This window comes from Saccopteryx leptura, chromosome 2 (assembly GCF_036850995.1).
Source record: "Saccopteryx leptura isolate mSacLep1 chromosome 2, mSacLep1_pri_phased_curated, whole genome shotgun sequence".
In the NCBI taxonomy this organism is placed as follows: domain Eukaryota; kingdom Metazoa; phylum Chordata; class Mammalia; order Chiroptera; family Emballonuridae; genus Saccopteryx; species Saccopteryx leptura.
The window spans coordinates 301,797,642-301,863,854 of NC_089504.1; the positions used below are offsets into that span (position 1 = coordinate 301,797,642).

General features: G+C 40.2%; 1 protein-coding gene and 1 pseudogene across 4 annotated transcripts; one reads left to right on the top strand and one right to left on the bottom strand.

The window, feature by feature from the left end:
- The first annotated feature begins 21,533 nt into the window (after positions 1-21,533).
- ASB15 (ankyrin repeat and SOCS box containing 15) lies at positions 21,534-58,941 on the top strand. 4 transcript variants are annotated; one of them, XM_066362576.1, is made up of 12 exons: positions 21,534-21,606; positions 27,718-27,790; positions 27,952-28,075; positions 34,046-34,154; positions 35,855-35,907; positions 35,998-36,129; positions 37,215-37,373; positions 44,701-44,946; positions 47,709-47,880; positions 50,385-50,955; positions 51,876-52,029; positions 57,050-58,941. In XM_066362576.1, exons 4-12 carry the CDS (start codon positions 34,048-34,050, stop codon positions 57,220-57,222), a joined length of 1,767 nt encoding a protein of 588 aa, XP_066218673.1. In that variant the 5' UTR covers positions 21,534-21,606; positions 27,718-27,790; positions 27,952-28,075; positions 34,046-34,047; the 3' UTR covers positions 57,223-58,941. The 4 variants fall into 4 exon arrangements, with proteins under 4 accessions (XP_066218673.1, XP_066218672.1, XP_066218674.1 ...); XM_066362575.1 differs by lacking the exon at positions 27,952-28,075; XM_066362577.1 differs by lacking the exons at positions 27,952-28,075; positions 37,215-37,373.
- On the bottom strand, positions 42,808-42,882 carry LOC136396342 (small nucleolar RNA U3; annotated as a pseudogene).
- Positions 58,942-66,213: the final 7,272 nt, after the last annotated feature.

Here is a 66,213-nt window from a genome sequence, read left to right on the forward strand (position 1 = left end):
CATTAAAAAAAAAAAAAAAAAAAAAGGAAGGAGATGAAGGATACTTCTACAAGCCAAGGAACAACAAAGATTGCCAGGAAAACACTAGAAATTAGAGGAAAGGTACAGATTGGATTCTTTTAGTTCTTAGAGGAAACCAACCCTGTGACACCTTAATATAGAACTTTTAAACTTTGATGGGTGAACAAATACTTTTATGCTATTTAAGCCATTCAGTTTGCAGTACTTTGTTACAGCAACCCTATAAACTAACACTGCGTAATAGATTACTTTGATCATATGCTCCTGTCTTCCACTTAGGGTTGTTGTCCCTAGAAACATGAGCTGTGGGATGTAATCTTTGCAGTTCAGATTACCCAAGAATTGGACTTTACCATAACTTTCATCGTAATTTCCAACTTCTAGTATTTAGATCATCCACAATAACAATTCTGAATAGAGAATATATATTAACAAATGTGCATGTATTAATGTCATTTTAAAGATACACATATGCATATATGTGTGTGTGTGTGTGTATATATATATATATATATATATATATATATATATATATATAACATACACAAACATAAACTATGGAATTAGAACAAACCATCTCATAACACCTTTTACTCCTACAAAAGTGACATACTTATTTGGACACATTAAGTACAAGAAACCTTACATTAGGGTTGGGAAGAAATACCCTATTTTTCAAACCAGGTAATGCTGAAATAGTCACTGGAATTTAGATGAATGGAAGTTTATGAGGTCACCATCCTCATTGCCTGTCTCTGCAGATTCTAAGAATGTTCGTCATTGTGGGGGGTGTTCTGGAATGTGGAATCATACAATTATAAAAGATGTGTTTTCGTTTCTGTAACTTTGAGTTCAGGCTTTTTCTATACTGTATTTGCTAAAGACATCACAGCTAACAGACCTAGTGGATCCTGGCCAAGGTACTGCATAGCTAACTAGTTCTAGGTGGCGGGAACAATGTATAGGCTTTCTAATGCAATTCCTTTGCAGAGGTGTGGAGCTATGAATGAAGGGGCTCATAGTGGTGCCCTGTGTCTGGTGACAGTTGAATTAGCTACAAAGGGAAATCAACCTCGATATCTTTAATATCAAATGGGATTTGAGAATGTCTTCATGTGAATAGCAGGGGTATAAAATGCACCGTATTTTCAGTTGGTGAATGTTCAAATCATCAGGAAGGAGATAGATGTTGGGAAGTTCTATAGCTAAAGTTAGCAAGCTAAGTGACTTAGCTAAAATCTGGATCTCATATATTTTATACAATTTGCTCTGCACGGCTTCTAGCCTATTCAATTAAGAAGGGCTTGTTTCTCCAACATGAAGGAACTGGGAGAGTTAGGACCTCTTCTATTGCTTTTTAATGGCACAAGGCTCTTTTGTGAAGGGCTGGATCTTACCAAAGTTAGGTAGTTAAAATGTTTCCTGGGAGTGGACTTCCCTGGAGCTATACTTAGGGAGCCTTTATCTGAGGGAGGAATAGACCAAATGACTGAAAAGGAAGACAGCATCCCAGTTTTCAGGGCATGAGAGACTCATTCCTGAAAACCAAACAGGGACCAGTACTGCCTTTGTCAGTCTCCTCTTAGTGTTCATGTCTGGGAGCAGAGGTGAAAATAATCTGTTCTCAGGTATTCTTTTCTCTGCAAAACTTGGTGACAAAGAAAGTCATTTTGCTCGTTAGTTCCTAGAACAGACTGACATTAAAATTCTAACAGTTTGGGTATTATCCATCTGTTGTGCCTTCGTTCATATCAGGAATGTTCAAAACAATTTGGATTCTTTTTCCTCTCTTTTTGTCTCTCCACGCTGTGAATACTTCTAAAATGTGTCCATAACTAGGGGAATGTGTTTCCGGTATGGTGGGCTTTTGAACCTTGTTCTAAATTGGGCTGTAACTCAATTTGTTTAAGAAGAAGATGAAAACCATTTTTATAAGATTGAAATAAATATGTATGTACATAAATGGTAATAGTATACTAATAAAATGGTAATAAAACAATTATTTTAAAAATTAATACCTTAGGCTCTGGCCAGGTAGCTCAGCTGGTTAGAGCATTGTCAGGACATGCCAAGGTCGTGGGTTTGAATCCAGGTCAGGGCACATATAAGAATCAACCAATGGATGCATAAATGGGTGGAACAATGAATCTCTCTCTCTCTCTCTCTCTCTCTCTCTCTCATCCTTCCTCTCTAAAAAATCAATAAATACAAATTTGAAAGTAATAATAAAACTTAATACCTTAACAGAATTTAGAAATAGATATAATTAGGTGTAAAAATAATTGAAAATGATGAAAAGGTATCATAAATGTTGAGATTGTACTTTTAACCAGTTTTATCCAATGTTAAGTAATAAGTTAATTAAAATAAAATAACCAGGATACAATGGGGGTGGGGGTAAATAGCTAAAGCAGAGAAGGGATTTCAGAAATTTGAGATGAAAAAATCATTTTTAAAAACTGGATAAACAGCAGAAAAACTGAGACATTCATTCACTAAGCAATGTATAGTGATCGCTTACTTTGCAGCAGAAACTGCAGCAGGTACTAGGGTTCCGTCAGGGAACAAGATTGGCGGACCTCAATCATTAGTGAGCTTCATACTGGACACACAGTAAACAAACAAACCAATTAATAGGTAAAATGACCAAATATTATTTCCTGAAAAGATGAGCAATGTACTGAGATAATAAGTACCTAGTTAAGAATGCAAGAAAGATTTCTGAGAGGGTGACATTTATTCTGAGGTGTAAACAGAAGGATCCAGTCATATAAAAACTAGCTAAAGGGTGGTCCAGGTAAAGGGGATAGTAGAGACAAAAGTATATGGAGGGCAGGCTCTGTGGCAGCAGTGTGGCCGAGGCAGGAGGATGAGTAGGAAGGTGGCAAAGATCATACATGCAGTGGGAAGGGTTTAAGTATGGACGTGATATGGTCTGATGCATACTTTTAAAGGACTACTCCAGTTGGTATGGGGGAATGGGTTGGAGCACAGGGAATGAATAGAAGAAAGAAATGGTTTGGGCCCTGACAAGTTTGCTCAGTGGATAGAGCATTGGCCCAGCATGCGGACATCCTAGATTCAATCCCTGGTCAAGGCACACATGAGAAGTAACCATCTGCTTCTCTTCCCCTCCCTATCCCCTTTTCTCCCTCTTCCCCTCTCACAGCCAGGGGCTCAGCTGATTCGAGCATTGGCCCGGAGTGCTGAGGATAGCTCAGTTGATCTGAGCATTGGCCCCAGACAGGGTTGCTGGGCAGATCCTGGTCAGGGCACATGCGGGAGTTTTTCTATCACCCCTCCTCTCACTTGGAAAGAAAAGAAAAAAGAAAAGAAAAGAAAAAGATTATTTTTCCAGGCAAGAAAGATAATTGCTTGACTTAAATTGTCAGCAGTGGAAGTGGGCAGATTCATCATGTAACTTGAAAATAAAACCAACAAGCTCTACAGTTAGATCCAAAGTGAGTGGTGAAGGAAAGGACAGAATGAAGGAGTAGCTCCTAGGTCTCTGGCTTTAGCCACAGGCACACACAAATTCATTCAGAAGAACTTAAACTCTGTGAGCTCAAAAGTTTAAAGTAAACAAATAATAATTAACCAAATCATAGACTAAGGAAATAAAATAGCACATCCAGAAAATGAGTTTAAAAATAAAAAAGAATACCGGAAGTCACGAAGCCCAATATTAAACATCCTCCCACAAACTGAAATTTGGCCTTTGGGCTAAAGCAGCTATCAGTACCCAACCTGTATCCCACCAGTCATCCTCCCAATGGTAGGGTTCCCTAGGTTTAGACACATGGAAACTTAAGGTCTGTGGGTCATTTCAAGACTAAAAACATTTGCCTAGAAGGGCCCTGTTTTGATAATTCTAAATTAAAGGACTGCTAGGTTGTTTCAGCAGCCTTTTCTCCTACCTCAGATTCAGCAAAGCCCAGTTAATGCAGAAGATACCTCTAGAAGAAAGTAAACTGGGAAAGAGTCATGTTTTACTAGAAGCACTGGGCAAGACACTCAGAGAAAAATAAAAAAGAGTATTGAAAGAGTAAGTTTAAAGAGTTGCTGACACTCAGGACTGACAGCAGGGGAAATGGGCATGACCAACTATAGGAATGACTCTAGAGAAAGAAAACTTGACAGGGGCCTCCCAAAGTTCTAACAAACCCTATGGACATTGTACAAAATATCACAGTGAAATTTTTTTTTTTTTTGGTAGTTTTCTGAAGACAGAATCCGGGAGGCAGTCAGACAGACTCCTACATGCACCAGGGGATCCACCCAGCTTGCCCATCAGAGGGCAATGCTCTGCCCATCTGGGGTGTTGCTCCGCTTCAATCTGAGCCATTCTATCCCCTGAGGTGGAGGCCATGGAGCTGTCCTTAGCTCCTGGGCCAACTTTGCTCCAATGGAGCCTTGGCTGCTGGAGAGGAAGAGAGAGATAGAGAGAAAGTGGGGGGGGGGGGGGAAGGATGGAGAAGCGATGGGCACTTCTCCTGTGTGCCCTGACCAGGAATCGAACCCAGGACTTCCACATGCCGGGCCGACACTCTACCACTCAGCCAACTGTCCAAGGCCGTGAAATTATTTTAGTTTATATATTTCCAACCTTCCTTTAAATATTCTGTTAGGGTCCAGCATATGAATTGATATGCTTTAAAAAAATTGAGAAAATCCTTTAATCATGGAGATTTTTCATCTAAATTTTATGGTCGATATAGTTTTAATTCCCAAGACCTCCTTTATTTGCAAAATATAATACTATAAAATATGTAATAGGCGATATATAATGTAGGAAAAATAATAGTCTCCAGGATCTTATACATTCAGGCAATTTACCCTTTCTCCATTACAATGTAATCCTAGACTATAGAGATGTTATAAATATCTCAAGTTGCCCCTGTTTTCCATAGAAAGCCAGATAAGATGACTTCATAAGCCACACAGTCAGGGTGGTGATAAAGAGACAGATAGTAATGGTAATCTTGGCAACCGTATCCCATTGAGGGGATGAAGAACTTTATTTCTTTTAGATGATCAGGCAGATTCATTTGGTGAGAAATATAATAAACAATACAAGATAAGGGAGTTTGGGCTAGAATATCTTGTATACATGTACACAACAGGAGAAAAAATCCAGTCCAGGAATGGCTAGGATCCAAATAGAGTCAAGCTGCCATTTACAAAGCAAATATTATGCCTGACCGGGCAGTGACGCAGTGGATAGAGTGTAGGGCTGGGATGCAGAGGACCCAGGTTCAAGATCTCGAGGTCGCCAGCTTGAGCGAGGGCTCATCTGGTTGGAGCAAAGCTCACCAGCTTGGACCTAAGGTTGCTGGCTCGAGCAAGGGGTTACTCGGTCTGCTGAAGGCCCATGGTCAAGGAACATATGAGAAAGCAATCAATGAACAACTAAGATGTTGCAATGAAAAACTAATGATTGACACTTCTCATCTTTCTCCATTCCTGTCTGTCTGTACCTATCTATCCCTCTTTCTGACTCTGTCACTGTAAAAAAAAAAAAAAAAAAAAAAAAAAAAAAAAAAAAAAAAAAAAAAAAAAAAAAAGCAAATATGGAACCTGACCAGGTAGTAATGCAGTGGGTAGAGCGCGTTGACATGGGACTTTGAGGACCCAGGTTCAAAACCTCGAGGTCACCGGCTTGAGCCCAAGGTTGTTGGCTTGAGCAAGGGGTCACTGGTCCAGCTGGAACCCCCTGGTCAAGTCACCTATTAGAAAGCAATCGAGCCCTGGCCGGTTGGCTCAGCGTTAGAGCGTCGGCCTGGCGTGCAGGGGACCAGGGTTCGATTCCCAGCCAGGGCACACAGGAGAAGCGCCCATTTGCTTCTCCACCCCCCCTCCTTCCTCTCTGTCTCTCTCTTCCCCTCCCACAGCCAAGGCTCCATTGGAGCAAAGATGGCCCGGGCGCTGGGGATGGCTCCTTGGCCTCTGCCCCAGGCGCTAGAGTGGCTCTGGTCGCGACAGAGCGACCCCCCGGAGGGGCAGAGCATCGCCCCCTGGTGGGCAGAGCGTTGCCCCTGGTGGGTGTGCCGAGTGGATCCCGGTCGGGCTCATGCGGGAATCTGTCTGACTGCCTCTTCCCGTTTCCAGCTTCAGAAACAAAAAAAAAAAAAAAAAAAAAAAGAAAGCAATCGATGAACAACAACTAAGGGGCTGCAACTACAAGTTGATGCTTCTCATCTCTCTCCCTTCCTGTCTGTCCTTGTCTGTCTCCCGTCCCTCCTTTGCAAATAAAAAAAAAAAGGGAAAGAAAGAAAATATAGAGTGGCCTTATATGACATTAAAATGCGATGAAATGCACTTTTAAAAGTTGAAGGCTCTATTTAACTTATTTACAGGTCAGTAAAAGAAGGAATGAGATGAGGGAAGTCAGTATGTCACCATCAGCATCTGGAGAAAGTGGGAAATGCTGAAGAAAAGTGGAGACAGCTAAAAATCCAGCTGGACAAAAAGTGTAACCAGCTCACCCACAGTAACTCAGGGTCCCGTGACCAGGAGGGGATAGGGAAGCTAAATAGAATTCACATCATCTCACCATCACAGTGACACTGGGACACTGTGATGATGGTAGGCGATGTGGTGGGGAGACTCTTGAGGAAACTGAGAGGCAAGCACATTAAATATAATTCATTTCCCTGGTACATTGCATCCTGTGTGATGGAAATGCCTTATTATCACTTAGACAATTAGAAGTTAGAAGCAAATAATGATTGCTGTTATTATTCCTTTGTCTCAGAAAACTGCATTATAATGGGGTATGATTAAATCCTTGTCAACAATACTGAAAGCTTACAACTAATGCCATAGTTCTTAAGTGGTGGGCAGTTAGTCTTTTCTTTAGACCTCCTTGGTTCCCTCACGTTCCCTGACTGTTCCTTCCACAGAGGACTGCCCGGACTGCTGCTGGGACAGTCCCCATGTCAGCAGCCATGTGGTGCTTCCTTGAATAGCCTCTTCTTTATTTCTGGGATATTCTTGGCATGATCAGGGAAAGCCGAGAATAGTAAGAAACTGGCTTCCAGAGACCTTCCTTACTGCAGCGGTTACGCCTGCTCACCTCTTCCCGTAGGCTTGAACCTACTGACCTTGACAGACCATGGCTTGAGTGGATTGACCCTAGAGTCCTTCGCTAGCAACTATTAACTGTAAGTGACAAATTGCAAGGAAGAAGCTGAGAAATTTCTCTCTTCGTTCTTAATTTGCAAGAGTCAAGTAGGCTTATAAATCTTTGTTTCTTTGGCCTTATCCATTTCTATTCCCACTGAAATACATCTATATCTATTTAAATCTATATCCATATCTATATCTATCTGTCTCTATATAGATCTGTATATCTACATAGATATTCCTCCTTCTAGTACATATACCAACCTATATGGCCTTTTCATTTAACATCATTATGAACTCTCTGCAGGAATAGAGCTCCACAATTTACCAGCTTTACAGCTTAGGCAGGTCCTTCAAATTCTCTAGATCTTGGTCAATATCTCCATCTGTAAAGCTCACAATGATTAGATGAGGTGATCACTTCCAGGCAGGTGGTTCAAGAACCCCCTAGCTGTTCAAGATTGTTCCAGGGCATTCCGGTCAATATAGGTTGTGATGATAATTGTTTTGATCTATGTTTTTAAGTAATAAATAAGTGTTATTTTAAATTCCCCATTAAAACAAAAACATTTGGCCCTGGCTGGTTAGCTCAGTGGTAGCGCGTCAGCCCAGCATATGCATATCCTGGGTTTGATTTCTGAGTAAGGGCACACAGGAGAAGTGACCATCTGCTTCTCCACCTCTCCCTCTCCCCCTTCTCTCTCTTCCCCTCCTGTAGCCATGGCTCAATTGGTTCAAGCACATGGGCTGTAGGCGCTGAGGATTGCTCTGTGGAGCCTCTGCCTCAGGTGCTAAAAATAGCTTGGTTGCAAGCATAGCCCCAGATAGGCAAAGCATCAGCCTCTAATGGGGGTTGCCAGGTGGATCCCAGTTGGGTCAGGCGAGAGTCTATCTATCTTCCCTCCTTTCACTTGGAAAAGAAGAAGAGAAAAAAAAATATTTAAGAGCCTCTAACTGCACAGTGCATATTAATAAAAGAAGGCTCAGGGCTTGTATAATATGTATGTTTAGAGATTTTTAACTGCATAAAGATAAATAGTGTAATGATTATTGATAAAATTGTGATAAATCATGTAGAAGTATCTAACTGAGGCATGTCATCAAGGAAAGGGTGAGGCTTTCACTCTTCAACTTAAAAGGTTAACGCTGCAGTAGCTTCTTGATGATTTTACAGTATGGATGATGATCATTTTTCAAAATGTTTTAGTGGAACTATTTCAAGTACAATGGGTATAAAACTGTGGTTAGATCCGCAGATTTCGGAACATTGTCCGTAATATAGGCCAGGTCGTGTAGATAGTAGGGTTGTTTGATTTAGGAGTCCTGGAATAGCGTCTGTTTTTAAGCCTAGGGAGGGGACGGCTCAAGAGTGCATAATATTAATATGCACTGTGGTTAATGAATTTCCCTAATACAGCAATTTTTTAATCTCATGGCACATGTAAAGTAATTACTAAATTTCTGTGGCACACTAAAAAACTATATAATATTTTTTGCCACTATGACAAAAAATATGTATTGTTTTGATGCATTTATACTGGACAGCTATTGTGTTGGCTATTTTCATTTTTTTATTTGACAATCTAAGGGGGGAGAGGTCAGTGCCCCTGACTATGTAAGTCAGGTATTACATGTTTTATAAATTCCTGTGGCACACTGGTTGAAAATTGCTGCCCTAAAGGACTATTGATGCTGAACATCTTTTCATGCATTTATTTAACATTTGTATATGCTTTTCTCACCAAAAACAAAAATAAAAGTAACTATGTGAAGTAATGGGTGATAGATGTGTTCATTAACTTGGTGGTAATCATTTTACAATATATCAAATCACACACTGTACACTTAAAATATAAACAATTTTGTCAATTGTATCTCAATAAAACAAGCAAACAAAAAAGCATGACCACCAGTTTCCTAAGTTTATCACAGTCATTTCGCATTTCTCTGATTTCCGTTGTGTTCAAAGTTAGTACTGCACACCTTAGCAGTAGTTTAATTTCTGCTTCCTGTTTGCTAATTTGGAGAGCAGAAAACATGACTTTTACTACATGTACTTTCCCACAGCACTTTCTACAGAGCTAGCTATAAGTATCTAACAAATATACCTCAATCAATCGAGAGATATATCCAGTTTTGTTTTTCTTAATTAATATAAAGAGAGATTGTTAACGCCTTGAACAATCAGAAATGATGTGACTGAAGAAACTTGGATTTGAGAACCATAAAGTTTTTCCTTTTTACCATCACTATTTTTTTCAACCTTCAGTATTTCAGAGTTAAGGCTCATTAGCGGAAAGACTCAAGAAGGCACTGAGGAAGTAGTATTCAGGAGAGAGTGTATAAACTGGTCTCTATTTTTTATCTTTGGATCACATGGCCTGAGGCTATACTACTTAATTGTTTTAAATCTCTACTTTAGCAACTCATGTTCACCATTATGCAGATAATTCTTTAACTCACTGTACTTTAGTCTGAAAAAAAATTTTTTTTTCTTCTTTTCCAAGTGAGATGAGGGGAGGTAGACAGACTTCCACATGCGCCCAACCAGTATCCACCTGGCAAGCCCCATCAGGGCCAATGATCTGCCCAACTGGGGCCGTGCTGGCAACCAAGCTATTTTTTAGCACCTGAGGCAGAGGCTCCACAGAGCCATCTTCAGTGCCCAGGGTCAATGTGCTCAAATTAATCAAGCCATGGCTGTGGGAGGAGAAAGGGGAGATAGAGGGAGAGAGAGAGAGAGAGAGAGAGAAGGATAAGAGAGGGGTAGAAAAGCAGAGGGCACTTCTCCTATGTGTCCTGACAGGAAATCGAACCTAGGACATCCACATGCTGGACCAATGCTCTACCACTGAGGCAACTGGCCAGGGCCTGGACTGAAAGTCTTATTATTTTTTTTTCTTGAAGAATGAATTCATTTCTTCTCCAGAAACAAACAGATCATAACATGCATAAAGCACTTTCAGTCTCATCTTCCTCCACAGTATGCTTTTTATTTGTCTATTTCAGTTTTGAAGACTTTATTGGATATCCATTCTACTCTGTTGACTTCCTTGGGCTCTTTGTAAGACGCACAAAGGAGAAAAGTATGGCGAGAAAGGTAAGAATCCCCCATAAATATGTCAAAAACCCTTTTTCTTAATTAGTTAGGCTTATTTATGTTTAATGATATGACAGATATTCAAGGTTTTGTAGTTTTAAAAACATCTTTTTCTATATAGTTTGTTTTTACTTTTTATTCCCTTCCTCTGATAGATATTCAGACAACTGAGTGATTACCAGCTGTAAAATTTATGAAGTCTTATATCTCCTATTTTCTATCTGAAATATCCAGTTTTGTTTTTCTTAATTAATATAAAGCTATGATACAATTATATTCATGATATTTGATATGCAAAGATAAAATCAAGTTAACAGTATTAATAGTAAATGTTACCCTGTAAATAAAAATGTGGTTTATATTTACCAATTATATTTAAATACATTGATTTCATAGTAACAATATGTAATCCCTTGATAATTTCAAAGTTAATTGGGAAAAATCTTAGATAAAAAAAGTATCCTTTTAGGATTGACAAATAAGGATCTTAAATTTATTTTTTAAATGAATATCTATTGTTAAATTTCTATATTGTTATCTATTCACTGTGGAGGTTATAATAGTGTATTTGTTCTCTGACTTCTTTTCAATGACCAATTCACTTCTGTGCAGAATAAACTCTATAATATTCTCAGAAGTATTCTGAATAACTTTTCTGGTTTTTTCCACTTTCTGTTTAATCTCTGCTTGACTTTAGCCTGTGGGCTTAATAATCAATTGTAGCCAAATTGAAAGTTAAAAATTAACTGAGAACTAGTTTGCAGCCTGCCTGGTACCCAGGGATTTGCAAATCTGTAACTCACTCATTCAGTTCCTGGCAGCTAATTATAGCAAATCACATTAAATTATTCATTAAGCCTTTATTAAAAACAAATCTATTTTGTCACAGAATGCACTTGGAATTTGCCTTCCAACTCCCAGCTTGTCTCTCTGTGTATTATGAAATTCCTACTGAGACGTTTAGTTTAAGTGAGAACATTAAACACGATGAAGCGGCAGGTTTCTCTGTTTAGGTCCCCAGGCCTTCAATTCGGTCAATGCACATTCATTGAACATACGCATTGTGAACATCCCACGGGTTACACCCTGTGTCCTCAGAGGTGACAATACAAAAAGAAATGGATGTGAATAATTATAATACAAGGTAAACAGAAAACACATACTTGGAAAATAAAGGAGAAAAAGAGCTGAGCTCTGGCAGGGTTAGAAAAACTTCAGAGATGGGGGAAGGTGTCAGCAAGGTCTGAAAGGGGCAGAAGGACTTTGGCAGACAGAAATGGGGGCAGCACAGAGGGAGTTTGATCCAGGAGACCAATGAACAACAGGACATGGGGGGGGGGGGAGCATGTGCAACCTGCTCAGAAAGCACACAAGATAAGGCGAGGTAGCAGGTGAGGTCTTGAGGTACATGGCAAACCCCAATTCTTTAATGCAGGGCTTGATAGGTTTTTGGTCTGACTACTGGTTGAGTTGCTGGAATCACTGAGCAGTGGGATCACAATCAGACTTGCCAGGCACTGGGGGAAGCTCTGAGCTTACTTAGGCTTTGGGCCATTTGAGCAGGGGCCATGATGTAGTGGGAAGACACTGCTCAACATGTCTCATTTCAGCATGGAAATGGGTAAGGCGTGAGTCTGTATGTAAATATCATGCGTGCGCGCGCGCGCGCGCGCACACACACACACACACACACACACACACACACACACTCATTAACACTCCTGGAGGCCTCTAGCCTATGGTCAAGCCTGGCGGGGTTAAAATCCTAGCTCTGCTTCACACTAGTTATCTGACCTTAGGCAATTTACTCAACCCTGTAAGGCTTACTTCCTCCTGGAAAAAAAGCCATGATAACATCACATCACTTTGCAAAGAACATTGTGAGGATTAAGTGTGAATGAATGCATATACACAACAAGGACTCCATTACACAGCATCTTTGTGCAATTTAGAAAATTCTGATCCTCTCCAAGTGACACAGCCCTTCATCAGGACACTCTTATCATAGAGCGGAGGTGAAGGTGGATTTCAGTCCCCAAGCATCCTAGTACAGGAAGAAACCTGCACAACTGTACGCAGAAGCCCGGAGCTAAGGGCTTAGCCTAATGTGTGGTTATAACAAGAACTCAATAAATATTGGCCTTTGGGCCCTGGCCGGTTGGCTCAGTGGTAGAGCGTCGGCCTGGCGTGTAGAAGTCCTGGGTTCGATTCCCAGCCAGGGCACACAGATGAAGTGCCCATTTGCTTCTCCACCCCTCCCCCACTCCTTCCTCTCTGTCTCTCTCTTCCCCTCCCGCAGCCGAGGCTCCATTGGAGCAGGGATGGCCCGGGCGCTGGGGATGGCTCCTTGGCCTCTGCCCCAGGCGCTAGAGTGGCTCTGGTCGCAGCAGAGCGACGTCACGGAGGGGCAGAACATCGCCCCTTGGTGGGCAGAACGTCGCCCCTGGTGGGCGTGCCAGGTGGATCCCGGTCAGGCGCATGCGGGAGTCTGACTGTCTCTCCCGGTTTCTAGCTTCAGAAAAATACCAATAAATAAATAAATAAATAAATAAATAAATAAATAAATAAATAAATAAACATTGGCCATCATTATAACTATTAGGCGACAACTCCCAAACCCAATGTTGAGGCTTAGTCAGAGACATCTGGTTAAGTGTGTTATGAAAAGAGAACGATGTGTTCACACTGACACCTCAGTTTTAAAAAAGTTCAAAATATAAAATTGGAGGCCCTGGTCAGGTAGCTCAGTTGGTTAGAACGTGATCCAGATATGCCAAGGTTACTGGTTCGATCCCCGGTTAGGACATTTATAAGAATCAACTAATGATGCATAAATAAGTGGAACAACAAATTGATGTTTCTTTCTCCCTTCCTCTCTCTCTAAATATCAATAAATAATTTTTTTAAAAAGAACACAGAATTGGAGTCTGACCAGGCAGTGGTGCAGTGGATAGAGTGTTGGACTAGAATGCGGAGGACCCAGGTTTGAAACCTCAGGGTTGCCAGCTTGAGTTTGGGCTCATTCGGCTTAAGCATGAGCTCACCAGCTTGAGCACAGAGTCGCTGGCTTGAGTGTGGGATCATAGACATGACCCCATGGTCTCTGGCTTGAGCCCAAGGGTCACTGGCCTGAAGCCCAAGGTTGCTGGCTTGAGCAAGGGTTCATTCTTTCTGCTGTAGCCCCCCACCCCACCCCATCAAGGCACATATGAGAAAGCAGTCAATGAACAACTAAGGTGCTGTAACAAAGAAGAATTGATGCTTCTCATCTCTCTCTCTTCCTGTCTATCTGTTCCTATCTGTCTCTCTCTGTGATTCTCTCTCTCTGTCTCTATCAAAAAAAAAAAAAAAAAAGAATATAGAATTAGAAAGGAAAACAACCCAATGAGCATCCTTTCCTGTGTGACTCTTTTCCCACTAGATGGCGCTGCCTTTCACATAGTCATAGCATCAGCTTGTTTTGATAAAACTAAATGTCTTTCATTTACTAATAACTCCATCAATAGCCAGGTGCTGTCTGTCGTCCAGAGGCTTTCTTCAGCTCTGTGGGAGATGAGGTGTTACTTCTTTCTCAGAGCACGAGTGTTGCACAGTATACTTAAACACTGCCAGAAACTCCATTAACTTCCTGACACTTTGAGTTCAAAACCAGAGTATCATCAATAATTAATTTACCAAATGACAGCATCCTTTTACTATTTGCCCACTTTGGGCATTGTTACTGTGGGAGTGGAGGCAGGATTTAATATTTCAACTATGTGGTCCAGACACCTCATCTCCCTGCCAAAGGAAGAGAATTCTGTCCCACTTAAATCCCAAGGCCATATTTTCATTATTTCTAACTTTACCTTTTTTTATTTATTTATCTGGTTCTAAAGAACTTGTGAGCTTTGTTACACAAAGGATAGGTTTCTGAGAAATCTTTTTAATTTCTTTTTATTCATTTTTAGAGAGGAGAGAGAGAAGTAGAGAGAGAGACAGAGGAGAGAGAAACAGAGAGAGAGAAGGGGGGAGGAGCTGGAAGCATCAACTCCCATATGTGCCTTGACCAGGCAAGCCCAGGGTTTCGAACCGGTAACCTCAGCATTTCCGGGTCGACGCTTTATCCACTGCCCCACCACAGGTCAGGCTGAGAAATCTTTTAATTAAACTTGTATACATTATACATCAAAATTAAGATAGAGTAACCTAAAATTAAAAATTTCGCTGTTGCCTGACCAGGCAGTGGCGCAGTGGATAGAGCGTCAGACTGGGATGCCGAGTACCCAGGTTTGAGACCCCGAGGTCACCAGTTTGAGCATGGGCTCATCTGGTTTGAGCAAAAGCTCACCATCTTGGACCCGAGATCTCTGGCTCGAGCAAGGGGTTACTCGGTCTGCTGAAGGCCCATGGTCAAGGCACATAAGAGAAAGCAATCAATGAACAACTAAGGTGTAACAACAAAAAAACTGATGATTGATGCTTCTCATCTCTCTCCGTTCCTGTCTGTCTGTCCCTATCTATCCCTCTCTCTGACTCTCTCTCTCTCTCTGTCCCTGTAAAAAAATAAATAAATAAATTCACTGTCATACAAAAATCAATTTCTTTCATTCCCAATTGTTTAAGTTTGCCATTTGACATTTCCAACTCTTGTTTAAAGAAAAATATATTTGTAAACATGTAGTCATTCTTACTTAGTGTCAAAATCATTATTGCACAAGTATTTTCTGAACAATGTTATATGGCTACTCAGGATACAGCAATGAATACAACATACCACTGCCAAACCTGCGGGGATTTTTCTCTGTTTGACAGTCAAGTTTACAGTATTTGTCCTAGGTTGGATCTTGTGTTTGTGAGCGGGGAGGCCAGGATGGAGCCTAAGCACTCTAAATGATGGAGTTGCCCTTGGCTAGAATGAACAACGTTCTGGAGGAGCGGCTTCCAGAAGAGGAAAGGAGCGCCGCTTGGCTCATGCAAAGCTTGACATACCGATTAAAGTCCCAGATGGAAGGTTAAGTAGGCAGATGGACCTGAGTCCGAGTTTAGGTGGGGAAGTCGGACCTGGAGAAATAAGTTAGTGTTCACTAAAGCCCTGAGGCTAGGTGAGCTCATCAAACAAGGCTGGGCAGATACAAAAATAAAGACATTCAAGGGATGAGCCCTGGAGTTGACCAAAGCTATAAAACAAAGGGAAGAAAACTATTTGCAGCAGAAGGTAGCGATCAACTATATCAAGTTCTGCTGCTAGTTCAAGTAAGATGAGGGCTAAGAACTAAGGAATGGATTTAGCAAATAAAGCTTGTTTTCTATTGCAGAATCATCTCACTAACTTCCAGGCTTCCTTTCAGTGACGTCCCATCTTTTCCCTGTCTGCTCTGCTTCTCAGTGTGAGGAAGAGAGAGACACAACTTTACAAAGTCTAGACACGTTACTTCCTTTTTTTATGCCCTTTCTCTCTTAGCTCGTTTTGTTTGCCTTATTTTATGAATAACAGCCACTGATTTGTAAAAATCAGTGAAAATGTATACTAACAATGGTTTTATTTATTTTTGTATGAGACAGAGACAGAGAGAGAGACAGAGAGAGGGACAGACAGGGACAGACAGGAAGGGAGAGAGATGAGAAGCATCAATTCTTTGTTGCAGCACCTTAGTTGTTCATTGATTGCTTTCTCATATATGCCTTGACTGGGGGGCTATGATGTTATCCCATGACACCTCCTCATATGACATACAATCAACAGAAATTGCCAAGACAGTCTCTTACCTCTCTGGATCCCCTGTTTCTCAGCTGAAATAGTGAAATGAGGCCTGGAATCAGATGAGCTCGGATTTCCCTTATTATTCTCATAATAACATGTAATGGAGAGAGTAGCATTATTACACAAACAGAAAATGAGGCACATACATAAATGACTTGCTTTAATTCACAAAGAGATAAACAGATCTGAGACTAAAGTACAGATTATCTGCCTCCTTTTAATCTGGGGTTCTTTCCCTTAGAGGCACTTAAAATAACTCTCACAGTAGTGAAAATTGAGCTTTTTTCTAAACAAGAAAAAGGAAGAAAGAAAAAGATGAACCTTTCTTAAAATTCACTATGATTCAGTTTTAACTGAGTTCACCTTTGGTTAACCTTAAATTAAATTAAATATGAGCCAACTGTTAACCCATCTGAGCCAGTGTTTAGCAAAACATTTAGCACATATTAGACGTGTGCTCTCTACAGGGCCGGCACACCATCAGACACGGGTGGTCAGTAACTGTACCGGCCAGTACAGAATCCTTCCCATGCTGTGCTCATCACCGGTTTCGTGTGGTTTCCATGGCGCTGCCTTACCAAAAAATTGCCCTCTCGACGCTGGCCTCTATGCTGCTGCGTGGAAACAAATGGCTGGCATGATGTCAGCAGGGCAGGCTCTTCCGGGGGCTGTGACCTTAGTGATCCCGATGGAGAGCAGCGCTAATACATTCGACTCACAGTTTCAGTTGTTTAGTTTTTAGGGGGAAAAACACACACACACACACACACAAACTGAAAAACACAACAAAAGCAAACAATGATCAAAGTACTGGGGAGCACACAAGAAATAAAGAATTCATTTTCTTTACTCACATTTTCCTACTCTGTTTTATACATAACTGAAATAAGATGTGCATCTTTTACACAATCCCCAATGCCAAAATAATGAAGAAGTGCAGAAAGCGGGGAAGGAGTAGAAAATCTGAAGTATATCAAAGATGACGCCAAGTGAGCTGTGTGCAGGTATTGCTTACTAAACAGCAAAATCATAGGACAAAACAAACAGGATTCTCCCAGGTGTTAGAACAACACCATTTTGCCCAACATAAGGCTTTGATAAAGAATGGGCTGGGTCAGAGAGGAATCGATCAATCCTTTCATGTGAGGGTGGTGTGCTTGTATGGTAACCTATAGCAAGAGCTGTCTTGTTAATTCACAAAGACCTGCAAGCCCCACACATGTGTTCAGAAACTCAGAGTACCTGTGGGCAAGTGAGGTGTAAGCAGCAGTTGCCTTAACACATGCAGGCCAGGATGCCTCATTGCTCCTGGAAGTTCAGGTGCAATGCTACCCAAATGGCTTGTCCCCAAAATTAAAATGCTGGTTCTAGGGCCTGACCAGGCAATGGTGCAGTGGATAGAGCGTCAGACTGGGATGCTGAGGACCCAGGTTCGAGACCCCAGGGTCGCCAGCTTGAGCGTGGACTCATCTGGTTTGAGCAAAAAGCTCACTAGCTTGGACCCAAGGTTGCTGGCTCGAGCAAGGGGTTACTCAGTCTGCTGAAGGCCCGTGGTCAAGGCACATATGAGAAGGCAATCAATGAATAACAAATGTGTCGCGATGCACAACGAAAAACTAATGATTGATGCTTCTCATCTCTCTCTTCCTGTCTGTCTGTCCCTGTGTATCCCTCACTCTGACTCTCTCTCTGTCTCCGTAAAAAAAAATAAAATAAAATAAAATAAAATAAATAAAAATTTTTTTTTTATTTTTTTATTTTTTTATTTTATTTTATTTTTTTATTAAATTTAATGCAGTGACATTGATAAATCAGGGTACATATGTTGAGAGAAAATATCTCTAGATTATTTTGACATTTGATTGTGCTGTATACCCCTCCCGCAAAGTTAAATTGTCTTCTGTCACCTTCTATCTGGTTTTCTTTGTGCCCCTCCCCTCCCCTAACCCCTCTCTCCTTCTTCACCCCATTCCCCCTCCCCCAACCCCCCGCCCCTGTTGCCATCACATTCTTGTTCATGTCTCTGAGTCTCATTTTTATGTCCCTTCTATGTATGGATTCATCTCAGTTTTTTTTCTGATTTACTTATTTCACTCCGTATAATGTTATCAAGGTCCATCCATGTTATTGTAAATGATCCGATGTCATCATTTCTTATGGCTGAGTAGTATTCCATAGTATATATGTACCAAAGCTTTTTAATCCACTCGTCCTCTGATGGACACTTGGGCTGTTTCCAGATCTTCGCTATTGTGAACAATGCTGCCACAAACATACAGGTGCATTTCTCCTTTTCGAGCCGTTCTATGGTGTCCTTGGGGTATATTCCTAAAAGTGGGATAGCTGGGTCAAAAGGCAGTTCGATTTTCAGTTTTTTGAGGAATCTCCATACTGTTTTCCACAGTGGCTGCACCAGTCTGCATTCCCACCAGCAGTGCAGGAGGGTTCCCTTTTCTCCACATCCTCGCCAGCACTTATTCTGTGTTGTTTTGTTGATAAGCACCATTCTGACTGGTGTAAGGTGATATCTCATTATGGTTTTAATTTGCATTTCTCTAATGATTAGTGATGTTGAGCATTTTTTCATATGCCTATTGGCCATCTGTATGTCCTCTTTGGAGAAGTGTCTATTCATCTCTTTTGCCCATTTTTGGATTGGGTTGTTTGTCTTCCTGGTGTTGAGTTTTACAAGTTCTTTATAAATTTTGGTTATTAACCCCTTATCAGACGTATTGTCAAATATGTTCTCCCATTTTGTAGTTTGTCTTTTTATTCTGTTCTTGTTGTCTTTAGCTGTGCAAAAGCTTTTTAGTTTGATATAGTCCCATTTGTTTATCCTGTCTTTTATTTCACTTCCCCGTGGAGATAAATCAGCAAATATATTGCTCCGAGAGATGTCAGAGAGCTTACTGCCTATGTTTTAATAAAATAAATAAAAATTTTTAAAAAATGCTGGTTCTAGGGACTATGCCTCTAACACTGGGCTCCACCCATTTCAACCTAAGATTCCCCATGTCAGTTGCTGTCACAGGGTGTGCATTTCTTGCTATGTAAATAGAAGCGACATGTATTTGCATGTCAGTGTCATTATATGTACTGAACAGAGAGAGCTTCATTGCTGGATCATACCCCATCCTGAAACTCACCCTTACCAGATGCTACCAAACAAACCAGAGGCACAGCGTTCAAAAACCTCATATACTTCCTTTCCATTTTGAGAAAAACAGCAGGAGAAGCCAACTTCCATAATAAGCAGATATGGAAGTGGTTATTAGCATTATGAACTGATATTCTTTAAAATATTTGAATTACTCAAAGTATGCTCTGTTGTGTGTGTATAATGATTAACTACTTGACCAACAGACTTCATAAACATGGTGGGTGCCATGGTCATTGTATTACTGTTACTTTCATTATTATGGTTATTATCATGGTTATTATCACTCCCATTTTTCATATAAATAAATTGAGACTCAGAAAATTTAAATAACAAATCTAAGGTGACAGATAGTAAGTAGTATGTCTATGTCATCAATAACATATTTTCATTTATTTACCACATAACCATTCATTTTTTGTCTTATTATTTTATAAATTTTTTATCTTTTTATTTTTTATTTATTCATTTTAGAGAGGAGAGGGAGAGACAGAGAGAGAGAGAGAGAGAGAGAGAGAGGATAGACAGAGAGAGAGAAGGGGGTGAGGAGCTGGAAGCATCAACTCCCATATGTGCCTTGACCAGGCAAGCCCAGGGTTTCGAACCGGCGACCTCAGCATTTCCAGGTCGACGCTTTATCCACTGCGCCACCACAGGTCAGGCCTGTCTTATTATTTTAAACATTATTTTAAATACTTTATGGTATAATAACTATTCTATAAATGGATAAAACAAGCATAAATTGATTGATATAAGAGTAGAAATGTCCCTGAAATGTGCCAAACCACATTTTAAAACATCGGGTATAGATTTTCCCATAAATTGCATTATACTCTAAACCTTTATATGAATTTTTAATATGGTAAGTTTTAAAAAGTACTGTCTAAAAATTAAAGCACTTCACAATGCTGGTAACTTTTCTAAAAATTCTTTATTGAAAAGTCCCAAATGAGATGAAAAATGATAAAATATGCACTGTCTTCTAACCTTCAACCTTGACTCTTTCAAGACACATCAATATGGCATAAATACAAAATATTTCTTGAGGTTTGCTCCAAGGAGGACTGAAATATGTCTTTTATTACAAGGAAGAGTTAGGTCCTCTAATTAAAGTTTTCCAGGTTTTGAAATAAAGCTGGTGAATTCACTTCAACCCATGTTTCTTCGTTCACACCAAGCAAAAAGAATGGGTCAGAGAGATCAGAAGAAAACAAAAGCTACAGAGTTCCTCTAAGGCAGTGGTTCTCAACCTTTCTAATGCCGTGACCCCGCAATATAGTTCCTCATGTTGCGGTGACCCCAAACCAAAAAATAATTTTGGTGGCTACTTCATAACTGTAATTTTGCTACAGTTATGATTCAGAATGTAAATACCTGATATGCATTATGTATTTTCCGATGGCTTTAGGCGACCCCGCCGGGGTCGCGACCCACAGGTTGAGAACCGCTGCTTTAAGGAGTAGAAAGTTTCAGGAGAAAGGGAAAAATCGATGCACAAAACCCAACAGAGATCCTGAGAAATAAGAAAGTGTTGCTCTACCTTAGACACTAGCAGCTGACTGAGACTGTTAAGAAGAGTTGTTTGAGTGGAGTGGTGGGAACAGAAGCCAGATGGCTTCGTGAATGCTGACAGTGGCCCGAATTAATCCAAGGATTACCATGTGAAAACAAATGTAAGGCAGATTATTTTCATTAGAAAATCAGTGAAGACACCGAACTTTATTGGGTTTTTTTTTTAAAGCAGAATACAAACAACTCTCCCCAGTTTAAATCCTGATTTTCTGCTTGCTTCAGATCGGCTGCTCACTTTTTTAGGATTATCCGTGTTCTGTAACAGGACCTTAGAGATTCCTGATCAGATTAGATGTTACTGACTGTTACATCCCCATCTGTGTATATCAGATTGGCAGCTAGTAAATGCAAATCAAAGGAAAGACCGTTAAGTGCTATGGCAATCCGATTGTACTTAATGAGATTTGAAATGAGTATAAACGATAAAGCATGAGACATAGAGTGTGTTAAAACCGATCAAGAGTGGATTTGGATTTCAGTTGCACAGACTCATCGATTTAATGTCTCTTGAACAACTAAATTAAAAATATGGTTTAATTCGATTTAAGTGGTCTTGCCCTGTTCCTTCAGCAGGAGCCCTCATTGCAGCTGGGTTGGCAGATCATTTGTTTTCATGAGAGCTCTTTGAACCAATCAGGACACAGATAATCTTATTCTACCTCTGTGGGTTTGTGTTTCTTTTGATGAGAGTCTAGAGAAGTCATGGGTAATACTTTACTGTGCGCCAGGAACCACTTATGTTTCAGTTGCACAAGGTCAGATCTTAATTTAACCACCAACTGGGTACTTAATTTTAGATACACAGAGGAACACATTGGCTCAAGGCACTTCCTCTGGTTTAGGAAGGCAAGGCCCTGGATAAGAATGACAAGACGATCATTCCAAAAGGTGAGATTATGAAATATTTGATCTGTACCTCACCAACTAGCTTAATAAGTAGCTTAGTATTAAGAATACTTGAAACAGATGGAAATACGTGTTGTGGTAGCTTCTTATTACCTTCTTTCCAATTGACCACCCGTGGGTTTGCCTGTCTAGGGCCTTTTTCAGAATAAAGCCAATGTTGTTTTGTTTGTTTATAGAATATTAACTCAATTACATGGTTATTAATCATGATTAAAAAAATAGCATCATGAGAGAAACAGAACAGGAATAAATATACTTATAGGAAGTGTCAATATATACACTCTGGAATTCCAGAAGGACCCTGGTTTCTAAAAAAATGTTAAATGATTTTTGGCATTAATTAAAATAAATTTCTGTTGACTTTTTTAATCACTTATAGCAAAAGATGGATGCTTTATATTCAGATCAAAAAATTCTATTAAATTATTTTAAATCAGAAGAAGAAAAAGAACTCAATGGGATTTTGCTTTTGCAAATTAAGTCACAGACTCTTAATGTTGGAAAGTCCTTAGTATTTGCACCACCACCTATCTGGTTCTTACATGAACAGATAACTTCTAAGAAAGTTTCTGGATCTAAAATGAAGTGATATCTATGAAGTAGCAGGAATGTAGACAAGGAGGTTCTAACAATGCTTTGTGCTGAGGGCATTATTGTCATAAAATATTATTTTAGACTTCTGTTGTTTTCATGAGAATACCTTCAAGGAAAATTTACCTAAACAAATTATACTTCCGCTAGAGTTGTTTGATAGGTTTGTTGTTTGTTTGCTTAAACCCTTTTAGAAAACTTTTTCTGAGGCTTAGGAGTATTAGGATTGCAAATTGAGACCTTTTAATTAATTTCACTAGAGAAGATGAGTATGAGGCAATGGCCATGGCCATGTAGGTTCCTACTGGATTCGGGCAGATGGTAAAGGAGCTGTGGAGCTGGAGGATGGTGGGCCATTCATTCCGTTTATTAGTCTTGCAATGGTGGATGGGCAAGGAGGCAGGAAAGACCGCTTCTCTCTCTCTCTGCTGACTGATGAGCAAACAGGCTGGGGGGAATATGCCTTCCCCTGCAAACAATAGCAAAAATGGACCCTCCCAATGGTGATAGGCAGTCCACAATCTACAGTCTGTGCACTGAGGGCAAGTACCTGCAGCCTTACATAGATTATACACACGTGGTGCTGCCCCGCGCTTGTGCACCAATCAGGCAAAGAAAGCAAGCAAGCCCAACACACTTGTTTGCCCAACAATGAGTCATCACAGTAAACTATAGTGCTTAAACCTGTGTGGCTCTAACGTCAAATGATTGGGTTTATGCAAACATTTGTGCCTCGCTCAGTTTTCTCATCTGTAAAATGGGGGAAAGTGTGTTATTGAAATAAAATAACAATCTATTTAATGCACTAAGCATAATGCATGTCACTGGTAAGCACTCTGTAAATGTTACTTTTAATAATTATTAAATTCAATAAAAAATATATGTTAAGGACCTGCTGTGTACTAGACTCTGCAAAACCTTGGAAGGGAGGGGAGGGAAGAGTAATAGTAATGTTGTTTCTGGGGAAAACTCTATAATGCATTATTTAAAGGCAGCAATCTTCCTGACAGCATGGAGCCTATTGCCTTGTGTCTAGCACTGTGATTGGACATAGCAGATACTGAATGCCTATTTTTGAATGAGCAGATAAGATATTCTGATGATCCTTAGGGGGAAAAAAAAGGATGAATCACTGAGAACTGATGAGTTAACTCTTCTTCTTTGTATTTTTGAATTAGTGAGAGTGAGAATGTAGATACTGTGCATCTGTATTTCAACAAGGTATTTGACAGTATCTCTTGATGGTCTCGTTGCTGAGAAGGAGACATTAATACTAGATGTTGGTGTCTTGGGGAGAATTTGTAGCTGGATAAACATATTTTCTGGAAGGGTGCTAAACAGTAGATCAATATCAACCTGAAGGCCTCTGTGCTGTGCCAATTTCTGTTCAGCATTTATCATTATTAATGAAGCAGACATAGAGAAAACATGCAAATATATGTACAAAAAGAACAAAACTTGGAGGGATAGAAAATACATTAGATCTTAGCAGACTATAATAAAGACCAAATCTAAAATAAATAAACAAAATGCAATAGAATTAAATAAAGTCCGCAAGAATTACACAGCTATAAGTGGGGAAAACATGACTTGTAGAATTTGGGGCAACAGGGATCTGAATCAATGTGTAACATGATAGCCCCTCAACTCATCTGTTTGGGTCACATTAGCAGATTCTAGTGTCTGGTACAAAAGGAGATGCCACACTTGCTTAATGTGTTTATGTGACTTCGACTTGCATCAGAGTTCATGGCCCAGAGCATCTGTGAACAAGAGATGGATATTAAACACGTATGTGTACAGGAAAGCAATCAAGATGGTGAAAGAAGGTGAACCTATGTCAAAAGGACAGCTTTCCAGTCTTGGGAGGAAAAGACTCAGTAAGGACCGAAAGCCTTCCTGGGTGATAGTTAAAGGGCTCCCATGTGGCAGAGGGAGATCTCAATCTCAGGGTGGCTCTGAGGAATACAACAAGGATCATAGAATGACATCTTGAGGACATCGATTCAACTTAAATGTTTTTCCTAACTGTTAAAGCTGGCCAAAGTTGAAGTGCAGTGTGGAGATATAGTAGGCTTCTTGCTACTTTGGTGTGCCAGCTGAGACTGGAAAATTACTTATTGGGCATCTTGTAAGTGGAATTTCCAGGTGGGGCTACCTAATGGTCCTTTGCTGGGAAGTCTGGTGATCCTGGAGTAAAGGGCAGGGGGGGAAATTGCGACTATGTCAGAGTGCCTGTCCAGTGTGAGGAATAGAGTTACACCTGCCAAGCCATCTCTAACATTCTACTTCCCCGTTCCAGAGGAGTTCACTCACAGAATAGTCCCTGATAATGTTTATTGACTATTTGCACCATGTCAGACACAACTAATGAGGCAGCTAATCTCAGAGGATGGGATTTGGATGATGGTTCAGCTACCACACTCAACTCTCTCCAGCAGAAAGAAATCAATGGCCTGTACATGAACTCAAAATAAGATACAAAGAAATGCAAAGGCTCATTAATTTTTGAGTGAGTTTCAAACAGAGAAAGATTTGAGTACCAGACAAGAACTTCTGCCATGTCAAACAAAATATACCATGCCCAAATCATTTTAGAAAAATAATATATATACACATATATCTATATATATATCAATATATATGAATATATGTATATACATACACAAATAGATACATACATATATTATACTATTTATTAAGGTCTAGAGATATTTAATTTTTATTGTTATCATAGCTAATGAATGTAGTCAGAACATTTTTACTCACCCTATCACTCAGTTGTGTAAACCAAATTTAGCTATTTTGTTGTCTGTGACTGGTCTCACTTTCCTCTGGAGCTGTCACTCACTAATTAGTGGACAATAACCTGTTGGTTTCATGTAGACAGATACAATAACTTACATAAGGAAGCCATTACTTGGGTGACATAGTTAAATGGATTTGTCTTTCAGATTTATGCTTTTCCCCAATCCAAGAAACTTCTTCCACCGGGTTCCATCTGCTTGACTATAAATTTGGGCCATTTGCACTCTTCCCAATGTCATTAAGGTCCCTGGCTTGCCTGGAAGTGACCTATCTCATCACCTGTAAGGCTCAGCCTATGAGCCAGATGCCAGGTCTGTTTTCTGGAAGCTTTGGTTCCATAAAGTCAATCTTAGTTCTTCCAAGTGGCTGGTCATGCCTAATTAAATGACCATTGTTCTCATACACAAAACGTCATCTGTGACATTAAATATACTTCAAGGGTATGAATTTTAGTAACTACATGGTTTTCCACCTGTTTGGCTATACAATAATGTTTTATGTGAATTCCCTTTCGTTGGATAATTTTGTATCATTTCTAATGTGTGTCAGTTTAAATTTGGCTGAGATGAACATTTTCACATACAAATTTTCCACATCTCTGATTATTTTTATAAGATTCTTAGATTTAGAATTAAAGACTGAAGGTAGGGCTTTTTAAAAATCATATTATCATACTAGCTTATGATAAGCACATTTATTAATAATTTGCCTCTTCATGGGCTATGCTTGCTCTATTTTCTTTTTTAAGACTTTTTAATATTGATTTCACAGAGAGAGGGAACAGTATGGGAGCAAGAAGTATCATGTAGTTGCTTCACTTTAGTTGTTCGTATGTGCTCTGACTGGGCAAGCCTAGGGTTTCGAACCAGTGACCTCAGCATTCCAAGGCGACTCCTTTTCTATTCTACATTTATATTCCCCGAGAAATCCACAGACTTGTGAACCCCAAGTACCTTTCCATTTTGGGTGTCATTTTCAAATGCTAACATGCATCTTCCTGTATCTCTGTCATAATCAATTTTAACTTAAAAATAAATAGTGAAGACTAAAAATGTTTAGTTTCATAATATGAAACTAGAGAAAAGTGAAACTAGTATGACAGTTTTTATTGCTAGTGTATTTACTTAGAAATTAAGCCTTAGTTCAGGCAGTCCCAAAATTGGAAATGTACTTGGCAAAATCATATGTGTGATAGAGAAAGAAAACACAAGGTCAACCTACTCTTTGGCTAATTTTCACAGTATTATATCATTTGATCATCCACCTATTCATTCATTCAGCAAAGACTTAGAGAATTCCTGTCACATACCAGATATCTTATTTGGTGTCTAGAGACCAGTATGTCCATTTTGCCTTTTTATATCTTTTCTAAAATATTAAGTTGTGTCACTTTGAGGCCACATACAAGTAGCATTTGTTTGCTGGACTGAGATTGTGTGCGTGCAGAGCTGGTGGTGGCATTGGGGAAGATGCTGTTTGAACTGGTCTCGTTCTCTCTGTTATCCACAGGATCTCTAGAGTAGAAAAGGCAAACGCCATCAGTCTGTTCTCTGTGTCTATGAGTCTGCTTCAGTCTTGTTTGTTAATTTAGTTTGTTCTTTAGACTGACAGTTGCCAGAGTGGAAGGGTTTGGGGGGAGTCTGCAAAAAAGATGAAGGGATTCAGAAATACGAATTGGTAGTTATAAAACAGTCAAGAGGATATAAAGTACAGCATAGGGAATATAATCAATAACATTGCAATGAGTGCCAGGTGAGTACTGGGAATATGGGGGGGGGGGCGCTTTGCAAAGTATATGATTATGTAACCTCTGTGCTGCACACCCGAAACTAACAAAAATAATATTGAATGTCAACTGTAATTGAAAAATTAAAAATATATTTCACTTGGGGATGGGGCAGTGGGAGGCAAATACCATGAAGAGGAAATTGCTGTAACTTATGACTTAAAAATAAAAGTTGCCCTGGCCGGTTGGCTCAGCGGTAGAGCGTCGGCCTAGCGTGCAGAGGACCCGGGTTCGATTCCCGGCCAGGGCACATAGGAGAAGCGCCCATTTGCTTCTCCACCCCTCCACCGCGCTTTCCTCTCTGTCTCTCTCTTCCCCTCCCGCAGCCAAGGCTCCATTGGAGCAAAGATGGCCCGGGCGCTGGGCATGGCTCTGTGGCCTCTGCCTCAGGCGCTAGAGTGGCTCTGGTCGCAATATGGCGACGCCCAGGATGGGCAGAGCATCGCCCCCTGGGGGGCAGAGCACCGCCCCTGGTGGGCGTGCCGGGTGGATCCCAGTCGGGCGCATGCGGGAGTCTGTCTGACTGTCACTCCCTGTTTCCAGCTTCAGAAAAATGAAAAAGAAAAAATAAATAAATAAATAAAAGTAACCTGTGTCTGTGGGAACCTAGTTCTGACGGTTTTACTTTTCTTTAAAATCTCTGGGGGACTAGTTGAGTCTTGCTGAAATCAGCCTAATGAAGCCACTTGGTGCTACAGGATTCTGAAAAAACTGAAAATGTGTCGCCACCAAATAAAAATTAAAGTTATAACAACATTTTATTTATATTGATTTCACTATAGCTTTAAAATTACCTATATAGATGGTCAAAATGCAGGAAATGAGAATACACATTGTTTTGTACATAACTGTATGTTCTTAACAAAACCAAAGAATGAACAAGCCCTGTATTGCTGCTCCCCCGATAGGACAGACCCTGACGCTTCTCCCCGGGACCCCCAGAAGCAGAGCTCATCACTCAAGACCCGTAGCAGTTTCAAGGTAAAAGAAAATTTCCTCAGGGTCTCCCCTTCCACACAGCAGAACCTCTACCTCCTCCAGACATCGGGGTTTGGATATGGGCTGGCCTTGTATAAACTGGGACTAGAACCCAATTTTACTGGCTTGCTCTTTTCTTTTCCTCTCTAATCACCTCCCACTAGACTCAGTCTTAGAGGCTCTGCCCCATGTAACTCTCCCAGGAGATCTGATTCTAAACTGGGGACCAGTTTGGTGCTACTGGCATTTTAAAAGCGACACTGGAAGATGAAACAATAAGCTCTAAAGGTCAGAATCTCTCACTGATGTAACAGAATTACGCTGATGACAGGTGCTGGGGGCAGAGTAATATTTATGGACACAAAGCCCTTCTTTGTCGCCGTCCACTCCAGGGACTCTTCAGGCCAGCCCTGTTTAGGACCCGTGGACAGAGTGAGTGGGCTGAACAGATCTGGATGTCACTGGAAGCAAGCCAACTGAACAATTCATAGGGAACAAAGTCATATTCACCCCAGTTCAGGGAAAAGGAGGACCTGGTCGGTCCTGTGCTGTGGGAGTTCCATGTTTCACAGTAAGCTCTAGGGAGGCATTATAAATTCATCCACAGTTTGGCATCATCATGGACCATGGACTGGAGGTAGCTGAGAGAGTCCAGTGCAGACAGGTGACCTGTACCCGGGTTCACTCCCACATCACAGTCTGCAACATCATCCCAACTTCCTGACCTCTCCAGTCAGGCACCACCTGACATGTCTATCCTGTTGTGTAGACAGTAATGTGTAGACTCCAAAACAAAAATACAGAATGAGGACACATTTAGGACACCTCCGACTGACCAGCGTAAGCAACACAAAGCCTTATCACATGCAACCAAAGATAACGATTTATGTGTCCTGGAAGCTATTTTTTATTTTTGGAAGTCATTGTCATCAAGAGCTGGCTGTTAAGAGTGAGATCAGAGTGTTTTCTTTTAAGGGCAACAGACTGCAGGTTGTTTTTCTGCAGCTTCGGAAAGACCTTCAAAACGAAGGTCTCATGTTCTGTCCAGGCTCTGCTTACTAGCTCTGTGACTCTGGGTGGGTTTGTTAACCTCTTGAAGCCCAAGTTTCCACCTATGCACAGTGGGTCCTTAATAATAGAAGTAAAGTTGGAGGATTAAAGCAAAGCAGTGCATGCAAAGTGCTTTGTACGTATCTGGAAATGATGCGATCACTCAATAACTTATGGCTATTACTATAATCACCATTTTTTTTTTTTTCATTTTTCTGAAGCTGGAAATGGGGAGAGACAGTCAGACAGACTCCGGCATGCGCCCGACCGGGATCCACCCGGCACGCCCCCACCAGGGGGCGACGCTCTGCCCACCAGGGGGCGATGCTCTGCCCATCCTGGGCGTCGCCATGTTGCGACCAGAGCCACTCTAGCGCCTGAGGCAGAGGCCACAGAGCCATCCCCAGCGCCCGGGCCATTTTTGCTCCAATGGAGCCTTGGCTGCGGTAGGGGAAGAGAGAGACAGAGAGGAAAGCGCGGTGGAGGGGTGGAGAAGCAAATGGGCGCTTCTCCTGTGTGCCCTGGCCGGGAATCGAACCCGGGTCCTCCGCACGCTAGGCCGACGCTCTACCGCTGAGCCAACCGGCCAGGGCCATAATCACCATTTTTATTATTACGAAAGATAACCTAAAACTTACACAATCACCAGACTTCTTTTCCCATGACCTAAATCTAGGATTTTACTCAGATCATCTGTAAACTAATAATTATGGATATCTGAATAATAAATTTACATTTGAGAATCCTTAATTGAATGGTTCTTTACCTGGGATGTGTGAGGCCACAGAGGATACATGAATTCGCTAAATGTTCATGCAAAATTTTGTGTGCGCATGCACCCCTCTGGGGAGAGAAGGCATTGCTTTCGTCAAATGTGTTCCTTACCCTAAGCAAAGTTAACCAGTGCTTTCAGTAAAAAAATCTAACTGTCCAATAGGATTGTCTCAATTCTTTTGTAAATCAGCTACTTGTGGAGAATAAGAGTGGCAAACTATTATTTAGGAAGGATCAATTAACTTTTCTAGACTGAGGAGTGGGGCACATGTAAACAGGTCTTCGGGAATATCAGAATATGATTTGGCCTTTCCTCTGATACCTGGTTGGTTTTTTACTTAAAGATGATTTTAATTTTTTTTTTAATTTTTTTTTTTTTTTTGTATTTTTCTGAAGCTGGAAACGAGGAGAGACAGTCAGACAGACTCCCGCATGCGCCCGACTGGGATCCACCCGGCAGGCCCACCAGGGGCAACACTCTGCCCACCAGGGGGCGATGCTCTGCCCCTCTGGGGCGTCGCTCCGCCACGACCAGAGCCACTCCAGCGCCTGGGGCAGAGGCCAAGGAGCCATCCCCAGCGCCCGGGACATCTTTGCTCCAATGGAGCCTTGGCTGTGGGAGGGTAAGAGAGAGACAGAGAGGAAGGAGGGGGGGTGGAGAAGCAAATGGGCGCTTCTCCTATGTGCCCTGGCCGGGAATCGAACCCGGGTCCCCTGCACGCCAGGCCGACGCTCCACCGTTGAGCCAACCGGCCAGGGCCTAAAGATGATTTTAAACAAAGACTCCAATCGACTGTTGCCAGCTTTTAGTTGGCACTGAGTTTGAGGTACAGATAAATCATCCCTTCCTTTCCCTTCTTCTTGCATCTTGATGTCTCTAGATCCATTCCAGTGATACGCCTTCCCCCAAGCTTTCAGTAAAAGGTTGAAGACAGCTTGTGTCGGGTGGGGGTTATTTTATGTACTGGGAGTCTCCTCACCATTTCTACCCTGCTGTCATTACGAATTCAAAACAGTTAAGAGTCTTAGATAACTTCCTTCTGATGATAATTAAAAGGATATTAAAAAAACTATTTCCACAGATCAACTCAGTTCTCTAAGGAGGACTGAGGAGTATCTCATGTCCTGGAAGCCCAAATTTCAAACAGGTTTAGAGTTAAGCCAGTGATTTAAATAGGTGAAAGGCTCTGTATCCCATTACTAATCCCAGAGCCATGCAATCCGCTCTCACCACAGTGATACTGGTGAGAAGGCAACATGCAATGCCACAGGTTGAACTTCATCATCTAATTGTGCTGTCTGAAGGACCCAGTTCTTTTTCACTGCTAATGAGTCAACAAATTTTTTCCATTGACCACTGAGAACAGGTATTTGTTATGATTGCCTAGGAGTGGAATAGAGAGAGAAGACATAAAGGAAAAAGGAAAGTTTGTTTTTATCTCATGAAACTAATAGTCCAAGTGAGAATATAAAACACAGATGTTGGAAAAATATTGTATAAGAGAAGATATTCACAGCTAAACAAAGCCAGAGAGGAACTGGAGAATTTCAGCGAAGTCTTGCATAAGAAGAACAGCTTGAGCCAGGCTGGAGGCAGAGTGGGCCATGGGTGTGAACAGCTGGAAGGGGCTTGTGAGTGAGGAGAAATAAGAAAGCACAAAAGTGAGAAAAATGAAACCAAGAGCAGAGTGCAAAATCTAATCTGTTTAGTTGGAAGAAAGACTCCATCCCTAAGGAAAATAGTCCTAAGAATAAAGCAGAGCCTAGATTATGTTAGTGTTCATTTATTAACTCGTTCCTTCAATATCCATGTAGACACCATTATTCATGAGATGTTGCTTCTCCAGGCACTGTTGATACAAACTATCATACTTCTCTGCTCTTAGTGGATGGATTACAGCCTAGAGGGAGCAGAAAGACAATGAATGAATAAACAATAAAATATAAATGAAATAAAATACCACTTGAATCTACCGTGGTACCTTGAGATACAAATTTAATTCGTTCTGTAACTGAGCTCGTAAGTCAGTCAACTCATATATCAAACTGCCGATACTGGACCCATGCGCCAATGCGCCAACTAGTGGCAGCTTCCTGAATCATGACTCATATCTCGGAATTTTGCTTGGATCTTGAACTTAAGTACGGACCGAGTTGCAGCTTGTATCTTAAAAATATTCAGACCTTGGCCGGTTGGCTCAGTGGTAGAGCGTCGGCCTGGCGTGCAGAAGTCCCGGATTCGATTCCCAGCCAGGGCACACAGGAGAAGCGCTCATCTGCTTCTCCACCCCTCCCCCTCTCCTTCCTCTCTGTCTCCCTCTCCCCCTCCCGCAGCGAGGCTCCATTGGAGTAAAGATGGCCCGGGCACTGGGGATGGCTCCTTGGCCTCTGCCCCAGGTGCTGGAGTGGCTCTGGTCGCGACAGAGCGACGGCCCCGGAGGGGCAGAGCATCGCCCCCTGGTGGGCAGAGTGTCGCCCCCTGGTGGGCGTGCCAGGTGGATCCTGGTCGGGCACATGCGGGAGTCTGTCTGACTGTCTCTCCCCATTTCCAGCTTCAGAAAAATACAAAAAACAAAAAAGAAAAAAAAATTCGTATGTTGGGTCTGTTTGTATCTCAAAGTACAACTGTATTTGTTGAATAGAATCCCTGGGGCATATGTTAGCCTTTTGAGTAGACTGAGATATCATGGTGTGAGAAAGCTTTATGCTTACTGGAGTACTGTTCCTATCTGCAGACATTATCACTATTCTCTCCTTTCTGTTTCAAGGTGATAGTGAGGCCACTGGTGCAGAACACCAAACAATACAATCATTATGACATGATTGAGTTGTGTGCAGTCTGGGCATAGGTTAGGAACCTTGGCAGTCAGCATGAATAGAACCGACCTTAATGTTTCAGCTAATCTAACCTTGAGCAATGAAAAGAGATAAAGTAAGTGCCAACTGTGTTTTGGAAATTGCCCACAGAATACTGTTTTTTGGGGTCTTTTCACCTTGAAAAGACATACTACGATACAAATACATTTTTTTAATATACTCAGTGAGAAGAAGGGAGACAGAGAAAGACTCCCACATGTGCCACGACCAGGATCCACCCGGCAAGCCCACTAGGGGGTGATGCTCTGTCTATCTGGGTCATTACTCCATTGCTTAGCAACTGAGCTCTTCTTAGCACCTGGGGTGGAGGCCATGGAGCTATCCTCAATGCCCAGGGCCAGGTCTCTCCAACCGAGCTATGGCTGAAGTAGGAGAGAGAGAGAGAGACAGAGAGAGAGAGAGAGAGAGAGAGAGAGAGAGAGGTGAGAGGAGGAAGCAGATGGTTGCTTCCCTTTGTCCCCTGACCAGGAATCAAACCTGGGACATCCATACACCAGGCCAATGCTCTACCACTGAGCCAAACAACCAGGGCTGTAAATATATTTTGAAAAAATAAAAATTATAACCAATAAAAATAATTTCATATTGGTAGTCAGCCTAGCTGTAGAACTATTTGGATTTCTACACTTACCTACATTTTTCTAAGATAAAACAGCTTATCCAGCAGTAATGGGAGACACTCACTCTGTTAATTTGATATTTGGATTTGGAAGAAATAAGCCAATGAGAAATAATCTATATTTCTGTATATTATCTTCAGAGGAGATGGACCAGTCACGAGCAGTGGCTTATAATAGCTGTAACTGTGCAGGGAGAAGGAATTTAAAGTCTGTATAGGAAGGCTGGTGTCTGGGGATGGAGTTAAGATGGTCCTTATCTCAACTCTTCAAATCTCCTGAGGGCAAGACTAGGCCACTGCATTTGTGATGTCCTGTTCTCTCTAACTCAACAAATATTCATTAAAAACTTCCCTGTGCCAAGCAAGCACCTTCTAGAGTAGTAGGGGATGCAGAGAAGAGTGAGGGAAGCCCTTTACCTCAACAGAGTCTTGAAAATCACTGCAATTCAAGGCAACCAACTCAGACCATTGCTGGTGTTAGCAGAGGAATTCATCAGCTAATAGGCAAGCACAGCAGCCACAAAATAAAGAATAAAAAATGAAAGGTCCATTGTTCCCCATTTCTGCCACTGTCTTAAGTTTTAAGCTTCCAATGTGCTGTGTAGAACAGTGCCTTGAAGAAGTTGATGGGTCAAAATTCTTGTAGGTCAGAAACATGGAAAAAGTGAATTCTTAGAAACCCAACTGTAGTCATTACTGAAAAGGAAGTCAAAATTAGAAAATGCAGACACCCAAAGAGCAGGTAATTAAAGGCTTCAAAAATTAGAATGGGCTTCATGTATGATATGGATGAAAATGTTAACTGCATTTGGGTTTGTTAAATAGAGAAAGGTGACTGTGTTTTAGCTTTTCATTTTACATCTTTTATGTTGACTCTGTATGGTGTTCTGTGCCACTTGCTGATGGTAAGAAATGGCTATTTTCAAAATTACATTTAGTCATGGATACCAACGATGACCCTGAGGAAGATCATCTTACAAGTTATGATATTCAGCTCACTATTCAAGAATCCATTGAAGCCAGCAAGACTGGATTTTATCCTGAAAGGTAACAGTCAAATTGGCTATTCACAACAACATTTCTTTATGACATTCATTTTGTTGTAAGATGAGATAGATTATGCTCTCCAATTCCTCCTCGAGGAAAATGCTCACCCTTCTTTGCAGGCAGAGAATCTAACAGGTTTACAAGGGTCACTGTGATAGGTTTAGCAGTCTGATCGTCCACAAACCCCCATCTCAGACAGAAGATCGAAATAACCCGGGGGACATTTCTAGTTGAATTCGATTGTACGTGATAGCCTTTTAAAAAAAATAGATGAAATAAAAATGACAATAAATTTAAGTAAATTTCAAGTACAATTTATACAAATAATGTACAGACATGTATACAGAAGTCTGTTCTCTATATTCCAGAGCCCATCTTGCTATTGGTTTAGGCAACCTTTATCAGTAATGTATTCTAGTTCTGCATCCTTACAATGTGAAGAATGCTAATCTACCCAGTCCATGTGTTCAACGAATGGGAGAAGGGTTGAGGCTTCTATAATATACAACAAAATAATATATAAGCCAGAACCTACTTCATTATCTACTTTTCAAATGACAGAAGTTAACAAATTATACATAGAATTGATGGTTTATGTTAGCAGGGGTTATAGAGTCTATAAAATTGCAAAAGTAAATGTCTGCCTTGGACCACACACATTATTCTTCTGAGTAAAATAAATTTTAGTTTATGTTTACCTTCCATAATACTATTTACAATCCTGTATTCTGAAATTTGGTAGTGCTTTTGAACAGAGTCAATGCTATAAAATTATTGCTTTTGAGCTTTTAAAAAACGGACATCTTGCATTTAAATTTCTGCTCTCTTTCATTTTTCCCTTTACAACCCTAGAATGCCAGAAAATGTTGCTACTTGATAGAGTTAAATCAATTGGTTATGAAATGCTTTGCTTCCTTTGAATAAAAACACACACACTAAAGAGTTCAAACCATGAGACTTGAAACAACCAAAATTTTGTAAGCATGGAATTTTAGAGATCTCCCTATTTCCTGCCATCACTTCACAGAGGAAGAAAGCACCACTCAGAAAGGCTGACTGACCTCCCCAGGATCATCAAGCACAAAATCTGGACCCCGATCTTCTGACTCCGACTCTATTTGTTTACTCCTTCTTTGTTGCTTAGAACTAATTTCAGAGACAGTGTTAAAATGTTATACTCTGTCATCTTCACTAATGTTCTCAGGTCTATTGTATCATAAACATACCCTAGATCTGACTTTTAGCCATTACATTTTATTATTATTATTATTATTATTGCAGTCATATGTCTTCATTTATTTTAGGTCTTATTGTGTTTATGGTTCATCTTTTATCATTCATTCACTTTTTAAAAAATTTTATTTGGAAAATTAACTTTAACGGGGTGAGACTGAAAAGTACATAGGTTTCAGGTAAACATTTCTATAGCATTTGAACTGTTGATTATGTAATATACCCATCCTCCAAAGTCAAATCATTTTCTGTCACCTTGTATTTGTCCCTCTTAATACCCTTCCCCCTAGCTCCTCCCCATCCCGCCATTACATTTTTAAAGTGGATGAAATTACTTCAAAAGTTGTGTACATTTCCTATGAATCTTGATTATTGAAATGACATACAGAATTCGATATAAATTAAAATTTAGGTTCCTCAGAGTGAATTACTTTTATAATTATGGCTTCTGTTTCCTTCTCTGGAAGATTTGTACCACTAAGTGATCAAAACAGAAAGCTCGTCAAGGCCATAAGACAAGGTAAGTGAGTGTGTTGCTTGTACAGGGGTGAATTGGAGAATCCATTTTGTCAAGACAGAGACTTGTTCTCCGCCTATGTGTTCACTTTAGGTCACATTCTTGAGCTTCAGGAGTATGTGAAATACAAATATGCCTTAGATGAAGCTGATGAAAAGGGATGGTTCCCACTGCATGAAGCTGTTGTGCAACCCATTCAACAAATACTTGAAATTGTTCTGGATGGTAAGAGAACATAAAATCCCTTTGACCAAACCAAAGACAAAAAGTAGAAGTTGAAAGTGTGCTCAATGAATATATTAAACAAAAAGGGAAAAGCACAATAAAGGATCACTTGAATTTGGGGAAAGGCAATAATCCATGGTGTTTAAATGTAGGGTATAAAAATTAGCACATTTTGTGAGTCTCAGTACTCACCCTTTACATCCTTCTAAGACTGTGACAAAGGTTGGCAGGAAGATGTTTTTATCACCTAAAAGAGATCGAAGTTTGTATATAGCATAAATTGATTAATTTGAATATACATCTTTTTGCTTTTGAAGTCAGTTTTTAATTTTTTAATCTTGAACTAGCTCTTAAGTTAATAGTGTTCAAAAGATGATTACATAGTATAACAAATAGTACTTATCATATTTGTCCTTATATTATATTAATTTTTTATATTATAAGCATTAATAAATATGATGGTAAATTGACCCAAGCTTAAATATTAATAATAATTTTCACATGCTAACACAGAATTGTTCATACCTCAGTATCTTATAAAATACTTTGCAAGTGCTCTTTCAACTGTCAATGTTGCTCCCTAGTTATGTTCTGGAAGATAATGATAGATATTTCATGATCATCTATCCACCCAGCTAGCCAACTAAAGAAAATAGATAGCTAGACATATAGACAGACAAATATAGAAGATGATGTTAAGCATACTATATAGCTAACATATTCTGACAAGATACAGTCGTTCAAATATATTCTCATTCCACATTCATTTGACGAAAACCAGTATCAGATGCAATTTAAATAACAATACTAAGGATTGGGAATTTGATTTACAATTTATCAGGAAATGGGAATTTACAGCTCATTTGCAAACAGAAAAGAGCATCTTGAGACATAGATGTTGGCTTTTTTAGCTGTCAACTTGATTAGCAAGATTATCATTCGATAGACTTTACTCACATCTCCTTAGTCTTCACTTTTTTATCAATTGGCTTTCTTCAATTTAATATGTATATAATATATTATTCTTATCTGTGATATCTTCTAAATGAAGGCTTTTACTTTTACACAATGCTTTCACACCTCAGCATCCTATAAGACACTCTGGGAGTTCAAGACTGCTGATGGAGAAACACCCTTGACTTTGGCAGTCAAAGCTGGTCTGGTGGAGAATGTAAGAACTTTACTAGAAAAGGGAGTATGGCCAAACACCAAAAATGACAAAGGAAAAACACCTCTTCTGATTGGTAAATGACCTTTTTTTTTTTTTTTTAGAACTTTTATAGTTTAAAACAAATAATAAATGTTTATATTGGCTAAAATTATGTGACATAATCTCCTCCCATTCCCTGGGTTCCTCTGCTTTCTCCCATCTCACCTTTGCTAACACTTTTATTTCTATTCCACAAAGAGGTCAAATGTATAATATCCTTCAGTACCAGCTAACCAGGAGGGATCCAAATGAGTTTTATGAGGCCAGAGCCACCAGTTCTAAAGGAATATGTTCTAGGTAGGGTCCAGCTGTAAGGAGGGTTACATGTTTGGTAGATAGCCAGAGGAAAGAGGCAGAAAAGGGATTCCAAAGCAGGACTCCAGGTCCCCATCAGAACAATGATGCCAAACAGGAAGGAAGGGGAGCCAGCAGATTCCAAGTACTCGATGCAGCCCTGGGCACCGATAAGGGGTTCACCACATAACACAGCAAAGAAACAATGATAAACCTAAAGGTGTCATTTGTCAGCTTCTTGGCAATCTTGTGTTTTCTGCTGTTGGGTGACCAAAAAAATTGGCAGGTCTGTTTGCAGAAGCAGAGAGAGATGTTACTACCTACAAATGACCAGAGATAACATCTTTCTCTTAGGGACATGGGATTATGGACTAAGAATTTGGGCTTTGGCATCTGATAGTTGTGGATTTACTTTCTCCCAGTTCTATAGAGATATAATTGACATATAACATTGTATTGGTTTAACATGTATAACATGAGTTGTTTATGTATATATTGTAAAATGATTACTACAATAAGTTTATTTTATTTATGTTACCTCACAGAGCTACAAATTTTTTCCCTATGATGAGTGCTTTTAAGATCTACTTTCTTACCAGCTTTTCAATACATAGTGTACTATTATTAGTTGAATTTAAGTACCAGCTATGAGATTGCAGTTATGAGACTCAGTTTCCTCATGTATAAATGGAAACTATACTACATATCATGCAGAATTGTTATAAAAATTAAAGTAAATATTCTAAACCCCTGCCACATGATAGATGCTCAGGAGAGAAGAGTCATTATATGGTGTGTGTGTATGTGTGTGTGTGTGTGTGTGTGTGTGTGCATGTGTGTGCATGCACACGTGCAAGGCAAGAGAAGGAGACCTAAGATAATTCATCAGCAATCACAAGGAAAGCGAATAAAGCTCCACGAGCTGTGGTCATAGCTAGTTAACACTCTCACAGCTCCTGTTCACAGAGAAATCACTAGAATTATGAAAACAACCTGAACACTGTGAACAGAAAACTTAGACAAGTCATGACCATTAATAAAATATTTACATTCGACAACATTAATTCAACAACATCAATGCAACCAACAGTTTTTGAGAAGTTACATTGAGTCAGGTGCTGTGCTGGGCAGCACTTATATAAAGATGAATGGAACAGTCTTCTTCCCCTCCAGAAGCCCAATAGGAGAACTTGCAGTGACTTAATAGGAAATTTGTGTTATAAATACTGTAAGAACGGTGTGTCCTCAAAGTAAATTAGGGAAATAAGAAAGCACTAGATCTGCAAAACTTTCAAAGAGATGGTCGCTCTTGAGTTGTGTCTTGGAGGATGCAGAGGGGTCATCAGCAGACAGAGGAGGATAATGGGGGAAGGCTTTCTGCCCAGGATGAAACTTGTTAAATACATAAGGTCACCATAGTCTGGGTCATTCTGATCTGATTCCTGCTTGCTTACTTGTCCCCTATGTCAGAACTCTCGGCCTCCCTAAATGCAGATTCAATTAGAAAATCTAATATTATAGTTAGAGCACAAGCAATGCTTTTGTAACAAAAAGCCAACACAGATACACAAAGTGAACAAATAGCAATGACTTAAAAAGAAAGACATTTATTGCTCTCGCACACAATGTTTCAGAGTGTGTGGCCCCAGGATGACAGGGTGGCTTGGACACCGTTACACAGAACTGTCAAATGTCACCATTTCCCAGCCAGCAGGAGGAGGAAAAGCACAGTCTTAGGAAAGCGTCTTCGCCTTTAAGAAGACAACCTTGACATTGCACATAGCATTTCCATTCATTAGCGCAGAATTTGCCACATAGCCACACTTGGGTACAAGGCAGGCCTGGATCTGTAGACTCTACCTGGATAGACTGTGACCAGCTACAACTTGGATTTTCTGTTGCTAAAAGGAAAAGAAGAGACATGAGTACAGAAGAACAGAAAGCTGTCTCTACACATATTAATGAGCCTTTTTGTCACCATAACATGGTGCTTTTCATAAATAAGCCAGAAGTTTTCTCCTGAGCTGGCACTACAGCACTAACTAGAAGATTCCCCCATGGGCTGATGCAGCACTGTGAAAGTGGTCTGTATTATTTTTGAAAAGGCATATACCATGGAGTATCTGCAACGACAACCATGTAGCTGTTGTTTCTATAGATAGCCTTTGATTTCGTCTTCTTCTTTAAAAAGACGCACTTTTCCAGAGTTTCTATACCATCTCACTTTGCAAACATAGAATTAGTCTCCACTTACTATTCTCAACTCACTTATTTCTTAAGGGACAAAGAAGTCATGATTGTCACTCATCTGTGTTTTGTTTTGTATTTTGCTTCTTTTAATTTTTTTAATGTTTGAAGCTCAAAACAGCATTAAGCATTTAAAAAATATTTACTGATCTTAGAAAAAGAGGAAAGGGAACAGAGAAAGAGAAAGAGAGAAACATTGATTTGTTATTCCACTTATTTATGCATTCATTGGTTGATTCCTGTACGTGCCCTGACCAGGGATCGGACCCACAATCATGGCGTATCAGGACAATGCTCTAACCAACTGAGCTAGCTAGCCAGTGCTCAGAGCATTAAACATTTGTATGCATTTCAAAGTTTCATCTGTTGGTTTCTGTCCTCAAGCAGTATCTGAAGTGTGAGAAAGGAACTTGATCATTGAGTTATCAGAGTCAAAATAGAATTAACCTTTGGAAATAATATATTTTAAAAACCAAATGGTGGAGATGCCAAGTTGGCTGCAAAGTAGGTGGAAGCTACACTAACCTGCTCCTCGTGCCAAACTGGATTTACAGCTAAATTATAGCGCAATCAATCTGAATGACCAACTGAAGTCTAGCTGAACTGAAATATTATATCTGAGGATTTACAGAAGCTACATAGAGACTGCTAAGAAGGGCGGAGACATGGAAAGGGCTGCCTCCCCCAACCCATGTGTGGCACTGAAGCTAGAGGGATAGCTCAGCTACAAAGTGCTCTCCCCCAGGAGCGTAGGGTCTCAACCCCATGTAGGGATTCCCAACCCAGAGCAACAGAGATGGGACGAGGAGCCCAGATAGCATCTGGTGATGAAAATCAGGGGGAAGTCAGTCCTCCTGGGAGAGAAGGGAGTGTGCTAGAGACCCAGATGCCATATTCCCAAGGTTGAGCATTTCTGTTGTTCTGCCGAGGGAGAGCACTGCCCTATCCCCCAGCTCCTGGTGATGCCACTGTGCCATGCCTGGGTCTTGCAGAGGGGTCTGTGGGTTGCATGCAGCAGTGACCTTAGGGGCACTCTTTTTCAGGAGAAGCTCTTGGCAGAGACTCGGACAGTGATTGAACTGTGTAGCTTTGGAAAGGGGACCATTCTTCCTCACCTCAGTTGCACAATCAGCACCCCCGACCCCCACCTGTTGAATCACGTGATCTGCCCTGCTACTCCCTGTGGCCCTGGCTTGCTGAATTCAGTCCCACAGGAGGATTAAAGTGTGTACAGAGCTGAGGTTTTCAGAATGCATCTCCTGGGAAGACTTTTTCTGGAAATTAGATGGGCTGGTGCTGGGTAATTGGTCTGCACCATTGGGGAAGAGAGGAACCACTGCTTTCTCCTCTGTGAGCTCAGCCTGTCCTATTCCTCAATGGGAGACTCATTAGACTTGTCTTTCCAGCAGCTGGGACTCTGCCTGCCTAAGCTCAGTCCCATGAGGAGATCATGATGCTACTTAGAGCTGGGACCTTCAGTGCATATCTCCCCAGCCTAGAGGCTGTTGCCTGGGAGGGGAAAGAAGGGTCTGCCCCCACCTATGAGGTTTGCCTGCATCCCCCCAATATCTGGAATATGTTTGCTTAGAGGCCAGAGGAGACAAATAAATATGCCCCAAATGAAAAAATAAGAGAAATCCTCAGAAAAAGAAATAGATGAAATAGAAGCAACCAAGATACCAGACACAGAGTTTAAAACAATGGTTATAACAGTTCTCAAGGACCTTAGGGGAAAAATGGATGATCTCAGTAAGAACTTAAACAAAGAGATAGTAATCATTAAAACTGACATACAAACCATAAAAAAGAACCAGTCAGAAATAAAGAACACAATATCCAAAATAAAGAATATACTAGAAGAAACCAACACAGGTTAGATGAAGCAGAAGATCAAATCAGTTATTCAGAGAACAAGATAACAGTAAGAACCCAAGCAGAGCATCAAAAAGAAAAGAAAATTTAAAAAAAGTTGAGGAAAGTCAAAGGGACCTCTGGGACAACATTAAGCATAGCAACATATGCACAATAGGAATACCAGAAAGAGAAGAGAGTGAGCAAGGGATAGAGAACTTGTTCGAAGAAATAACTGCTGAAAACTTCCTTAACCAGGTGATGGAAGAAGTCTCACAAGTTCAGAAAGCACAGAGAGTACCAGTCAAGAAGATACCAAACAGGCACACACCAAGACACATCGTAATTAAAAAGGCAAAGAGAAGGACAGTTCCCTACAAGGAAGTTCTCATAAGACTGTCAGCTGATTTCTCAACAGAAACATTTCAGTTTTCTTCTTGAAGCTATGGGCTACTTGAAATTTTCTACTCACTGTCCATTAACCCAGGAAGGAGAGAAAAGAAAAAAAAAACTGCTGTTTTTATTTTTCTGAACAACGCCAATTTTATTTCTCTTAACCCAATGCCACCATCATCATTGTATTTATTTATGGAGAAACTTAGATGACCAAAAAACCCACCATGTTTGGTCCCTCTAGGACTCTCCTTTCCCATCAGCCATTGGGCCCTTATGATGGTACTTCAATGTATACAGTTACTTGCTAAGTGGTAGATATCTGATTTGTGGTGATCTGACACTTATTAAAGGTTTTTTTTTTTTCCACTTAAACTCCCTTTCTTCCCACCCTCTGAAGTTGGTGTCACCTTTCCCTAATCAGATAGCCACAGATTGTCTGGGCCACTGGAGCCTAGGGTACAGAAGCAACCAGTTAATTTTACTTCAGACATTTTCTTTCTCACAAAACAACATATATTTTCTTTACTCCAACGTCTCTTTCTGTCTTCCAATTCCTGTCAAGATGCCTCAGAAACGTCTTCTCTATTTGTATGTCATGTGAGTGAGCAAATAATTCACTGCTGACAAGTGATGTGAAGAAATTACCTGAGCAAAACACAAATACCCACAAAGTGACAAAAATTTAAAATAAAAAGCACCAGCCTACTTTATCTCAAGTAACAAACTATAGAAATGATCCCTGAAAGTATAGTCTTAGTACCAGCCTACTTTAAAGTGTTCCAAGTAGCTAAAAACTATGGAAAATTCTAATTCCATAACTCTGCAACTGAAACTTGGTTTCCTAAAGTGTCATTATTTAGGGTATGTATGTGTATTTTTACTTCATAAATTATTTAATCTGTACTTATGTTATACAAACACAGTGACTTATTAGTTTTCAATATTTCGGCCATTTATTGGATAAGAATGTCCTTGTGGGGGCTCTCCACAGTTTGTGTTATTACTTTTCTGGAAGATCAAATATATTCTTTCTAAAAAATTATATTGAAAATGTTTATTCTTTAAAAAAAAAACTACGTTAAGTAGGATATGGCTTATATATGCTGTTGTTTTCATGAAGGAATATGAAGCTCTGTGCATACTCTATTCTCTGAGTCAGGCAAAAGGAAAACATGCAATAGGAGCAAGAAGAGAAATGAGGATACACCTCTTAGTTCGTTTACCTTATTGATGTTTGCTCTGCAATAACACCAGCTAGGATGAGGTCACTCACTGTAATTAGAGTGGCCCATGGCAGATGGGTCATTCAGAGAAAGGCATTTGTCAACAGACCTCGATTTAGACAGTGAGTAGGAGAAAAACTGAAATCTCATGGCAGTGATGGCTTGCCTGCTTCTGAAGGTGGTGGGCAGAGTTTGTCTTCGTCCTCTTTTTATACCTTTTGGAGCCTCTTCCCTAGCCTTGGCCTTGGAGCCTTTCTGCATTTAGCCTCCTGGTTGCCCAGGATGTTCTCTGGGGCCCTATGTCTCTTCCTGCCTGTCCCAGCGAAGGCCAGGACTCTGAGTCTCTCTTCTAACATCAAACAGGATGGGCTTCGTCCCTAAGCTCTAAGTTCCACAAGGGAGAACCACATCTGTTTTTTCCTGTTGACCACAGGGCCTTTCATAGAGCCAGCGTGTACTGAATGAGTCAATGAATGAAACTGTATTTATCTCTCTCTGCAGGGAGTAGCGTACATCCTGTTGTTTCTTAATAAGATTTTATTTATTGATAAGAGAAACTGCATTACATCTTTTAGAAATCTTTATATCTAAGCTGGGGATATCTGTTATTAATTGAAAGGGGGAAAACACTTGTAACAGTTAATTTCAGTTACCAGAGTCAAGCAGACAGGGCGAGAGACAGCTGATTTAGTAAGCTTCTACTGTTGTAATCGATTCGCTGCCATAGACTTCGTCTGTTTAGAACAACCAACCTCCCTAAATTCTAAACATTCTTATAGTGGAATGCCCATTAAGAAAGCAGGAAAGAGAAGTTCATTTTGCACTGCTATCCTTGGTGGGGAAAATAAAATTCTTTCTAGAAGTGGGAAAAACTTGATAAAGCTATTTGTACTTGTGGCTCCAGGATCCTAGAAATGATAAAATGATGTTAATAATAATAAGAGTTATCATTTACTGAGTTCCTAGTAAATGCTAAAGATTTTACATACACTATTTCATTTATACAACCCAAAAGAGGAGGTTATTTTTATTTTGTTAATGAAGAAATTAAAATGTAAAAAGATTATATACAACATCTTATCTGAGCAGTGTGTACTGTTTTACATGAAACTCTTGAACCTTTTCAGCTCAGGGTCTTAAAGCGAAGGCAGTATTATCTTGCATGCTTAAATTCCACAATAGAAGTGTGGATATAAGAAATGTAAGGCATATAAAAAAATAGTATAGTCTCTTGTAGAAGAGAGTAGCTAATATCTCTTTCGATATTAAATTTGGTAACTTATAATACCATCTAAGATATTCCTGTTAACATGCCTACCACTGATTGTTCTTTTAAAAATCATCTTCAAGCTGTAAAAGAAGGCTCCTACGACATGGTGTCCGTTCTGCTCAAACACAACACCAGCCTTGACCAGCCCTGTGTCAAGCGATGGTCGGCAATGCACGAAGCAGCCAAACAAGGCCGCAAAGACCTGGTAGCTCTGCTACTGAGGCACGGTGGCGACGTCCACCTGAGAGACGGGTTTGGCGTCACACCACTAGGCGTCGCTGCTGAGTATGGCCACTGCGATGTGCTGGAACACCTAATCCACAAAGGTGCGTTAAAGGCATCGCATGGGCTTGCCTTTCCTTTTGCCTGTCGGACTTCCTTTCTTCCATTCCTTACTGGCATTTCATCCCTTCCTGAATGTAACTGGGCATCAGGCTTTGGTCCCCAGCTCTCAATAACCTACTCAGTAACCCCCTCTTCCACAATTCAGTTAAATCCTGTACGTGGTTACCTGCAAATCTGCATGCCCAGCCCTGATCGCTCTCCCTACAGACAGCCTACTTTTCACATCCATGGCTCACCAGGCCCTCACACTCATCTTCTCCTAAACAGAATTCCTCTTCTTTCACACTTTTGATTTAATAATTCCTCTCATCCAGATTGAAAGCTTAGATTTACCTCTAAGTCTTCCATCACTTTCCTTTCCAAATCCAGCCAATGGCCGATTGCTAGTGTCTCACTCACCTGTCCACCTTGGCAGGCCCTCTGCTTTGCATCCTGCAGGCCCCGCACATCTCCTCTGGACCAATGTGATCAGTTCTTAACTGTTCTCCTGGTTTCTAGTTTCCCAGTAGGCAAGGACTTATTGCATACTGATCTCAGCTTCTCAGCCTAAAGGACAGCTGCAATTACTCAAAAAATCCTCAGTGGCTCCCCACTGCCCTCCGAGTCATACACAAGTCCCGAGGCATCACCCCGAATTGCTGTATCCAGTGTATCCCTCACTGCTTCTGACCTGCCATCCTGCACTCCACCCAAATTAGATGACAGTATTCCCAAACATCCCTCCCATTCCTGCTGCCAAGTTTGGGTCAGGTCTTTGCCTTCGTCTGGACTTCCGTCCAATGTGATTCAAAATCAATTTCTTGAGACTCCTTCTCCCTAAAACCTGCCCTAATTCTTCCCAACAGATCGTGATATTGCCCCTCCTTTGAAACCACCAAAGGCTTTATATAACTACAGAACCAGGAATTAAGAAACCAAATTCTGAAAACTAGTTTTCGCTACCTACACATTGTCTGTCCTGAGCCTAGGTACTGAAACATTGCATTCCCACTTTCCTCATCTGTAAATAAAGGTGAGGACCACTGATACCCAAGGAGCATCTATGGGGGAAAGACTAACATTCTTGAGGCTCCCGAAGTGTAGCCTCATTTAAATATTAAATAAGTTCTATGATGCCTGACCTATGGTGGCTCAGTGCATGGAGTGCATCCAGCTTAGAACCTGGAGTGCTGGGCTTGCTGGTTCTAAGCGGTGGCCTTGCTGGGTCAAGGCACTTAGGAGAGACAGTTACTGTGAATTGGTGCTTCCCAATCCTCCCCTACTCCTCTCTCTCTCTCTCTCTCTCTCTCTCTCTCTCTCTCTCCTCTCCCTAAAAATCAATAAATAAGACCATTAAAGAAAATAAATTTTATGATACAAACTGTATCAGCCTAGTTAGATGAGATGGAGTTTCACAGCAGTAAATAGCTTGCCCCCAGCTCCCACAGTCAACAGCAGACCTCTCTCCCCTCACTGTGCCGCTAGTCCTGACGGCCTGATGGCCTGTGATTGTTACAGTTTGTGATCTCTGATGCTTTTCTGTTTTATTTCTCCTCTGAGTTTCTTAAAATATATTTTCTCATCTTAGGACCTTCCCTTGAGTCACACTCAGTGTTTACACATGGAAAACAGTTGATAAATATTTCTTGAAATAAAACAGTCTTTACTGTGGTCTTAAAACTTAAAAGTCTTGGCCCTGGCCGGTTGGCTCAGCGGTAGAGCGTTGGCCTGGTGTGTGGGGGACCCGGGTTCGATTCCCGGCCAGGGCACATAGGAGAAGCGCCCATTTGCTTCTCCACCCTCCACCCCCTCCTTCCTCTCTGTCTCTCTCTTCCCCTCCCGCAGCCAAGGCTCCATTGGAGCAAAGATGGCCCGGGCGCTGGGGATGGCTCCTTGGCCTCTGCCCCAGGCGCTAGAGTGGCTCTGGTCGCGGCAAAGCGACCCCCCAGAGGGGCAGAGCATCGCCCCCTGGTGGGCAGAGCGTTGCCCCTGGTGGGCGTGCCAGGTGGATCCCGGTCGGGCGCATGCGGGAGTCTGTCTGACTGTCTCTCCCCGTTTCCAGCTTCAGAAAAGAAGAAGAAAAAAAAAAAAAAAAAAAAACAAAAAAAAAAAAAAAAACTTAAAAGTCTCACTATCCTCCCTTTCCTGGGAGCATTTATCTATTACAGAAATTGACTTATTCTAGAAATTGACTAATTTCTCAAGTGTTCTAGTGATGCAAAGGTTTTCTAATAAAATGAAACATGCTGCATCATTGTTTATTACAAATATTGAGAGCAAAGATTTTTTTGGGAGAGAGAGAAAGAGACAGGAAGGGAGAGGGAGGGAGGAGAGAGAAATGAGAAGTATTAAGTAGTAGTTGCTTCACTTAATTTGCTCATTGATTGCTTTTCATATGTGCCTTGATCAGGGAGCTCAAGCAGAGCCAGTGACCCTTAGCTCAAGCCAGCAACCTTGGGCTTCAAGCCAGTGACCTTGGGCCTCAAGCCAGTGACCTTTGTGGTCATTTTGATGATCCTGTGCTCAACCCCCCAAGCCTGTGCTAGAGCCAGCCATCTGGAGGTTTTGAACCCAGAAGAACCTCAGCATTCCAGGTCTATGCTCTATTCACTGCACCACCACCAGTCAGGCAAGAACATAGATTTCCCAACGCTATAGTTTTCATTTCAAGTCTTAACCAGAAAGGAAAACAACAAGCTATTATTAAGGAGCCCTATCTTGACAATCCATCCAGTTCTCACTGTGCTGTGTGTTTTCCTGCCAGGGGGCGATGTGTTTGCTTTGGCCGATGATGGGGCATCGGTGCTGTTTGAGGCAGCAGGAGGGGGCAATCCTGATTGCATTTCTCTCCTGCTGGAATATGGAGGAAGCGGGAATGTACCTAACAGAGCTGGGCATCTTCCTATACACCGGGCTGCCTACGAGGGACATTATCTGTGAGTAATAAATCATAGCATGATCATTTTAAGTTAAATATACAAGATTGCATATACAGTGTAATCACAAGTCTCTCTATGGGATACCCTAAATCAGTGGTCCCCAACCTCCGTGCCGTGGACCGGTACCGGTCCATGGGCCATTTGGTACCTGTCCACAGAGAAAGAATAAATAACTTACATTATTTCTGTTTTATTTATATTTAAGTCTGGACGATGTTTTATTTTTTAAGAATGACCAGATTCCCTCTATTACATCCGTCTAAGACTCACTCTTGACGCTTGTCTTGGTCACGTGATACATTAATCCATCCCACCCTAAAGGTCGGTCCGTGAAAATATTTTGTGACATTAAACCAGTCCATGGCCCAAAAAAGGTTGGAGACCACTGCCCTAAATCCAAAAAAAGAAATAGACAAATGTTCAAAAGTTTTGTTCTTCTAAACATTCATCTGATTTCCCCTTTCTTTTTATATTTTTATTTTTAAAAATTAAAAATAATTACAGGTGACATACATTATATTTGAGATGTACATCATAGTGTTTAGACATAAGTGCTCACCCTAAGTCTAGTACCCATCTGACATCATACATAGTTATTATAATATTATTGACTATGTTTCCTATACTGTAATTTACATCCGATGACTATTTTTATACCTGTCAATTTGTACTTTTTTATTGCTTTATCTTTTTCACTCATCTCCAAAGAGGCCCACGCCAAGACACATCATATTTTTGTACTTTATAAAATTTCCACATTGACTGTATACCACTTTTACAATGAAGAGTTACTCTTTTAGAAGGAAGTTACACATGAGAATTCTTTACAAGCCCCTCAAATATGCCTTTCTGTTTTTTTAAGGGTAGTTTAAAAAGACTACAGAGTTTCTAAGTTTTTTACCCTTTGCAAAGAATCAAAATTTGTGAAAATACTATCAGTATTACTCCACGTATGTAACAATGTGTATGGATATTATAGTATAATGTCAACTATATTATTGAGTAGAAAAGTCTCATCTTATAATGATTCCTTTATTCAAAAAAAAAAATGTTTCATAGATTTTTAAATTACAGATCATGCCACAATTGGCACATCAATAGAAGTCTATAATCATTATATTAAACCACTGGCCATGAGAAGTTGGGTTTAGACAATTAAATATATTTGATAAATTCAAAAACTTTGAAATACTTAGACTCTGTCCCCTTCAGTGGCCACATTAGCTAAATGGCCAATGACATAATTGACGCTAGGTGACATGTTGTTAAAGTTTACCTGGATTTGTTCCCAGTGTTCATAAATTCACACATGATATCTCTGAATTAGGCACAAGAGATCAAGTTATCCTTGCTGGTGGCTCTCATACACGTCTAGTTGGTTAGTCAGGTGTGAAATTTACAACTATCACAAGTTCCTTTTTTTTTAAATTATAATTGACATACAATATCATATTAGCTTTAGGAGTACAACCTGGTGATTAGACATTATATAACTTGCTAAGTGGTTATCCTGATAAGTCTCAAACCCATCTAACACCACACATAGTTCTCAGAATATTATTGACTATATTCCCTACACTTTACTTCCCCATGACTATTCTGTAACAACCAATTTGTATTTCTTAATTCCTTTACCTTTTCCACATACCCCGTAACCCTCCTCCCATCAAGTCAAAATATTTTCTGTATCTATGAGTCTGTTTCTCTTCCTCTTGTGCATTTATTTTGTGTTCTAGATTCAATTGTTGATAGATATGTGTTTATTGCCACAAGTTCTTGGAAATATAAGCTGTGTGGTTGGTTATCTCAGTTGGACTGACATAAGGTTGATGAAATAATAAAGTGTCATCTTACGGCTAATAATTCAATTTCAAGTTATATTGAAGCAGACAGGATATACATGGCCAATGTTAAAGCATGGATAGTGAAAGAGAAGTAATGAATGAGAATTCAAGAGGCCTAAATTCTAATCCTTGTTCCATGTCTGTGTGACCTTGGACAAGTCATTTCACATCTCCAGACTTCATATTGCTGTTCTCTTAAATGAAACAGTTGCACTAAGTGATGTTCAAGGTCACTAATGGTCAAGAGTATGAAATGTTTCTCTATGGCATCAGATGACTTACTTTTCTTTTATATTTTTCATTAAATAGCGTTGGTTGCTTATACATATTATGTTGTTCAAAGAATTGGAAGATGGGGAGGATTCTTGAGGAACCAAAATTCTTGGACCAAACATAAGATCCTACATGATCTCCAGGAATATTGAGAATGGGAAGTTAATAAAAACTAAACTAAATTACACTAAACTAAATAGCAAGTCGATGGACAAAGGCTATATGTCTTTGTATGTGGTCATCTAGCCAAAGTAAAGGAAACTAAACAAATTGCATTAATTATTTCATGAGAAAGCTGTTTTAATTGATTTCTTGACTGTTTTCCTGCCATATTTATTTTTATTATTATTTATTTATTTTTTATTTTATTTTATTTTATTTTAGTGCACTGAAGTATCTTATCCCAGTAACATCCAAGAACGCAATCCGGAAAAGTGGGCTGACACCAATTCACTCAGCAGCAGATGGGCAAAATGTCCAGTGCCTCGAACTGCTCATTGAAAATGGCTTTGATGTCAATGCTCTGCTTGCTGACCACATTTCTGAGAGCTATGACGATGAGAGGAAGACTGCGCTATATTTTGCTGTTTCTAATAACGATATCCACTGCACAGAAGTCCTCTTGAATGCAGGTGCAGACCCCAACTTAGATCCCCTCAACTGTCTGCTGGTGGCAGTGAGGGCCAATAACCATGAAATTGTCCGGCTGCTTCTCTCCCATGGAGCTAACGTCAATTGTTATTTTATGCATGTGAATGACACTCGCTTTCCCAGTGCCATTCAGTATGCCCTGAACGATGAGGTAATGCTGAGGCTCTTGCTGAATAATGGCTATCAGGTGGAGCTGTGCTTTGAGTGCCTGCACGGCGACATCTTTGGGAATTCGTTTGTGTGGTCAGAGATAGAGGAAGAGGTCCTGCCAGGCTGGACGTCTTGTATAATAAAGGATAACCCGGTGAGTTGCCTACATCCTTTTGTTCTGCACGTTGGGTCATCGTCCCAACTTTGACTCATTTACAGGTGTAACAAGAAGAGAAAAAGCAACTCTTCTATATTTTTCTCATTCTCAAATTTTTGTTGGCAATAGTATGGGGATATAAGTGTAAAACTAGGCACCAAAGAGATGTTTGTTTTTCTTGGGTTGGAAACTGAATGTAGAAGAATGTGAAAATGGGCCCTGGCCGGTTGGCTCACTGGTAGAGCATCGGCCTGGCATGCAGGAGTCCCGGGTTCGATTCCCAGCCAGGGGACACAGGAGAAGTGCCCATCTGCTTCTCCACTCCTCCCCCTCTCCTTCTTCTCTGTCTCTCTCTTCCCGTTCCACAGCCAAGGCTCCACTGGAGCAAAGTTGGCCTGGGCACTGAGGATGGCTCCATGGCCTCTGCCTCAGGCACTAGAAAAGCTCTGGTTGCAACAGAGCAATGCCCCAGATGGGCAGAGCATCGCCCCCTGGTGAGCATGCCGGGTGGATCCCGGTCGGGTGCATGCGGGAGTCTGTCTGACTGCCTCCCTGTTTCCAACTTCAGAAAAATACAAAAAAAAAAAAAAAAGAATGTGAAAATGTATGCGATTAATAATAAGCTTATTTGGTGGAATATTGTGACTAGCAGCATGGAAGGAGAATCATAGGAGGATCACGATTCTTCCATATTTTGTTGGCTATAATCACATCTGAGCCATGCACTTAACTCCAGGACCATGACTTCAGAGAAACAAGCAACAATTTGTTGTTGTTGTTGTTGTTATTTGCTCCTTACAAGAAGGGACCATTTATTTCCTGTAAAGAGACAAAGACAGTTTTGATAACAAAATCTAGTGTTTCTGTATATGGCATATTAAAAGTGCTACTGAATTACATTTTTTCAATTCTCTCAGTTCTGTGAGTTTATTACAGTCCCCTGGATGAAGCACTTGGTGGGCAGCGTTATCCGTGTGTTAATAGATTACATGGATTACATCCCTTTGTGCTCTAAACTGAAGTCGGCACTTGAACTACAGAGAGAATGGCCGGAAATCCGTCGAATACTAGGTAAAAACAAGTTTTGCCCACAATTTTTTTAAATGAAAAAATGTTTGTAGAACTTTTTTGATGTCATCTTTGATACTTTTTCAGTGCTGCACTCTATTTTCAGAATTATGTTTCTTAGAACCATCCTCAACATTCCATATAGTTTAAGATACTTATTTCTAGCTTTTTTGATACTTTCCAACTCTTTAATCATATCGTGGGTAATGTTATAACTATATTAACATTCTAACGAGAACTCCATTTTTAAAAATCAACTTCTATAATATCATAAAGTATGTAGACTGTCATCCCCATATGGGCAGCGATCAGTTTGGTTTATTTTTGTATGCTTAAGGCTAGGCATAATTCCTAGTAAGTGGTAGATACCCAATAACTATTGAGTGAATGAATGGTGTGAATTAGAATTATCCTTTCTGCTATACTCTCTCTCAAGTGTTTATTGACAGTCTTTTCATCAGAAGTTTATATTACAGGCAGGCTACTTTGTCTTCTCCAGGTTAAAGTTTAGTTATAATCATAAAAGTGAATTATATTACAAATGTTTCAATAAAATTGCAGCTAACATCACTTCAACAATGCATAGAAACCAGAAAAAAAATAATAGACTGGAGAGATTTTTCTCCTTCAAAATATGGGTTCAAAAAAATAGGTTTATTTTATTTTATTTTATTTTATTTTATTTTATTTTTTATTCAGTGAAAAGAGGGGAGGCAGAGACAGATTCCTGCATGCACCACGACTGGGATCAACCTGGCAAGCCCACTAGGGGGTGATGCTCTGCCCATCTGGGGTATTGCTATGTTGCTCAGTAACTGAGCTCTTCTTAGTGCCTGAGGCAAAAGCCATGGAGCCATCCTCAGTGCCCAGGGCCAACTCGCTCCAATCAGGCCATGGCTGCAGAAGGAGGAGAGAGAGAGAAGCCAAGGGGGAAGGGGGAAGAAGCAGTTGGGTGCTTCTCCTGTGTGCCCGGACCAGGAATCGTACCCCAGATATCCACATGCTGAGCCAACAGTCTACCACTGAGCCAACCAGCCAGGGCCTTGAAAAAATAGGTTCCAAAGCCTGCTTGCACACCAATTTAATTTATGGAGCCTAAAGAGGCATCACAGAACTTTACGTTACCTTTATATATTCTGGCACTCTTAGTAAACCTAAATTAGCCTTGAATGAAATAGCAAAACTTCAACTGATTCTTTAGGATCAGGCAAATTTTATGTAAATTAGTTTTATTATATTTTTCACTCAACAAGCTGAAACTTAAAATGTTGAGCTGATTCACATACCAAATTTGTTAGTATAAAGTCTATAAAAGGAAATATCAGTGATAAAGTGGTTTTCACTTAAACATTCAGTTTCAATCAAAACCTCTATATTAAATCAATTCATCTGAATTTTGTGGGAAAGATGGAGACCATGGTGAGAAGGAGTGATGGTTCAACCCAATGCACATTTGGAAGTAAGCTTGGATTTTCCTAGAGTGATTTCCCCTGGAATGAGTTCTACAATAGAAGAGACTTTACAGGAAAATAACTGGAATCTTAAAGAATCTGAGGAGTAGTTCAGTATTGGAAGCCTAGAAATTGACCTCTGGGGTCAGATGGACCTAGAATGGAATGAAATTCTGGCCCTGTCTCAGAGTAGAATTGCGAGGTTCTATATATCAGTCAGGGCTGATATTTTCATGGAAACAAACCACAACTCATTGTGTCACTCTCCTTTTATTGAGGAGAGAAGAATTTTTTATTTTATGAAAAAGAACCAAGGTTGTTGTGGGCATTTAAAGACATGATGCTTGTAAGGTGCTTAGAATACTATTCAAAACACTAAAAACACTTAATAAATTTAGCGAGTCTAAAAACTACAATATTAGGGTTTTTATATTATCTTTATTACATGGTAAGTTTGTCTAAAGTATGAACTGTAGATGTGAAACATATCATGAAGCCCTCACAACCTGTATTATCATGCTAATTTTTATCAATAAAAAACAAAGGCTAAGGGGAATTACAAAACAGTCCCTATGAGTTCATGAAACTAAGCTGTCAGGCCTCCCTCTCTGAACAGAGGCCACACTGGGAGTAAAGTCGAAAGGAAGAAGCAGGACAGAGATGAGAGTGGGCCACTTCAGTGAGGTGGCCAACAAAGCTGGAAGCCTCAGAGCAAGACACCATATTCTGGATCATTGCAAGAAAGCACAAGAATAGGAACCTCTGTTAACTTAAAAGAGCTATCTTGAACTTAACTTCCTTCCAGAAATTCAAAACAACAAAATTTACATAAAAATGAGCAACAGAAAAGCATCACAGTCCTGACCAGATAGGTTGGTTGGTTAGAGCATTGTGGTCCCGAAGTGCAGAGGTTGCCAGTTCAATCCCTGGTCAGGGCACACACAGGAACAGATCGATGTTCCTCTCTCTCTCTCTCTCTCTCTCTCCCTTCATCTAAAATCAATAAAATAAACATTAAAAAAAGAATCACAATCAAATCCCATACATATTAATTATAAGAAAAAATAAAAATAGACATGTCAAAGTAAAAATATTGTCCATTCTGTAGTATAGGGATAGCACACTGAGATGGTGACGCTCTAAATGGAGTGATTCCTGTGAAAGTCAGAACAGTGGTCCTTACGGGGGGGGGGGGGGGGGGGGGCGGGAGTACACGAACGGAGCTTGGGATGGATTGCAGATGGAATTCTGGGATGGCTGGGGAAGGTCTTCTTTTTATGACCCGGGAGGTCATTAAAGATGTTGACCTAATAATCACTTTTAATAACTTAAGAAACTCTACATTTGTTCAGTTGCTCTATCTATATTTCATTTTACAATGAAAAGGTTAAAACGTTTTGGAGATTGTAACGGCAAAACCCCTAAAGCTTAGACAAATTAATTTTCCAAAGTTATAGAGACAGTAACAAAGCAAGAATTTCAACCCTTGTCTGTCTCCTTTCAAAACATAGCTCTTTCTCCAATACCACTATGCTTCCTGTCATAGATCAGATTTTGCTTCTAATTGGTAATTAATTTTTTATGTGTTTATCTTGAGAAATTATGATCAATTCTTATGACTTTAGAAAGGCAATCCAACTGAAAATAAGAGGACGGTTTTGGGTTGTTTCAGTCATGCATTATTGCAACCAGTGTCAGTTGATTGCTATGTGTATGGTCAACCACTGGATGTCAGGATTCCTCCAGATATACAAAAGGCAACATATTTGTTGAGGAAGAAAATAAAATAGTTCATTCTGCCTATTTCGGTAACAATTATTTTGTCTCAATAGTTTCTAAAAAACATTGTTTTTATTTTTTATAATAAAGATCATTTAATTGTTTATCATCTCAAACGTAACAGAAATGTGATGTCTTTTACTTTTGAATTGAGTGATAGTTCACATTATTGAATGGTGAAAGCATACTAAGCACTTTACTAATATTTTACATGAATAAATTTGTTTGATCTTCAAACAACCCTATGAGCTAGGTCCTACTTTTATCCACATTTCACAGATGAGAATACTGAGTTCACAGAGGTTAAGTAACTCGTCCAACATCACACAAATACTAAACGGAGAGGCAAGATTTTAATCCAATCTGACCCAAGTCCAAAGCCTATGGCTGAGCCGGTGTGCTATGCTGTCCTGTCACTAGCTCGCATCACTGAGATAATGTGCCAATACTCTAACTGCAATATAGATAAAGTAAGGGGGGAAAATAAACACTAATTCTGATATTTAACCTTAATAGATTTATTATTATTTTTATTATTAAGTGAAGGCGGGGAGGCACAGAGACAGACTCCCGCATACGGCCCAACCAGGATCCATCCAGAAAGCCCCCAGCAGGGCGATGGTCTGCCCATCTGGGGTCGCTGCTCTGTCGCTCACCAACTGAGCTATTTTTGCACCTGAGGTGGGGTCATGGTGCCATCCTTGGTGCCTGGGGACAACTTGCTGAAACCATCAAACCATGACTGTGTGTATGTGTGGGAGAGGAGAGGGGGGAGAGAATGAGAGAGAGAAGGATGAGGGGTGGAGAAGCAGGTGGGCACTTCTGTGTGTCCTGACCAGGAATAGAACCCAGGACTTCCACATGCCAGGGATGCTCTACCACTGAGCCAACTGACCAGGGCAATAGATTTTTTTTTTAAATATAAAATATTTAAGTGTAGGACACTGAAACAAAACTAAGAGTCATGGACATATGGAAACATTTGCATCAGATGTTTCCTGGATGATTATTCATTAGAAAGACTGGTAGAAGAGAGAAAAAGTAAAGAAATGTATATCTATAATATTCAATTTAAAAAAAATAAGTAAGAGGAAATGTGAGCACTTGTTCTCTTAAATCAAGTTCATTCATTCATTTATAAATACCCTAGTTGGCCTTGGCAGGTTGGCTCAGTAACAGAGCATCCACCCAGTATGTGGACATCCTGTGTTCAATTCCTGGTCAGAGCACACAGGAGAAGCGACTATCTGCTTCTCTACTTCTTCTCCCTCTTCCCCTCCCACAGCTATGGCTTGATTAGTTTGAGCACATCAGTCCTGAGCACTGAGGATGGCTCTGTGGAGTCTCTGCCTCAGGTGCTAAAAATACCTTGGTTGCAAACATGGCCCCAGATGGGCAAAGCATCAGCCCCAGATGGAGGTTGCCCTGTGGATCCCGGTCAGTGTGCATGCAGGAGGAGTCTGTCTCTCTATTCTCCCTTCTTCTCACTTGGAAAAAGACAAAAAAAAAAAAAAAAGAAAGAAAGATCCTGGTTGAACACCCCCTATGAGCCAGGCTATCCCCTTGACCCAGAGACAAACTAAATGTCTGCCTTCCTGGAGCTTACATTCTAGAGGAATGGTATGGAAGGCTTCAATACAGTTTGAATTCACTTTAAGTCACCAATTGCTGACATGTGTATATATGTTTTTCACAAGAACACTATTCATGTTATTCTAAAACAATCTATATCTGCCAGATCAATCCACTAATATTGGTTTTTATTTTTGCTTGTTTTTTCCCATTCAATTTAGAGAACCCTTGCTCATTAAAGCATTTGTGTCGGTTAAAAATCCGAAGACTCATGGGACTCCGGCGACTCTGCCAGCCAGCCTCAATGGAGAAGCTTCCTGTCCCACCACCTATTCAAAGATACATATTATTTAAAGATTATGATCTCTATGGGAAGGAGCTAAACTTGCAATAATTTAAAAAATAATATTTTAAAATGTGATTTTAAAAATATTTTTAAATGCGATTCCCTAAGAGTATTTCTTGGAATCATTTTACATCCTTAGGTGTATTTAAATCCATTAGCAATTTTATAACAGGATCCTGTGTTCTTATAAGAATACTGTACTTTACACCTTTAAAGACCTTTGCATTGTTATTTTTTAAAATTTAAGTATAGCTGATATATAATATTACATTGGTTATATTAGTTACAGCTGTACAATGTAGTGATTTGACATTTTTATACCTTCTAATGTGATTGTCCTACTAATTCTAGTAATCATTTGTCACCAAGCGAATTTAGTACAATATTACTTTTCACCCATTCCCCTATTCTTCCACCTGGTAACCATCCTTTCGTTACACTATGATTTTTTTTAAGCAAGTCAATATTTTGTATTTGAATTTCTATTGATTTTCTTCACTTGCATCAAGTCTTCAAATTCTCCCTATCAAGTGGCTCCTACAATGTCCATCAGCAAGTCTCTCCTGTGTTTGTAAAAGAAACACTTTCTCAAACCACATCTTCAGGCAGTTGCTGAACCTTCCTCTCCTCTCTCTCACGGCCAAGCTGCATAAAAGAGTCCCTTCCTGCCTGCAGATTCATAGGTCGTATCTGGCTCCTGCTCCCTCCACTGCCCTTCTCAAGGCCCTGAACTTCTTGTTGCTAATTTCAATGAGTATTCTCCAGTCCTTTCAGACACCTGCAGCACCTGACACTCGCCTGCTCCCTCCTTGGAAAGGTCTTTCCTTGGTTTCCACAACACCTTGGTGTCTCAGCTCCCCTCCCCAACTGTGTTGTTTCTGGCTTCCTTCTGCATTGCTCATCTCCTGCCAACCCTTTTGTAATATGTCTCAAGCCCTCGTGTCTCCTTATGCTACATTCTCTGGGGCATCTCATCCACATCTGCAGTTTTGATTACTGCCTGCATATGGTTGACTACAAATTTTATATCTGAAGTCTAGCTCTTTTCCGCATATGCTTGAGATCTGTGTAGACAGTTGCCCTAATGAACATGAACACAGACACCTCAAGTTCAACATATCCCAAATGAACTCTATCTTCCTCTGCCAAAAAGCTCTTTCTATTACATTCTGTAGCTCAATGATTAGCACAATTATCAATTCAGTTTCCCAAGTCAAAAACGTGAACATTAGCCTTGACTATCTCATTTTCCTTATGCAATATAATAGATCACCAAATCCTGGTAAGCATCTCTCTGGAAGTCATTTTGTACGCAGTCTCATTGATTCGACCCTAATTCCAGCGGTTATCTCCAGTTGCGTGGGGTACTAGGGTGCAGCCTGACTGGCCGTCCTTCAGGCTGTCTGGCTCTATTCAACATGCATTCTGCATACAACATCCCACAGTGATTTTTACAAATGTCAATAGAGTTTCACTCCCCTGCTTAAAACCATTTCCATTGCTCATAGGATAAAGTACAAAGTTCTTCCATGGCCCTTCATGATCTAATTTCCTGCCTTTCTCCTTAGTCTTATCTCTTGATAGCTCCCTCACCCCTCCCCTTCATCTGTATTCAACACCTTTTAGAAGTTTATTCTTTCAATAGTGATTCTCAGACTTATGTAAAATCTATACATCAGTATATCAGTAACTTTTGTTTTAATAATTTTAAAAATAAGGTCTTTTGTTTAAATATATAAAGAGGATCCCAGGTAGAGGGATAAGAAAATGCAAATTATATATATTTATTTTATATATTATATATATGAATTATATTATTCATATATGATATATTATATATATATTTACATATAATATATAAATATAAAAATACATAATATCTAAAAACATATACCTACATATCATTTATAAAGAAATCATATATATTTATATATAAATATAAAAATCATATGTATTTACATATATAAAATATATATAACATATAACTAGATATATATGTTTATATATGTCACCTACTATCAATGTCATTTCATAACAGAGAAGCCATTTTAATGCCAGAAAATAAGGTAGCCTTAAACTCAGTTACTGAAATTGAATACTTTTAGCTTTGGAAAGATTTACTGTATTGTCAATTTCCCATTGATGGGTGAAAATTTCATTCAGGCTCAACAAGTATCTCAGGTTCTTTGGGAATCACAGCTGTAGAATAGACGATGTTCTCTTGCACCTAAGGAGTCTTCGCCCTTTCTTCTCCTCTGTCTGGAATTCTCTTCCCATTTCTATCCCCTCTCCACCCCATATCCCACAGGTCTCAGCATGGGTGCTGCTTCCCGTGGGATGGGAGGCGCCAGCTCAGAAATTCTCATTCTATGTTATAGGCTCCTGTGTTCGCATCTGTCTGCTCCACTAGACTGTAAGCTCTAAGAGGGCAGGGTCTATGTCTGCTTTCTTTTCCAGTGTTTCCTTAGGGCCGAATACATTCCCTGGAGCACAGAGAGAGTTCACATATTATTTGTTGAATATATATCAAATAAGTGAATGTTATATGAGACCCAGACAAAAATAACCAGTGACCTCATGGTAAATGATAGTTTTGAATCTCTGATTTGGTTATATAACCTTAATAAGGTAATTATTTAGATTCATTTTTCTTAGATTTTAATGTTTTCTTATATGTATTTTAATCTTAAGAATTACTATAGTCTTTCAATTGTAATACCTCACTTGTTGTGAGTTTTTCAGATTGTATTTAGTTTTAATTATCTTTGAGACATAAATAGGTATTAAAATTACCTGTACAATTAGAGCTATAGTTTTAACTCCTTGTATTCCCTAGAGATTATAGTTTTTATATAAATTAAACTGTAATGTATTTAATTAAAACTATAGTTAATGTTTTATGTATAGATTTCATGATTCCTCTGTTGCTCTCCTACTTGTGGCTAAAATGCATTGTTACGTGTAAATAGCACACTAAATAAATAAAAAATAATGACAAGGATGTAAGTTTGCTAAATGATTTCAGATATTAAATAAACTAAAGCTTTGACATTTTCTTTAATGTATTTTTGTATAAATCCATTCAAGATACTTCAGATATTAAATAATTCTAATGCATTAAAGCTTTGACATTTTCTTTAATGCATTTATGCAAATATATTCAAGAAATACAATAATGTAGATGTATGAATTCACTGCATATGCTATAGGTTTTCAAAATGGTTCTTTTGCTGCTTGTAAAGCAGGAGAAAAATGTATTCTATGAACTGAGGCCATCTCTATATCCAAAATGGATTTTATCTTTTTTTCTCACATTTTGAATGTTCCTAGCAGTGTTTCCTTTTTTATTTTTTTTTATGGGCTGGAAGGTAAGGGAAATTAATTTCTGTTTAATTTGAACTGTTTCTCCTAGAATATGTCACTTTATCTGGGAGAGAACAACAGCTGCTCATCCCTCTGAGCCTTTGGAAAAGCCAAGCATTCTACAGTCTAACCACTGTGAAATCGACATGACAGAGTTTTGATGACATCTTCCCGTGCGGCCAAGATGTCATGCTCTCTGGTCACAGTGGACTCTCTTTTGTATTGTCCAGAAAACCTGGGTAGAAAGAAGGCAGCTATGACCTCTCATTTGAGTGGGTTTTGTTTTAGCTTTTCACTTGGTGATCTTTTAATAGTATAATATTTCCATTTCCAACTTACAATACTTTCATAGGTGCATTGAGACCAAGCACCTCCTGAAGAATAAGGTTCATTCATTTTCGTTAGTGCCAGGACCTGTTCCCAGGCATTTAGGTAGCCGTGCAGAAAACATGCAAATGATTGTGCAAGTGTTGCAGAGCAAATTCACAGGGAACACTACCTTCGATGCATGCTTTTGAAAAATCAGTACATGTGGGTCAGACAGCATGGAAAGTACAAAAAAAGATGCAGTGTTTTATGACACAGACACACTTAAGGCTCATCATTGACCTTCTACTGGACATTCCTAACCAAGTTTTGGTTTCAAGACACATCACTCTTACATGTATTGTCACTTTCCAAATCAGAAATCATTTAGGACATATAAAAACTCTAAACTACTTCAAGGTATTTATGGGACAAAATAAAACACAAGCTGTATATATCCATATTTGCACACATAGTACATATATATATAACACATACACATATACTATAGCTATATATACACATTGTAGTGTGGCATATTAGCCGTGCAATATAATTCAATAGGTGAGGACTCTGACTACTTTGTAGTCAGACATGAGTTTGAACCAGGCTCCACCAACTATCGGCTGCTTGAACTTGAACAAGACATGAGATAAATGTATAAACACGTTATCTGACGTAGAGTAAGTACATGGGAAACTCAAGCTCCCGTCATTATTACACAGTGACAGTGATCATGCCAGAGCTGCTAAAAGTAAGAACCTTGGTTTTATGGGACAAGTCTGCAGATTGTCATGCTTAGATGCAAAAATATGAAAAACAATGTTAGAGAAGTGTACAGTGCCTTACTATCATCTGTAAATATTTTGAGAAAATTCACAGAATAAAAACATCAGGGAATTGTCTCTAGTATGTAACCCCTCTCATTTGCTTTTACTTAGTAAAGCCCTGATCACTAATTGTTGAAAAGGGAAGAAAGGGCTTCTCAGGGGAGAAGATGTGTAGAAGGAATAGACTCATTTGACCTCGGTGGCCTATGTTTTGTAACCTCAGGGAATGCTAGGGATGTCTGGGGATTTGCTGTTTTTGGAAAGAGACAGCCTAGTAATTCTAATCTGGGCACAGGGAGCGCCTGAGTTCTAATGTTGGACTGGCCAGTGATGCCACCAGAGGCTCTTGATGGGCACTAACATTCTGTGCTTCCGATTCCAGTAAACTGGGAACAGCCATCTCTCTTGTTTTGGAATTCTTCCATCCTGGATTGCCCAGTGAGATTCAAGATAAAATCAAGATAAAACTTCCTGGAAGCAGCCAATAGTGCTGGGTAAGGTAGAAGGTGTAGAGGGTGCTAAATGTGATACTTAACTTGGGATTGAGTGGGTGTGAGACATCAGTATCAAGTTCTTTCTATATGAAGCAAAGTCTCAATTGGCTTCTCAAAGAAGCTATTTTTTTTTTAAGTAAGTGGAGAGGATCTAGAGAGATAAACTCCTGCATGAGCCCTGACTGGGATCCACCCATCAAACCCATTTGGGGCCAATGCTTGAATCAACCAAACTAGATGATCGGACCAACCAAGCTAACCTCAGTGCCCAGTACCTGTACTCGAACCAATCCAGCCACTGGCTGTGGGAGGGCAAGAGAGAGAGAAAGGGGGGGGGGGAAGAAGCAGATGGTCATTTCTCTTGTGTACCCTGACCAGGGATTGAACTCAAGATGCCTATACTCCAGGCCAGTGCTCTATGCACTGAGCAAACAGGCCAAGACCTCAAGGAAGCTATTTTTTAATGTTTCACTGAACTCAAATAACTGGACAAGATATTCAACAATCTATGTTTATGAGTGTCTGAATATCCATAAAGATCTAATCATCTCACTTGGTTGAATACTATTTCAATGAAGTGACAACATTGATCACCTCTCACTGGACAATGGTAACATTTACTAAGGCTTGAAACTCATTGGAAACCTCTCGATCTGGGTGCAGCTCTGACTCCAGACCCCTCATTGGGGGGCCTGCGCTTCACAATCGCCTCAGGTACCCACGGAGCTCAAGTGAATACGTGGGTTGGAGGATTCCCTGATTGAATGTGAGTCTGACTTCCTACGGTGATACTAGCATATCTGAAGACCCTCTTTTCTTCAAATAAAAACTTGTATTTGTCAATCAAAAGTAAGGTTTAGAATGCAAGTAAGCTTAAGAGAGATAGAATCATATTAAAGCCTTTCTAAATAACAAACTTTAGTAGAGAAAAGATGGTGAGAATATCAAGTCTATAGGAAAAAAGGGGGGGGGTAAATATTTCTTATAGATCAAAACCTTAATTATTTGTTCTATAAAGGTGGAAAGAATCTTGAGAAACATCTAGTTCACTTCAGTACATTCCGGGACAACTACTTCAATAAGAATGAATGCCTTTCATTTGTCCTGTTTTACAGTTAACAAAGCGTTCCACCCACAAACCTCATCTCACATGCTTTTGACAGCTACTTTAGGGCAGGGCAGGAAAGGGGTTAATTACCTCCATTCTGTAGATAAGGAAATCAATATTAGAGTTAACTAAACTAGAACTCAACCTGGGTCTTCTGATGCCAAATCCTGAACTCTTTCCACCCTAATACTTTTCAATATTTTTAGTTCAGATTAAGACGACATTGTTCATAAAAAGCCAAAAAGTGGAAACAGTCCAAATGAACCTCAACTGAAAAGTAAGTAAACACGATATGGCGTAATTCTACAACAAAGTAATATTCAACAACACGCCACAACATGGACGAACTTCCAAAACGTTGGGTTAAATGAAAGAAGCCAGGCACAAATGACTAGTATTGTGTGATTCCATTTTTTAAAATGTCCAGACTCAGCAAACAGAGATAGAAAACAGATTAATAGTCACCTGGGCTGGGGTTTGGCACAAAGGTTGACTGAAGACTGCCACTGGGATCTTTTGGGGGTACTGGAGATGTTCTACAATTGGATTGTAATGATGGTTGCACAACTTCGTAAATTTACTAGAAAACGTCATTGAACTTTACACTTCAGGGGGGTGAATTTTATGGATTGTCAGTGGCATCTGAATAAATCACTTAAAAAAAAAAAGAATAGAAGGAGTATGCCTCTCACTGACAGGTGGTGCCATGTTTACACGCTCACTGAGGTAGCCCAACTAAACAATGAAATCATCTGGCTCAGAGGGAAGCACTTGGTTCTGGTGCTAGCAGCATATGATTTATTCGTTTTGCTGTGCTGATGAGACCAAGACAAGCAGACGACGAGACAGTGTTCAAGGGCAGCCCACTGATGGCTGTTTTCCCTGTCTTACTGGCCTTCAACCCGGACACGCGCAGCTCGCTCTGCCAAACTCTGACATTTTCATGCCGGGTGTAATATGACTTTCCTACACTGTTATAATTATTGTTATTTTTACAAAATGACATTTTCTGCCCTATTAAGGGCATGATTTGACAAGGAATTGTGTTACAGTAGGACGGGTCTTTAGTAAGAGTTGTGACCACTAGGTCTGATTTCCTGGGGTGTAGAAGAAAGGACAACCAGGAATAGTTGGGGGACAGCATTTGGAAGTGAGTGCCACGGGAAAGTCAGAGAAGGCAGACATTCAAAAGGCTGCGATCTCAGGGCCCAGGGGAACTGTGGAGTAAAGGTCGGAGAGGAGCTGTGCGACTCTGTGAAAGCTGTGGATTTCCAGGATACGGTTGCAAACGAAAAAGTTCAGTAACAAGATCCCAGCTCTTAAGCATTAACAGTCCCAGAATGGGACACATCGAGTTCCCAAACTCCTGGGCTTGGACACTAAAGTTACCTTTCTAACCCCTCTTCCCAGCAGGCTCTCAGCTTTCCTGCCCTTTAATGTTACCACTTCCTTGCAGAACTTGGAATTTTCTAACGTGATGGCAACCCTGAACCTGAGGGAGAACCCGCCCAGGGACATGATCCCTCTGGCTGCTGCCCTCCACATCATTCTCCCTAATACCACAGTGAGCCAGTCTACCCAAAATTATAGTGTCAACACTCGGGGTTACAGGAAACTAGCTGTGGAAATGAGTGAACGCCTCAGACTGTCCATACGCCCCACGTATAATTTCCTTTATTAGAACGTCGTATGCTCTATATCAGGGGTCCCCAAACTTTTTACACAGGGGGCCAGTTCACTGTCCCTCAGACCGTTGGAGGGCCGGACTATAAAAGAAAAACTATGAACAAATCCCTATGCACACTGCACATATCTTATTTTAAAGTAAAAAAACAAAATGGGAACAAATACAATATTGAAAATAAAGAATAAGTAAATTTAAATCAACAATCTGACCAGTATTTCAATGGGAACTATGCTCCTCTCACTGACCATCAATGAAAGAGGTGCCTCTTCTGGAAGTGTGGTGGGGGCCGGATAAATGGCTTCCGGGGGCCGCATGCGGCCCGTGGGCCGTAGTTTGGGGACCCCTGCTCTATATCAAGTCCACTCCCTGTGTCACGAGTGGCGTTCCATTTTGATGGCCTGCAGCATAAGATGGAAGACCTGACTGATGAAATCTAGCAGTTCTTTCCATTTCTGACTTTTTCCTGGATATCAGTTTTCTGGGTCTTTACAGTTTTAACATTATCAGTATATCTTTCCATTTGCTTGCGCAGGACTCATTTTTACATGTTTGAACCAGTTCAACAAAGGATAACTGATTCTACTATACATAAGGCAAGGTATTAGATGCTCAATTAAAAATGTCCAACTTTCCCATCTGTTGTTCCTTTTAGCACAGTTTGAAATGACAAACCAGCAACTCTGAGCATGAGAAGTTCCTGGGACTCATGAAATATGACTCTAATTACCACTTACTAACCAGATATCCTTAAAGAGATTTTTTTAACCTCTCAGAGCCTTAAAATCCACTTTCATCCTTTGTAAAATGGAAGGACTAGTTAGTGTCAACAACATTGAGTGTGGCCTCATACCCCCGTAAGTGGTGGCCACCCACAATTATTAAATGAAGATCATATTACTATGTTAGATTGCTTAGCACACTGTATGTAAAAGCCTTTTGTAAACCATAAATGTTATACAATTTTAAGATATCATTATAAATAGCCTTAATAATTTTAAATTTGACTCATGCTCCCTACCACAAGCCGGCATAGCTAGGAGATTTGCTTGACTGCCAAGCCTGAGAGTGAAGACTTGATAAGGCCACTGCCAGTTCTCATCTGATCCCCATGGCCTGCTTGGTTGTTGTCTGTCCAGAGCCTGACCTTAGCCTGACATTCCCCCTGGGAGGCTCTCTGCTGCCAGCTGAGAAGCTCGCTCAGACAGACTGCGTGAAGTCGGAAGCTGAACTTCCTTAGGGGTCATTACTTTA

Excerpts from the sequence above, each read along its gene's own strand:
- ASB15 (XM_066362576.1), top strand. The coding sequence starts at position 34,048 with ATGGATACCAACGATGACCCTGAGGAAGATCATCTTACAAGTTATGAT. Across the intron at positions 36,130-37,214 it reads ACTTGAAATTGTTCTGGATG|CATCCTATAAGACACTCTGG; the intron begins GTAAGAGAACAT and ends TTCACACCTCAG. Across the intron at positions 52,030-57,049 it reads GGAAATCCGTCGAATACTAG|AGAACCCTTGCTCATTAAAG; the intron begins GTAAAAACAAGT and ends CATTCAATTTAG.